Here is a 70,001-nt window from a genome sequence, read left to right as displayed (position 1 = left end):
AATGAATTCAACCATGAACACCAACACCTAGGCCTACTAGTTAGTTAAAAGACACTGGTCTTGATAATTGCCAAAAGAAACTTGTATACTAGGTATATCAGTAAAAAGAACAGCATACAATAGAAATCAATCAAGGGACCGGTTGAAAATTTCTAACTTTGCTTTACACCAAACTCATTTTTTTGTTTACACCCAGAGAAACCATTTCTTTTAACTAACAACAGATGACAGCATGGGTGGTCATGCCTTATTAATGGTGCTGCGCAGGAAGCCTGTTGTTCTGAAGAAAAACAGAGGGACATTGATGTGGCTGGCAATAGCCCTACTCACTAATGGTCAATACCTATATTTGATGTCATCATGGATCATGCCAAGTCAAATACCCCCTTGAGGGATTCAACGATTCAGCAATATGGTTGAATCTTTGAATGAAAAAGGTGTGAATAGTTGGTTCATTAATGGACATGGATATGAACGAGCATGAATGCATATCATCTAACATGTATTACTTAAGAAACAAAAGAACCTCCTATATTGACATCAGTGGCCACATATTTCAGCAGCAAACCTAATCAGAGCACCATTTCTCATGAGTTCATTTAAAATTAAACCATATACAACTCCTTGATAAAGTTTTAGCCATGCAATGAAGGCAATAGATGTAAGTTAACTTTATCTGAACTAAGCAACTTCTCCAAACAGATTTGCAGTAATCAAATTCAAATTCAAATTGTATTTCAAGTCTGATCGTACTAAAATCCATAATCCAACATACTAAATCTCAAAAAAATTGTCAAAAATTCCAGTTGCTAAGGCTTAATGGTAAGAACCTACATAACACTACAATCAAAACTCAGAGTCAATCTAGTAAGAAAGCCCAACTCTTAGAACAACATTCAGAAATAGAAATCCACCACATTAGTCGAATTATCATCCTCAATCTCCAAACTAGAAACCCTAGAGGTTCAGCATTTTGGTCAAAACAACAATTTCTGGTTCGAAATTGAAATCAATCACCGCAAAATCGAAAGAGTGAAAGAGAAGCTCACTCTGCAAGGTCGCCGAGCTGGCGCAAGACGCCTACGAGTCCGAGCATGGCGACACCTTCCAGTAAGGCCTCTGGATCATCTCTATCCACGGCTTTGTAGAGCTCCGGATCGGCCAAGCCGTACTCATTCCGTATCTGGTACCTCGTCAACGCCATACCTCTTCAAGTATCTAAATTTAAACATACCCAGATCAAGAATCTCCGGGAACTTGCATCAAACTGGAGCCAAACCCATCTTCTTGTGCACACTTTAACATACAATCCAACTCTCTCCCACAAGAACCTAAAAAAAAATAACAAGAGACTCTGAACCAAACCCAGAAATTTCAATTGAAATTACATTGGGGACGTTTACCTTTCGGGAGAGAATCAGCTTTGGAGCTGGACTGCTGCAATGGGGTTCTTCGTCATCTGTGCTAGGCACCGACTCGATCCTCTTAACCCGTTCATGAGGTCAAAAGAGCTTGAACTTCGGGTTCTTCAGCTCATATAAAGAGAGGTCGCCTTGGATTATGTGATTTGTGAAGAACCAGAAATCAAAAGTGAAGAACTCGAAAACCTTCAATTAATCAAAAGCTGAAATCAAAAGTGTGATTTGTGATTTGTGAAGAATCCGAATCAAAAGTGAGTGTCGTGCATACATAGTGAGGGCGAGAGGACAAGAAACCAGAAACCCCCAAATTTTAGGGCTGACCAGATTCGAGAGGACGAGAACTAACCAGATTCGAAGACGAATCTCAGATTTAGGGCTTCGGAGGCGGGGATTGGTACCAAAAAGTCGGGGCTTCGGAGGTGGTGGATTTAGGGTTTAGGGCTTTAGAGTTGGGGTAGCTGTGGAATGAGTCGGGGTCGGTGTAGCTGTGGAGTTGTGGAAAGAGAGAGTCGGGGTTGGGGTACCAAGGCTATTTCGGGGTAGTTGTGGGCTGGTCTAAGGCTTTTTTCTTTTCTTCAAGTGTTCTAATTTGATTTGAATGGACACATGGCCAGACAAGCCATTACTTGATGCATGCATGTATAAGGCATCAGACCACGTTTTCCACATACATGTTGTCTGAATGCCACTTTTAAATTTTCAGTTTGCCTCTTCTTAGTGCTTGGGTGGGAGGGAAATGGGTTTGGGGGGAGAGAATGGAGGGAAATGTTGGGGGGAATGTTGGTGGACATATTTTGCTCTTGCAAATCTATATTCATACCACAGTTTTAAGCTAACCGTCGTATAACCACTACATACTAGGGAAATTTAAGTAGTGCCAAATGATGGAAAACTTGCTGCCCTATAATTATTTTAAATTCACACCACGGTTCCCTTTATAAATATCTTCTGAAACAATTCATAACTCCAGCATGAAAAACACCCGTTGGTTGAATTCATATTAGAAGACGGAAATTTTACAACCGTCGTCTCAATAATGAGAAATGATTCACACCACGGAAAACAATGTAGCGTCGTATGAGAGGTGTCGTGTGATTCATTTTCTGTAGTAGTGCACACACAAGAAACTTGTACCTACAGTACTACATCAATATATTTTCTCCTCTGTTAAATTGTTGGTCTTTGCTGCTGATCTTCGTGATCTTGAGTTTTTTGCCTGTCCATATTTTCTTCTTTTTTGTTTGCACTTAGATACTTAATGTCTTTATTATATGGACATTTCTCTTCGTAGGCATTGTGAAGCTGCAAATGAAAAACATTTGAACTCATTAGTATGCAGTGAGCCAAGTACAAATATCTTCATTCAAAACACATAGAAAAATTGTTATCAAGCAAACTGGATGATTACTACTGAGTTCCAGTAGATAATTGGATTGCTACTGAGGGTTAGTAAAATTGGGTAATTGTTACTGAGGGTTAGTAGAATTTGATAATTGCTACTGAGGGTTAGTCTATTGGGCAATTGCTACCAAGAATAAATAGGAAATTGGATAATTCTTACTTATTATTGGTGGGAACATGGGTGACTACTACAGTACTACTAACTGTAAGTGATATATTGAGTAACTATTACTAACTACAGTGATGTGTTTAATTCCTACTCAGGGTTAGTAGGGAATTAAGTAATTGCAACCAAGGATCAATAGGGTATATGGTAATTGTTACAAAGGACAGTATGGAATTGGGTAAGTGTTACTGAGGATCGGGATTAGTAGGGAATTGACTGGGGGTCTAAGAAAATGGATGCTACTAAGGATAAGTAGGAATAAGGTAATTGCTACTGCTACTGCAAGTCAGTAGGAATAGAATATTGCTACTAAGGATCAATAGGAATTGAGTAGATAATGTGAAATTCTTAAGAACTTGACTGTCATAATATATGCAATGGTAAGAAGCCATGTAATGAGAAACAAAACAACTACCTTGGCCACATAATACAAATTAAAAAGTCTAGCAAGAATAATCCTTGAATTAAACAACTACTTTATGAAAACAGAATTGTGTAAACCTAAACATGAACACCAGAGCAGCAATTTAAGAACGATTAAGTGAAATCAAATACATATCAGCGACAACATCGAGAACAAAATTAAAAACATATTTTAGTAACAAAAAGTGTAGAAAGATTAAAGAAATGAACAATTCATTGTGAATTCGATAGAACTGAAATTGAGAAATTCAGTATACATACCTAAAATTGTTAGATTTAGGAACCAAACTTCATGTTTAAGTGAGAACTTCAAATTCATCAGCCCTAATTGATCTCGATCTAGATAAGGATCTCAATCTAGATATGGATCTTAATCTCATCTCTCTTCTCTCTCCTCTTTCTCTCTCTCATTGTCATTTTGTCTACTAGATTCCCCAAGGATGCATGGAGGCGTTAAAGCTTAGGTCTTGTTTGTTGTCCTCCACTTTCTCTTAGTGGTGGTGGTGTCACCAAATGATGGCCGAAAGTCGGCGTCAGAATTTACAGAAATGGAGAGGACACAGGTATGAGAAATGAGGGAATCTCACACTGTCTTCCTATGTTATGTGTCAAAATAAAGATTCAGGGACATTTTCGTCAATAGAAAAAGAAGAATAGGTCCCAAGTGGGTTTTACTTGACCGCATGGACTATCCAAGCTCACCGCAAGGAAATGCGCTTCTTGGACTTGGCACAAGGGAATAATTTGGCTGTTTTTGTAGTTTTGATCAGTAATTTGCTAAAATAAAAATGTCAACCCAACCTCTGAACAAGATTTGCTGGTAGCACAGTATAGAAGTGTATTCCAATCAAAATTCAATACAAAATAAGAGTTAAATGAACTTAAAATAAAGATTACATAGCACAGTATATGAAAGTATTCCAATTAAAAACTTTTTTTCTACAATTGCGAACCAATTAAAATAGAATTATGAAACTCTTAATAATAGAAAATCAAATTCATAAGAAACATATAACAATATAATTACTCCATGAAAAAACTTCAAACTTTAATACCAACTAACAAAGAAGAGAAGAGGATTGAAGAAGTTGGAGTTGAGTGCTTCTAATCATTCTCTTACATTTATGAATTTTGGTTTTTCAGCGACGAGCAAAATGAAAACAACCTAAATCGTTAAAACTGGGTTGTGGGAGAACACTGCAAGTGTCGTGCTATTAGGTGCAGCGATGGAGTGCTGCACCCTATATCGTGAGAGTTCGTCCATTTTATGTACTTTTCGCAGGGGAGACTATAACCAACTAGTCATTCATCAACAAAGGTATATTGAGTTTTATTTATTTTTAATGGAAGGCTTTTTGTGATAAAAATTTCATCGACATATGTATGTCCCTTTGTATTTTCTCTTTGGGAGGCTTTTACCGATGATAAGGTTTGACGACAAAGTTATTAACTTTTTATAGGAGGTTTTTATCAACGAATGTTTCGTTGGAAAAATTGTGCCTTTTTTATATATAATTTTCTTTGGAACTCATTGAGATGGGGGAATAATCACAATCTTAGCCCGTCTAAGCCCATTGTTAACCTTCTATGGCTGTACTCATGATATGATTTTGCATGCCACGTTAGTGACAAATCATTATAAAATAGAGTCTAGTAGACTTATTTAGTAATTAACAAAACAATTGAAGGGAAATTTGTAATTTGATACATAACACTACTACAATTATGGTCAAAAGCCACACACAACATGCGTGACAAAAAGACATCAAAGGACACACATGTACGTGTCTAACAGCCATAGCCACGCTACAGCCACATTTAATAGAGTCAGTGCTCTGTAGAGGGGTGGCTTTCCCCTCAAAAGTCTCGATTTACTTGTGTGTGGCTTCTCTCTGACATACTGGGACCACTAACAACGATGGTGGGTAGGAATCATTATTATAATTTTTTTTTATTTTTAATTTGGTTCTGGTCCAACATCGAGTCTGTCTGGGGATGGATGGCTGATATCCTGATCTTATTCATTTTATTTCATCTTTCTGGGGATGAATGGGTTCAATGATGATCGGCTTGGGTTTAGCCACTGCCATGGTTGCAGCCTCTACTCAGTGATGAAATTTGAGATCTTGGATTAGAGATGATAGGCGTAGACCCATACTTCATTGAAACACTGAAACCAGATTCTGATGAGGTCGATCTGGTTGAGATTCTTCCCGTTTAACTTGGCGTGCATCGTGACAGCCATCCTTGCATACATAAAAACAGAGAGCGAGTTAACTCAGAGCAGCGCAATGGAGATTGGTTTTGACTTGAAAACTTAATGTTTACTTTCGCCCAATAAACAATTGTTCAGATCTAAAAGAAATTATAAATGGAACGAACTTTAATCGTAGCAAATTGCTAGCAGTTGAAAACAAGGTCAAAAAACTCATAAGCCAACCGAGCAAGGCCTTCAATCGTAGCACTGATCATATGAGGAGTTCCACAAGCTAGGCCTTCAGCAACCTGTGTAGTTCAAAATCAAAGAGGTTGTATTAACATCAAAGCAAACTGATGAAATTGGGGAAAGAGTAAAGAAGAGAAATTACCTCTACGAATTCCAATTTCACATTGATGAAATTGGGGATCTTGATTAGAGTTGATAGGCATAAACCCATAAAAAATTGAGTCACTGAAACTAGATTCTGATGAGGTCGATCTAGTTGAGCTTCTTCCAATCCAGTTTAACCATCGTGGCGGCCATCCTTGCATACATAAAAACAGAGCGAGTTAACTCGGAGCAGATAAGTACTATGAATCTATGAAGAAATTGGAACAAAGACCCCTTGCATGTCTGAAGAGTTTGAGCAAAATTTCTGCAGTTAGAAGATGTAGATTCTATAAAGAATGAAAAATGTATAAACAATGGAAAAAAGGCCGGCGGCACCTTCTTCCTCAGATTCGGCTTTTCCTTCTTCACGGTGGCCATCACTATGTCAGGGATGCAAGCCGACGGCAGAGGATTGAGACGCCCCTTGATCCCCTTCACGGACAATTCATTGGATGATGGATTGATAGTTTGGGAAAGTTCAAGGACAAGCAAAGAATGGAGATGCAAGTGTGGGAGCGCAGAAGAGAGAGAAGAGAGCTTCTCGAAGAAAAGAGAAGAGAGATAGAGATAGAGAATAGTAGTGCTGGGATCGGTTCTGTTTTTCGATTTTTTTGCCGGAACCGGAACCGGAACCGATGATGTTTTTCCGGTTCGGTGTTGCTGCGTTTTTTTGCCGGAACCGACTTGAAACCGGAACCGGCTTGGAACGGTTCGGTTACGGCTTGTAACCGGTTCTTGTACACATGTAAACCTATCCAGTTTCTCAGCTTCCCAGCCACATTTTGTTCTGCAATTTTCTCAGTTTCTCCATTAGAGAACACACCAGAACTGGAGGAGGAGGAGAAGAGGAGGAGAAGAAGAATATGGCTGCTGCGGCTATGAGAGGGAAGAGATGGGGTAGGTATGAATAAAAAGAAAAAAAGAATTAGTGGGGAGTAGATTAAGGAGACTTTTTGATTTTCTTGGCAATTTTCTATTGGAGAAACCTAGGGAATTGGAGTGAAGTCAGTGAACATCACGTGCTGATAGGTAAGGAACATAATAGAGAGAGGGAATAGAGAAAAAGTCAAAAAGAGAATAGAGAAAGGGAGGTAGTGGGCCGACAGAGAGAGAGAAATGGGAGTAGGTCAGTAGGGTATGTATTTTATTAGAGAAAAAATTGTATAAAAAGTAGAGAAAAGTGTAAATATATGCTACACTCTCTCGGTTCGGGTAAAACAAGAAATAAAATTGAGGAACCGAAACCGAACCGAAATGTACTATATTAGAACCGAACCGAAAATAAATAGTGAATTAAGAGACAAAACCGAACCGAACCGGCTAAAATCGGGTCGGTTCGGCCCGGTTCTTCAGTTTATCGGTTTTTTTTCCCAGCCCTAGAGAATAGATAGGAGAGAATAAGAAAGAATATAATATAAGTTTTCAATGCCCATTATCAGATTCTAGTACATAAGGAAAATATAAAAAATTAACTTATCCACAATTTTAAGCAATCGTGGGAAAATATCATGACTACATTGCCTTATACCATCTCACTTCACCCAAACAGTGGAAGTTCCCACCCTTGTTTTAAAGTGTGGCAAAACAAATGTTGCCTTTGCCCGTTATTGTAATAGTGTAATTTAATGAGTTGGTGGGTACATATGATGAAATTCATATTGTAGGGTCACAATGATTGAAAATGTAAAAGTCATTGATGTAAGTCAAATTTAAATTTTTTTTTTTTAAATCAAACCCAGATCAGGAGTCAATATATTCATCACAAACCAGAATAGGCCGTTACATGTCCTTCTGCTGCTGTTGGTGCAGAAAAATTCCGTAGAGGAGTTTGACTCACCAATGAATGCGGACTGGAGCGGGAGCTGACCGGGAACGATCGAGAAGCTTCCTTGGAGCGTTGACCTGGAGTTTGGCCGTCGGCTCGAGGAGAAGGGGGGGTACCTGCAGAAAACTCTCCGATGCCTAAGTCAGTACGTTTCTCAGTAGTGGAGTCAAACAGGTAGGAATTCGATGGTTTACCTGGTCAGTATGCCCCCTATTTATAGATGAGGGAGAGCTTGCACCACAAGTCGCGTTTAATATCGCCATTACTCTGCGTTATTGAATAACGCCGTTATTCCGCGTTATGGCGTTACTGAATAACGCCGTTACTCCGCGTTATGGCGTTATTGAATAACGCCGTTACTCCGCGTTATGGCGTTATTGAATAATGTCATTACTCCGCGTTATTGAATAACGCCGTTATTCCGCGTTATGGCGTTACTGAATAACGCCGTTACTCCGCGTTATGGCGTTATTGAATAACGTCATTGCTCCGGGTTATTTAATAACGTCATTACTTCGCGTTAGTTAATAACGCCATTACTCCGCGTTGTGTAATAACACTATTACTCCGCGTTATGGAATAACGCCAGCTCCGCGTTATGGCGTTATTTTGACCGTGCCTCCTTAACGCCATCTTCATTGTGGCGTTAATAACAGTGATTGCCACCGCATCTATGATTGTCATTGTCCGCGTACTTATGGCGAAGTTTCACCGTCATGATGGTGGGTCAAAATTGTTGACTACCCCCACAATGCCCCCAAATTTTCTCTTTGGACACTCGTCCTAAGAGGAAATTTCTAAAATCTGGCCTCGACCCCGACTCGAGCCCAACTCTGAGGTTCCCTCTGTCAACGCCGTACGATCTCTTTCTCCTACCAGCCTCGATGCGGTTATCACCTTGGAATTTACGGATCCTCTAGAGTTCACCTCCTCAGCGATAGCTTTTTCCCTCGTCGAGAGCCTTTTTCCTTGCAAAGAGATTTTTTCTCATCGAGAGCATTGTTCTTCGCTAAGAGCTTTCCGTACCGAGAGCCTTTCGTCGTCGAGAGCTTTTTTCGTTGACGGTGTTTTTTCTTTTATTGCGAGCTTTCCTCGTCAAGAGATCTTCCTCGTTATTGCCCCCATATTTTTCTTTGCTGCGTACTCAAAAACATAGGAAGAGTAACAGTCCGTTGCCTATATATCAATGTCGTTCTTACCAAGAACCGGCGCTCAAGAAAAGTTCAATAACAATGAAAAAAAAACCCAAATTTACTCAGAGCAACAAGAGTTTGAAATCAAACCGTATATGATGAACTCATGGATTGCCCTCAAGGCAAAGAAGTAGTTTTTGTATGGGACACAAAGTTGCCCCCATTTTCTTTCAAGTCCAATAAACAATATATTATTTATTTTGGCCACCGGCCTCATACATTCCTTTTGGGCCACAGGCCTTACACATACATTTTGGCCACCGGCCTCATACATTCCGTTTGGCCACCGGCCTCACACATACACTTTGGCCACCGGCCTCATGCATTATTTCGGCCACCAGCCTCATGTATTATTTCGGCCACCGGCCTTGCGCTTACATTCCAGCCACCGGCCTCATGTATTTATTATGAAATGAGATTCGGTTATAACTATCCCCGTTTGTTCGGCGGGCAAGGTTTACCATTAAATCACACGAGTTAAGCAAATAATATTTTATTTATTCTGGCCACTGGCCACAAATACATTTCAAATACAAAAGGAAGTGAAAATCAAACAAATAATTATTAAAAGAAAGACCATCAGTCTATGTTACCTGGTTTTTGCCCCCTCGACCCGGATTTCACCCTCGACCCTTATAATAATATCATCCATGTCTCTTGGCGGGTCGCGTAATAGATTTTCATATAGGGGTGTACCTGGGAAGAGTCCTTCTCGAAAGGCGATTGCTGCGCATTGAGGGTCACAATTGATGTGCATCATCTCTGCCTTGAATCTCTTGAAGAAATACTCGATTTTCTCTCCTACTTTTTGCTTGGTGTTGAATAAGGTCGCCATGTCCTTTTTTTGCTTGCGACTGCAGAAATATTGAGAGATGAAGGTTTGGCTCAATGTTTCGAAATCTGGGATTGATTGGGGCTTAAGGTCTTGGAACCATGTCGATGCGGTCCCTGTGAGGCTTAAAGGGAAAAGTTTGCACATCAGTTTCTCGTTGGTTGTCTCGATGGACATCTACTGTTTGTACCCCTTGATGTGGTCTACCGGATCGGTAGTCCCGTCATACTTTTGGAAAACGGGGGTGATGAACCTGCGAGGTTTCGCCGCATTGAGGATGTCAGTGGTGAATGGAGACGCACCGACGTCTCTAGCGATTTCGGCCACGAGTTCTAGAGGGTCGGCACGCTTGCATGCATCAATCATTTTTTCCATCTTTTCGCGCCACGATTCGTCACGTGTTCTCTTGGATTGGCCTAGTCTGGCTCCGCCGCTGGCACCCACATTTGCTATTACGTTGTTGGTGTGGGGATGGTCACCGCCAGTGTCGTCATCTGACGAGTCGCTATCAAGTTGTAGAATTTTTTTGAGTTTTTGCCGTCGGCGGGCCTCGCGGTCCCGTTTTTCCTTCCGGAGTTGTTCGAGCTCTTGTCTCAACCTTTGCGTCTCGTCAACCGGAGGCAAGTTCAAAATGCCAATTGGGTCCGGGATGGACCCATTTGAGAGCTGGTAGGGCAAAATTTCGTCACTTCCAGTCCTCAGTGACAAAAATGGGATCCCGTCAGGGCCAGCTCCCGCCATCACTTTTTAGGGAAAAGTGGTTCCCACAGACGGCGCCACTTGTTGGTGCAGAAAAATTCCGTAGAGGAGTTTGACTCACCAATGAATGCGGACTGGAGCGGGAGCTGACCGGGAACGATCGAGAAGCTTCCTTGGAGCGTTGACCTGGAGTTTGGCCGTCGGCTCGAGGAGAAGGGGGGGTACCTGCAGAAAACTCTTCGATGCCTAAGTCAGTACGTTTCTCAGTAGTGGAGTCAAACAGGTAGGAATTCGATGGTTTACCTGGTCAGTATGCCCCCTATTTATAGATGAGGGAGAGCTTGCACCACAAGTCGCGTTTAATATCGCCATTACTCTCCAGTGCCTTCAATGAAGCAACTCTGACCATCAAGGAGCCCCGAAACTGAAAAGCCAAGCAAACTCGAAGCACACCGGCTTGGGTTCACCCGAATACCAGATTAAAACAAGCCAGCTCCGCCTCTTGGAAGCAAAGAGGACTGAGACCCAACCCCTTCCAAGCCGTCGTAGACACCCCAGAAATCGATCAAAATAGATCACCATGATGCACATACATTGCATCGGAAATCGCCAAATCTCTCACCAAGACCTCGAGTAACGACCATCCCATGAAAAACTGCTTTGAACCTTTGCGTCACCCATTCGGCAGCAGACCGCACAGACGTTGAGGAGACGCAGGCGCGCCGCCGGATGAGAGTGAGATTGGAGAAGTCGGCCGTGCTCCTTTTAGGGTTTGTGAGAGCTATGAAAAGGGTTTCTTAGTCAAATTTAAATTAATTAAGGGAAAATAGTTCGTACGGTATCTGATCTTTAGCAAATTTAGGTACCTCATGCACATTTTAAAAATATCAATATGGTACCTGAAGTTCTGAACCCGACCGAAGATAGGTACCTAGAGCCTTTACCTCATTTACGGAAGTTGCCAGCTATTAATTTTTGAAGGGTATTTTCGTTCTTTCATATTTCAAACCTTTTAGCATTTTTTCCTCTCTCTCTCCATCCACAGATCAAATCCTTTTTCTTTTTCTCCTCCGTTCTAGCCATCCTCTCCCATTACCGTCGTAAGAATCAACATTCTTTTCTCGGTCATTATCATCTACGTACTGATGTAAACAATTCAAGTAAGAATCAACATTTTTTTTTCCTCTATGCAATTTTCCCCTCTCTCTCTCTCTCTCAGCGATCACCGCCTCATGCTTTCTCTTTTCCTATTCAACTCTCTCTCTCTCTCTCATCCACTCTCTCTCATTTACCGGTGGAGCCTCGATAACCCGACGAAGCCGGAGCTGAAGGAGTACGAGATCGACCTCAAGGAGTGCGGCACTATGGTCCTCAACGTGCTCATCAAGATCAAGAACGAGATGGATCCGAGCCTCTCTGTCCTCCACTTTGATAGTCGCTCTGCCATCGTCGACGAAGTCAGCGGCGTGAGCTGGAACTTTGGTTTCTTCCATATCACCAACCACGGCATACCATCGATAGTTCTGGACTGTAAGATCACGGCCGTCAAGGCCTTCCACGAGCAGCCGACAGAGGTCAATGCGCAGTTCTACAGTAGAGAGAGGGGTCTGGGAGGAGGAGTTGGATCTGATTGAAGAGGCCATTACAGAGAAGCTACTGAAGTTTGAAGAAGGTAAGGCCCAATCAGAAAGTCTTTGTTTTTCGATTGATGATAAAGAGACAAGTTGAGGAATTTATTAGGGCAAAAGAAAGGGAGTGTGCGGGGGTGGTGGCTGTAGCTAATCTAATGGCAGCGGTGGTGGGGGAGGAGGAGGGAGTGATTGGGTGCGACGCGAGTGCAGAGGGGATCATGATCAATCATTCTGTGAAGCTTCAATGAACAGGCACGTTTGGACTCATTGCAGGAGAAACAGTGATCTGCCATAGCTAGAAAGGTTCAAATTGAAGTCGGATCTTAGGGCCAATTCAATCCAAAAGCAATCATCTTACATTTGTTAAAACTTGTATAATATTTTTTTTTTGCCTTTTAGATTAGGGTGATTCTAGTTGGACCTCCAAATATCAAATTTGGAGGTCCAACTAGAATCACCCTTTAGATTATTTCTTGCGCATGCATCTTTTGAGTTCCCCAGAGTATGATTTCCACCAGCGAACCATGAAATCCTTCCATTGAGAAAGTGTTACGTCCCGAACCCAAATTCACCCGTTTACTAGTCATTTGGACGGTAAACGACCTTTACTTTCACTTTTACTTTCGGTTTAGTACTTTTAGTGGCCCTAAAAGTCGACTTTTTGTTCGGGTCAAAATTTGAGAAAATGTTCTTCATGGAAGTTGTAGGGGACGTTAAACCGAGCGCGTGGATATGTGGTACGTAAAAATCGGAGCTCGTATGCGAAAGTTATAAGCGAAATAGTAAAGTTACTGTTCATGGTTACTGTTCATGGTAAGTTTCTATAAATAGCCAATTTACTGTGGTAAGTTTCCATTTTGGAAACTTACCGGCTTTTCTCTCTCCTCTCCCCCGACCCTTTCTCCTCTTCGGCCCGATTTCTTCTTCCTCCGGTTTCTTCCTTCTCCGGCCGACCCACGACGGAATCCGGGCACCGGCAGGCTCGCCTCCTCTTCCTTGTCACGCCTGGGGTGGTGTTTTGCGGTGGCTCGACCGGTGGAGCTCGGAATTGAGCCGTGAAGTCCACTGTAGCAATTGGAGAGTTTCGTCGATTTCCGGCGATTCCGGCCGTTTCCAGCCACGAAATTGGCATCGAAGGTTCGGTTTTCATCACTGATCATTTCCCCTATGGCCTTGTGTCACGATTTGTTGTGTAGATGTCGAATTGATGAATTGAAATTTTAGGGTTCTTGAGGAATTTCTGGGCTTGTGTTCACCGGCCGAACTGGAGCTCTTTCAGGTAAAATTGGCACTTGTTGTAGTTGAATGAATGGTTGAGTGTGTTGAGTAGATGCTACTGTCCAAATTTGGTGGCCATCGGAGGTGGTGGCCGCCGGCGCGTGGGGCCCACGCGCCGCCACTGTTGGTGGCGCGTGGAGGTGTGTTGAGCAGTGATTTAATTCCAGTTTTTAGTCCATTAAATTGTATATATGTTGTAGAGCTTGTATATGAAGTTTGGTGAATTTTGGAGGAGTTTGGAATTGTTTGTGATTTTTCGAAGTTCGGTGTTTTGTGATGGAATTGTTGGAAATCCGGCCGTCGGATTTTCCTCGTTTTCGTTGTGGAATATGTTGATTGAGGAATTGGTGTTGTGGAAGAGATTTGGGTTGAATTTGAGAAGTAGTGAAGATAGGGATTTTCGGGTTTCGTTTAGGTTCGTAATTATTTATTCGAATTGTCGTTTATGGAAATGTACTTGCGTACAGGACGTTGTTGCGAGCTATGGCTAGATGAAGGAACTCGTTTGTGTGGTCGCCAATAGTACTGTGAGTGGACGTTTGTTTTTGAATATTGATGCATGCATTTATTTTTCGAATTAATGTTTTATTAGTTACCATATTATTTTAGTTTCGGATACGATTTCGGTTTTGGAATATTACTTGGATTTTCCATCATGATTTTTGGAACGTGAGTTTTATTCGCTCGGATTTGAACTTGTGATTTAAGTGATTTTCGACGAATTATTTTCCGAGGTGATTTCCGGAAATTTATAATACATTTCTTTTCGTCAATATTGAGAATTTTGAATATTTTTCGAAATGGGATTTCGATGGAATTTGGCATTTGGAATGTCTTGTTGATGATTTCAGATTTGGTTTATGATTTCGAGAATATTTTTGGCGTGCGGGGTCACGTCATTGGCATATGTATTTTCTCGTGAGACATGGGGAAGCCTTATAGATTTACTGGATTTTAATGGTTTTTACCCGCCATACCTGGGTCGTCATATTTATTGCTAGCTAGCCTATTAGTACTCCTCCCTGCTTACTATGTGTTTGTGGGTGAGTAAGAGCAGAGCATGGGATGCTCCAGAGTGTGGGACACTCCGACCCGAGCCTGGGAGGCTCCCTTCTTGTATGGTGATAACTTCTTCCCCATACTTTTTCGTGACTTGACTAGCGGGGCTAGTCCGTTATTTTCGTAACCAGCGGGGCTGGTATGTTTTCACAAGAATTGTGGATTTCGATGTTATCGTAACCAGCGGGGCTGGTCTTATTTTCTTGAGAAACGAGATTTCGGTTTACGATACATGATTTTCGAATGTTTTGACTAGCGAGGCTAGTCGGTTTATCGTTTTGAAATCCTTGGATTTAAAGCTAAATGTGTTTTTCTTAAATGTTGCATGCATCGTGTTTTTAAAAGGAATAAGTGTGGGAAAGTATGAAATCCTTTTTCTTTTAAATTGTTTATTTTTGTCCACTCACTCTAACGTTTTTCGTGTACTTTTCCCTGGGCCCTTCGGTTTCAAATGCCCAGTTTGCAGGCGCTATTAGTTGAGGTCGTGCGTACATGGTTCGAGGCATAGTTGATGAATTGCTTCCGCACTTCTTTGTTTGGCTCTGACCTATCGTGGGTTACTGTTTTGGGTAGTCCACTTTAGTGATGACTCGACCAGTTCCCGGTAGAGTTATCTCTAAGGTGGGCCCCGCAGGGCCACCTCGGATTTCAGGGCGAAATTCGGGGCGGGTCCTGTCAGAAAGCATCACGGTCATATGTGTTAGCATTGTAACAATACTGTGCCCTCTCCAAATGTCTAAATATTATATCATCCTCTCGTTGAATCAAAGAGTGTCAAATACCGTCTAGATACCCTTTTCTTCCCTGAATATCTATATGAAAACATATATAAGGCACAGTGTCAGAATACTTAACCAACTGGGAATTCACCTGAAAAGTGGTAATATTTCAAAGGCATCCAAAAGTTGAATTATATTAGTAAATTAAATCCCTTAAGGAATACTGCTCCACAACATTGTTGTAATCTATCTGAAACATCAATTTTATAAGCTAAAGTTAGGTCATTGGTTATCCAGGGAGTGCACGTTATACAGATATAATTAAGTACCAAATCTCCTTGCACCCAATTTGCATCCTCTTTCACACAGCACTATCTTTTTCTTAGATAGTTTGCTAATATTGTTATTATTAATTTATCGAATCTGTGCATGCCTCATTCTCAAATCTCAATAGTTCAGAGTAATTTAGAGGAAGAACAACAACAGTGGTATCCAGCATTGCAGATGAGCCTAAGCAGTAATAACGTAACACACAAACCATGAATGTCAAACAATCTAACAAATCATTGATCGATACACATAAAATTTTAAATACCCGATGAGATGGATGGAGAAGAAGAAGCTTGCAGGGCCATAGCAGCATTTAAGGGTCTGTTTTCGTCCTAGATTGGATGGAACTCTATGGATGGAGGTTTGTAAAAATGGTATTGGAGACCAAATAGGAAATGGGTCTCTGTGCCTTCTTCTCTTCGCTCTCTCCCTTCTTCCCATGTTCTTTTCGCTCTCTCTTTTTGTTTCTCTCTGGTGTTGATTGTCGAGCAAACAACCTGACGGTGTCATTTGGGCAAAAGACAGCTGATCCAGAATTGGGTCTTAAAACACAACAAAAACCAACCAAGCATAAAAATACAAAACCTAGAAGAGACTGAAAAAACACGAATTAAAACCCAAAAAAGCCAGGTGCTTCATATCAATACCCAGATTCCTCTTCTTCTTCTTCCCGTCCCCCTCTTCTCTCTCCGATCAGTCTCGTGATGTGAATTTCCCTCTTCTTCTTTCTTCCTCTTGGTGGCTGCAATTGTTCTATCACTCACTCTCTATCTGTACCCCTCTCTCACTCTTCTTTTTGTGCAGGTCAAAGAAGTAGGTTGTCCTTGTCCGGAGTAAACACGCAGTAGAAGAAAGAAGAAACCAATGGAAGCACCTAGTATACCTAGGTCAATGGCAGCCTGAAATTGTGGGGGAAAAGCAAGGGCAAATCGCCTTTTCCACCCCTTATGAACAGTGTAACAGTAAACCGAGCTTTCATATATTGTATAATATATAATTTGTATCTATTTAAGGTTAGAAACTCTAGTATGGTATCAAAGCAAAGAACAAAGAATTATGTTGAATAACAATAGGATAATTTTTGTTTGGTTGGTAGATAAACGTCAATAGTCAATATGATATAATGTGGTGTGGTTAGGTTGATCATTCTTTAATCAGCAAGAAGCAAATTTATATGAGATGTGCACTAACCCTAATGCTTTTTTTCCGAAACGAGTTCGAATATACTTTTGATATCAGAGGATATCGAAGAGCCTCCAATGAAGTTGAGAATGGAGCCTCAACCTTCACCCGGTTAAGGAGGGCTTTTTAGAATCCTCGATCTTGCTCTAGTTCCTTTTGACCCGTCTTTGCTACTGTCCTCATTAACCGGAAGTTAAACATCATAGGTCCACGTACGTGATAGCAAGAACAAGAGCCTGAAGATTACAATGGAAGATCGTCGCTGAAAGACATCACCTGAAGAAAAAGATCGAAGAGGAGGGGAGGGTAAGACCTCTTAGGATCCCTAATACGTCACTTGGTCTCTCTGGTTGGTTTCAGCCATTTAAAACTTTGACTGGTGAGCTGGGTCTTCAGAGCGGGGACATGTTAATTTGTTAGGGTGGTTTTAAGTTTTTTCTTATTTTCTAAATCTTATTTTTGGTGCTGTTTCATAATATATGTAAGGATTGAGCATGATGTTATGGAGTTTATTTGTCTTGTTTGTCCTACTTTTTTCATGGTATAACCTGGAGTTTATGGAGTGCGAATTGCGAGTAACTTGCTCTAATAAAAATATATGGATAATACATTTAGTCAACTTTCTAATATTAGTCCTTTTCTTCCAGATTAAATGGGTAAAACCATCCTCCACTAATCGAGCTATAATCATGGTCTCCCATAGAATTGTTGCTCTTGTACTAATCTTCTATCGATCTCAGAAGAGTTCATGGGTTTTCTTCTGCACCAAGAAGCTTTTTATGGGTTTGGGGAACTGAGTTTGAGGCGTTATTCTCAATATCATAAGGGTGCTAGATACAAATTAGTGATTTCTCAATAATCTGATTTTGAGGAAACATCTGCATGTTTCCTATGATCTGGTTGATTAGATAATTGTTACAAAATTTTTGTTCCGAGTTAAGGATTGTGCTTTACTAACGTACAACTGATGCATTGCGTCAATAACTTTGGATGAAAACGCTCATGATTACAACTGTTTAAGGAGTTGATTGGCGGAACCATGTTCCTGGACCAGTTCAAAAGGCAGGCCTCTCATTTTTTACAAGAGAGATACAAAACTGCTAGGCTGACATTCACCGATGTTACTCCTGCCGAACTGTAAGTCTTTGTACGTATAAAATTTGTTATTTTGAAGATTCTACTATGTTGATCGATCAGTATGGCATATCAGACTGGTTTTTAACTTTCATTTTCACTTTCCTTTAGGGTTAGATTGTTTTTAACGTACCGTTATGTCTAGTCTGCATGCCATACCGATTGTTTTCTTTTGGTCATTCATATTGATCTTTTTCTTATCATACTAAAGAAACTCGTCGTTCTCCAAAAACACGAGTGCGTGTATTTGTACGTATAACTATACTCCTGCATTCTGGAGTAGGATCTCAAGGAATCATAGATGTCACCAACCATGATCAAATTCCAATGCTTAACACTCGACCTTCAATTAAATTATCTCGATATAGTATTTTACTTGTTGTAATTAATCCTTGAAAAACCATAGGAATATAGGATTTTAATGCAATGGCTGGTTCTCATGAACTCTCGTTGTCAGTGGTGATACAGAAAACATAACTGTTTTGAGTACTCATAATATCTGTGCTTAATTTGTGTAATGTTATCAACAATATAACTTAACATTTTGGATGTCATGAAGGTGGGCTGAGGAGGCAACAAATGGTGAACCATGTAGCCCTGATGCCAAGACAATGACTAAAATAGCTGCTGCCTCCTTTGAGATGGAGGACTATTGGAGAATAGTTGACATCCTTCACAGAAAGTAGTCTTTTATTAGCCAATTAATTTTTTTTTACTCCACCACAAATTTCAGGATGCTATAGTTTATCTTTTGTATATATAGAAGGTTAATGTATACACAAAATGTAGGTTATATAACATTGATTGGAAAGAATGGAGGCAATCCTACAAAGCATTGGTACTTCTGGAGTTTTTATTAACACATGGCCCTGAAGACTTTGCTGAAGAATTTCAAGGTGACAGTGAAGTCATCCAAGAGCTGGGATCATTTAAGTACATTGATGACAAAGGGTAATTATTGTTAGTTTGTTCGTTTCTAGATATCTAATATAGTAGTATATCATGTTGCACTCTCAATGAGGATCATACTCTTGACATTTAGACATGCATGATTCTTCTTAATCAAGGGTTTTGAACAATTCACATTCCATCTGGCAACCTAACATGTATGACGGATTGTTTGGCAAGAGAACAGAACATACATTATATTCCGTCTGAATAAAAGATTTTTCCTATTTGTTGTAATTGATTTTTCTTTCTCTTGATAGATTCAATTGGGGTTCTAGCATGCAAAAGAAATCGGACCAAATACTAATCCTTCTAAGAGGGGGGCCGACGCTGAGAGAAGCACGTTTCAAAGCTCTCAAATTAACAAATGAAATCCAAGGCTTTAGAGGTTCAGTGTCTTCTCCTTCACCCTCAACTCCTTCCTCTGCCTACTCTGAAACACCAAGAGCTTCATCCTTTAGTTCATTTTCTACCACAAGTTCTGTATGGAATGAATTGAACAATGAGCTTAGCAAATTTCATCAACCATCGACAACTAAATCAGAAGCCATGGAAAGCTATTCACAGGGTGGACTGCGAGACACTGATGATGATCATGATCATTACAAGAATACTAGCAATTTCCCCGCACCAAGTGAGAGTAGGGAAGGATCACACCTTTGGAATTGCCCTCCAATTGAAGAAAAAGGTTCATTACTTGAATCCGAAGAAGAAGACGATGAGGATGATGACAAATATTATGAGAAGGCGGATGGTATTTTAACTGGAATTTACTCTAAGCTGGTTAACCTTAGTCCTACAAGAGGAAATGGACCTCATGGTAATATTAGGTTTAGGAGTGTTTCTGATGTGGGGAGGGAGCTGAGGAAGAAAAAGCTTGATCGCCAATCTTCGTTTTGGTACTGAAGAAGAGACATGAAAGAAAGTTTGTAATTGTATAGATGATCTTATATTTTGAATTTGTTATTATCGCAGATTCGCAGACTTAGAACCTATAGGAATCTTAACCAATGTCACTTGAGCTGAAGCTTTTGGAGAAAATTTTGTATAATTAAGTGTTACCTATATGCATGACAACTTTGGTCAAATTATGCAAGGATGATCTCAACTCTCAAGTAGATTCCTCTATTGACATATCAAGTTACTAGTACATTGTGGTTCCTCTAGTATTACTAGTTACTCTTCAAATTAAAATCTGTCAATGTCATTTTTCCTTGACATTAATAGATGGAGAAAACCAAAAGGAAAGCGCAGCGGCTGAATGGAAATGTTCATTGTGTACATTAACAGTAGTTTAAGTACAACATATATACAACCTAAACCACAGAAATACTGAACTACCCTAACTAGATTTAGCTTATTTCTCTAACATTTCTAGTATAAAAGGTAAAACTTGAGTACCAGAAGACCTTACTACAGTTCCAACTTGCAATGATACACCTTGGCTAGGAGAAAATCAAACTCATAATTTGGTGAGCAGGCAAAACACCAGTACATTTGTTTCACTGCTGTGAGTCTGTGACATTCCTATGTGGGCAATCATTATGTACCCAAAATTGAGTATGGATGGTTTAATTTCATAAAGAAGAGATTCAGAGTTTTTCGCTATGTGTGTCTCCTTTTTTGCTTATGGGTAGTTGTTGTGCCTTTGTGAAAGCACTCCATCTGAGAACCTTAACTGAACCACTTGATGTGTACAAAGCATGTTAATCCCCATCCTTTGGAAAAAAACTTGCTTTCTTAGAAATGCCTATAGAACTAAGCAGGTGCAACTAGACGTAGTCAAAGTACAATTCAGCTTTGCTTATAAGGTTTCCTTTGGTTTGTATTGTAAATGCATCTATACCTAGTCAGTAGAAACTATTGGATTGACATAATATATATGCTCACCATTCCCAAATTGGTGTTGTGTTAAACAGCGACAAGTGTGGCCCGTGGCCCACAATTGTACTGATATTGTCCCAACTTATCAATCTATTAGGTGTTGGGTTTTAGGTACAATTGGGTGAGAGTCACCCACTTATAAGTTATATTTTATTTGTCACTTTTTCAATGTGAGATTTTTTCTCTCCAAAACGCCTCCTCACGTGCAACCTAGCTCTAGGTATGCATGTGGAATTAATTGACAAACCCAATTCCACATTGGAAATCAGGTCACAAGTCCCACATTAGAGACTTAACCAATCACATAATGAGTGAACCCAAATCCAGGTCCATGATGGCAACGTAATTGAAGAGCGACCCGCTCTGATATCATGTTAAACAGCGACAAGTGTGGCCCGTGGCCCACAATTGTACCGATATTGTCCCAACATAACCACCTGTTAGGTGTTGAGTTTTAATCACAAAAGACCTCGGTACAATAGAGTGAGAGTCACTCTTTGAGAACACACACTTAATCATAAAGAATATGTCCACCCAAAGCTTCTAATAATACAGAAGATGACAGAAGGTGGGTGAAGTAGGCCAACCTTGCACTTACAATTATTCATGGTAGAAGTGTGGAACAGACTGAGACTCAGAAAACTCATACCTAATATTGAAGACCAGTTGGATCCTCTACTTTCCTTCACCACATCAATTAGGTTTATCACCAAGTCAAAACAATTGCAGCTCCATTTATAGGTTTCAGTAACAAAGAAAAACTAACAGAAACCAACTGCATGTAACAGTCTTCAAACTGTTCAAAATCCCAAGAGCAAGTTTGGTATGGGCCTTTTGGCTCAAGTTCTGTCAGCAGTCAAAGTCAAATTTGTCAAAATATGATTAAGGTGGGAGTAGTTAAATCGTTGAAACAATACAAGACAGAGAAAATCCAAAAAGGACCAAGCAAGTTCAAACAAAATGGGTTGGTCTTGGACTCATTCAATTGTCTTTACAATGGTTGATTCAGCTTTCCAGAATATTTTTTTTCTCTCTCTATTTTCTTCGGATAGAAGGAATATGATCTTCATGAACACTATGTTTTGGATTGGAGAACAGTAGATAAATTTACAATTATAAACTCTAACACCTAATTGTACCATTGTTGATTAGATTAGCATATTAGAAATTTCTTCGGGTCCATTCAAAGACTTTAGAAAAGGGGGATAGACTCCCCTCAAGAAAAAAAGAAAAGAAAAGAAAAAGGGGATAGGCCAAATTTGTAAGACTTGTAATGTACTCATATATAAGGATATTCTTCAGTGGACTTTTTTCTTAATACAAACACAAAGTAATTGTATATAGTCTTCTAAGAGATTAATATAAATCAAGGAAGCCAGAAATTACAAATAATAATAATAATAATAAAGATGATAATAAATAACTTCTACAATATGGAATTAAGTCTCAAATTTGAATGTACATATACTATATCCTTCCGTACAACCAGAGCGAGAAACCCTAGGGTTTAGCAGAGGGCGGCGGTGGAAGTCTTTTCCGATTGCTGTCTGATCAAGCAACAGCGAGGTTCCTCGTCGTGGGTCGTGGAAACACAGGTGACCGGTGAGTCTGGAAAGGGAGCGAGTTCCGATTGAGAAGTTGTTTCAATCGGTGGTATCTTCGAACTCTGCTTGGTCTCGACGTCGATTGTGTCGGGAGGTGCGTTGGGAGCGTCGGCGCCGCGTTGGGTTGGCGTTTCCTGGGTTTGGATCTTGGCTTCCCGGATTGCGAGGTGGAAATCGAGGTTGAGGCGCAAGGCATAGCAGATCGGCGTCGAGGTCACGTGGGCTTGTGGTGTTTCTGATTACCGGTGCAGATCCGGGTCGCCGGCTTTGGCCAACGTTAGCTGATCAACGCTGGCAGAGGGGCGGCTGATGGGGTGGAAGGGAAGGCCGCCGGATACCATGGCGGCGAGGACGAGGGGATGGCAAAAGAGAAAGGCTTCTGCTCACTCTGCTCGGGGTTGGGCCTGAGCTTCTGGGCCTGGGTTCAATCTTGGGTTGATGGGCTCTATGTTTTGGGCCGGTAGGGAGGGTGTCTTGCCACCCTCATTGATCACTTAGTAATGGGAGTGGCCCTGGCCTAAGAGGTGGACATTCTTGGGCATTTGGGCTGGCATATAGTCCATGACCAATCATTTGCGGATCAAGACTGCTAAGGGATTTGGTAATTATCTGGAATAAGATTGGCATTTTTTCAAGCGGCTTATGGATAAGGAATTGCTCCTATTTGTTTGCTAGGAAGTGGCTCTCTGTTGGTACCGCAATTGCGCGCCTGGCTAATGGGGAGGCTAGGCTAGTCAATGATTTTGCCCTAGAAGACACGAAGTTGTTCTTTGTTTATGAGTTCGCTTACAAAGCGGGCTCAAAATTGACTTGTAATGAGTTTACATTGCTTAGATAGGAGCGTGGTAGTTACCCCGCCATTTTTCTGTCTTTAAGTGTATGTTAGACTCTGGCTTTTCGACTGGTCATCTAATGCAATGAACCTTTGTTTCAAAAAAAAAAAAAAAATACTATATCCTTCCGTAATTTTCATATAATCTGTAATCATCATGTTCATTGATATTCAAGAGTTTTGGAATTAACTTTCATTGCCTGCATGCATGTTCACCATCTCTCTCTCAATCTCAATTAGAGAAAACATAATACATGATTTTTCATATATGTTAGTCATGTTCACATATTCAATCAATTTTGTGCTCAGTTATGCTCAACTGCATGTCGTTGGATATAAATCCAACAATGGATAAAAGTTAAGAAAATATGTAAATTCTAACTATCTCATTATTCTCCACATTGTGATATGAATCCAACAACAGCCGATCGAGCACATAATTCATTGAGTAAAAAGTGAACAAGATTCATATATGTATGCACTCACTATAACATGTCAAAAATCAATGGTTATATTCCAATGGAGACAATTCACCTAATATAGTGGCTTTCTCCCTTATCCAATTCTTGATTTGATTTGGTAAGACATTTTATCATTAATTCCCAAGATTCCTTCTTCATCAGTCATGATTAAATATACACCATCACCTCCCATCACCTCTCCCCCTAATTTCTTGAATGATTCGTCTCCACATTCTCTTGTATGAATATTTCTTCTAATGACATATATATACCTCTAAGTATAATACGTGCTTTGCACCAAACTAGTCAATGCTGGATTGGCTTATTTATAATCCAGCTTCTTAAATACCTGAAGAAATAGGCACGGTCTTACCGTGGGACAATTAATCCTTTTTTAATTTCGATGAATTGACTATCTGTAATCGTTTTAATATTTCAATATGAATTGACTATCATCAAATACTTTTCTTCAGATTCAAGCATGATAGTTATTACTTGACCATAGCTATTTATTTATAACTTAAAATATATAGAGGCCCCTCCCTCTTCTTCAACTCAAAAGACTCGTGGCCTTTGAGGCAAATGTAGCCAAATGATCACATACACAACTACAACGTTTAGGAATAAAATGAAAAGCTCAAAAGCTTTGAGCCAAAATCTTTGATTACTTAAGAGTGGCCACCTTTTACACCTTCATAACTCCAATCATAAACAATTTGTTGAATAATTAGTCTCAAATAAGATTAGCTATTGTTGTTGTTGTTGTGTGCAAATAAACACGTACCTCTAAACTAATAGTTCGTGATAAAAAGATTTGTAACTCATATATGATTTGTTACTGCACGTAGCATTATTCTAATGGACTAATTTTGGTCAACCTCAAAAGTAATCGATCAAAATTTGGTATGAGACCTTATAAGGAAAAAGTTTTGCATCGATGGATTTCTCAATTTTGGTATTAGTTTTACAGTTACACCTTTTTTTTTTTTTTTAATTTTATAAAGAGGATCAAAATATTTCACTCCTACCCCCATGGTGACTCGAACTCAGGACCTGGATCTTAGGTAGTGGATGCTATAACTACTGAGTTAACGCCCATCGTCTTACAGTTACAGCTTACCATATCTAAAAACAATGAGGTATTGTCCTTGATATATGGAAACTCTTAATTAATAGTATCTCTATTCCTTTTTTTTTTTTGAATAAAGGGCTGGTGCGGAGACTTGTATTCTAACAAGCACCAACTAGCAAAGAGTGCAATAGCTACTCCATTTGCTTTAACATAGCAGTGACATAGCGGAAAGAAAACTCGATATGTACCCCGTGTACAACATAGCATAATTACCTGCTTTAGCATAGCTTTCCTCCTACGTTGTCGGTGAAAAGTAAATCCGACGACACTTAGTCTCACCCGGCCACTAGGCGGTAGCGCCCATTTGACAAAACAAAGAAGTCGCCGCCGACCTAGAGCAGACAAGGCACGTAGAGTGCATACCCAGACACAAAGCCCGATTAGGCCTACACAATATATGTAGGATTTTATTGGTTGCATAAAACACATCCAACCTAGATAACTTAAACAAATAAAAATTGTAAAAAATAAACATAAAACAACTTGGGCCGGACCCAAACAGTGGGCCCAAACCCAAGCATAATTCCGAGTGGGCCCAAACCCAAGCATAATTCCGAGAGCATAGGCTGTTCGTGTCACCATGCCGCCATCTCGCATGCAGAGACCCCGTCGTCCCACCACCGGCGACAGACCCGTCGCACCGAGCAGGCGCCGACCATCCCTCCGTCCGTCCTTCAACCCCATCACGCCGGCAAGAATCATCTCCCCTCCCAACCCTCTCCACCCCTTGCCACACAACGGCTCCAAACAAGATCGAAGCATGCCCAAACCAGATCGGAACAATCCGATCTGATCGCAGCACTTCAGATCCCCACCTCGCCGCCACTGACTCGTCGCCACCAGCCAACCTCCCCTCCCCCCGTCTGCACTCCAATCTTGGGGAGATCAAAACCCACCAGCCATCGTCCCACCGTCTGCACGCGAACCGGACGGAGCCTCCCCGCGATCTGGACAACATCACCAACACCATGCAGCCTTCCCTTCGATTGGGATTATTCAAGGAACATCCACATCCGGACACTGGGTCCACTATAACCCGTCCGACGACGACGCCAGGAGGGCGTGCCGCCGGACGAGGATCGGATTTCGTTGGCGACTGCAGAGGCGGCTCTCTCTAGGTTTTCTTTTAGTTTTTGTGTCTTGCTGCTTGGTGCATTTGTTTAGTATCTCTATTCCTTAACTCCATGGGTTTTTTTTATTTTTCATTTCTGGTAAAAACTTGAACAAGCAAATCTATTTACTCTTTACTCCTCAAGTTACTCCTCAAGTTTTGGATGAATGGAAACTCTTAATAGTATTTCTGTTACTTCATGGATTTTTTATCTTTCATAATTGGTAAAAACTTGAACAAGCAAATCTATTTACTCCTAACTCCTCAAGTTTTGGATGAATGGAAACTCTTAATAGTATTTCTGTTACTTTACTCCATGGATTTTTTATCTTTCATAATTGGTAAAAACTTGAACAAACAAATCTATTTACTCCTACTCCTCAAGTCAAAACGCCCTTTTTGGTTTTTGGTTAATCAAACACCAACCACTTGCTAAGTAGAGCGGGGGGGACCCTGGGAAGGGCCTCAACGGTACCATTGAAAGGGACATGGGCAAATTCGTAATTTCAGTCCCTAAACCCTCAATCACTGTCACCAACTATATTATGATATCACTCGTATATAATATGAAAATTTGTCCCTCTCGGCCCGGCACCTTTTTATGTTCTCCCTAATTTACCCCTACCTTGTCCCATATCCGTATGTTTACACTAGGCCTAAATCAAGCTCCTTTGTTTTTTTCTTCTTCTTCAGAGAAATATGGTCTCTCTGGTTGAGTTGGCATCCAAAGCACACTCCTTTGGATCCTCTCTCTTTTGTTAAAAAAGCAAAAAGCTTCTAAACCAGGCACTTTCTCATTTGGGTTTCATCTGAAATTGCCTCATCTTTTAGCTCTGAGCTCATTTTGCCATATGGTTTTGGCTTCAAAGTTCTTCACTTTCCCAATGAGTCTCTGATTTTTATCACTTTCCCAATTCATAAAGCCTGGTTCTTTGACCACCCTTTAATCGATTTCTTCTAAAAATGAGGTCTTCCACTCGGCTCGACTCTGCTCTGTTCCAACTCACACCCACTCGGACTAGGTAAAATCCTTTGCTTTTCTCAAATGGGTTGCCATTGATTATTGTTTGTTGATGAAGATTGGATTTGGCTTTTTTGGGTTTTGAGCTTATGACCAATGAGTTGGAAATGCATTCTTGTTTCTTTAGTGATCTGAGTGGTGTTGTTGTTGTGTTTTGCTTTTGGGATTTGATGTTTTTGGATTGTATTAGTCTCTGTGATTCTTTCATTGTTTGGCAGTATTTGTTCATATCTAGTGTGTTGGTTTTTGGAATTTATTAGGTAGAAGATAGAATTTTGGACAAGTTGTAATCATATCACAGTGTCCTCATTTTGATTTGTACTTGTTGATAGGTGTGACCTGGTTATATCTGCAAATGGAAAGACGGAGAAAATAGCTTCGGGTTTGTTGGACCCGTTTCTTTCCCACTTGAAGACTGCGCAGGAACAGATGGCCAAGGGGGGCTATTCAATTATTCTCGAGCCGGAGTCTGGCAGTGATGCAGCATGGTTCACAAAGAGTACTGTCGAAAGGTGTGTTGTGGAATCGAATGCCTCTGTCCTGTTTAGAGTATTTGCTGCTTGTTTGATCTGCTTAGCTTAACCATGCCAAGTAGGAACTGTTGCATATGATGCATGTATGTTTGGTAATTTGGAATCAGTTCCTCAGTTTACTCGTTTTGTTTTTAAAATGTAAGGAGAGTGGTTACGGTGCTTTTATAGGCTAAACACTTTGCCTACTAAGCTGCGACTGTTTAGAGCGGTTTGCCATGCAATATCTTGCGCTACTATGATAACTCTCTCCCTATGATATTGACATGCTGTACTAATATGTGGGGTGGCTTGTAGATTTGTTCGCTTTGTGAGCACTCCGGAGGTCCTGGAACGTGTGTACACTTTAGAATCTGAGATTTTACAGATTGAGGAGGCCATTACAATTCAAGGAAATCATGATATGGGATTTAATCCTGTAAGTAAAATGTGTCGATGTTCAGTGATCTATGTACGATCATTGCAGAAATGTAAATTGCAGTTTCTTTGTGGCAGGTAGAGGACAATCATGGAAAACCTATGGACAGCATAGAAGGTAATGTTATAAAACTAAGAATGATATGTTCACACAATGATATTACTATTAGTAAAGCAACAGATGTTTGCCTGTGTTTGTTTTCTTTACATGTTTGCGCCTGACCACTGATTTGTGTTGTTTCCCCTCCGCTTTCTCGACACACTTTATGCCGATAGCTCTGGTGGCACCAGATTCTGCCTCTTTCAGGTGGCAACAGCCCCTATCTTTCCCTACCCTATTTACCAAAACCCATTTTTCTTCTGTGCATTTTAGCTTTTCGCATCTGTATGAATTAAAAGGGCTGGGTATTGGGGTGTGAGAGGGGATTAATGAGGAAGCTTTAGAAAGCTTGCTCGTTTCAGGACATGAGATCAGCTGAAAGTTTCACTATTCTCGTAGCTTCCTTCATCTTCAGTGTTTATCTTTTCATATATAGGGAGGCAAAGATTCCATCAACTAGATTCAATACTGTGATTTTGTTTTCATTTGCGTTTCTACTTTGGAAGACTATGATTATCTTTCTTTTTTGTTAATAATTTTAGTATTTTACCATTAGATATTGAAACCCCAAGTTAATTTTGACAGGAAACAGGCCAGTGCTAGATACTAATGAAGAGAAAGCAATAGTTCTTTATGAGGTGAGAGTTTATATCCTCATTATAATCTTATTTAAATTTTTAGTTTGATTAATGTCTTTTATAGGGGGTTTCTTTTGATAAACTGACAGGCTGGTGCCCGTAAACCTGAAGCAAATGGTTCCGCTGCACAAGAGGAGAACTCAAAGTATGTACCATTTCATATTTTCATGTCATATGTAGTCTTTAATCAGTGATTGCTGTAATCTAATTTGGTTTAGTTTTTCCATATAACTAGATTTTTGTGGGTGCTAATTGTTTTTTTTATATCTGATGTTATTGTAGAGTTCAGCTTCTAAAAGTTCTGGAGACACGCAAAAAAATGTTGCAGAAAGAGCAAGGTATGGCTTTTGCTCGTGCTGTAGCGGCAGGTTTTGACGTTGATCATCTGCCACCATTAATATCATTTGCTGAATGCTTTGGGGCTTCACGCTTGATGTGAGTAGAACTTCCTTCTTCCGTCCGTTTTAATATATATTTTTTAAGAGAAATGTAATTTCTTTGATATAAGGCGTATATCAACATGTGGCAGAATATGTGCTTCAAATCTTTACCGGATTTTAAAATTTCAATGTCACAGGGAGGCTTGTAGAAGATATAAGGAACTGTGGAAACGAAAGCATGAGACTGGCCAATGGCTTGAAATTGAAGCAGCTGAAGCAATGTCTAACCGAGCAGACTTCTCAACCATGAATGCATCGGGCATAGTGCTTTCAAGTATGACCAACAAGCCAAATGAGTTGGCAGAGAATAATGGAAAAGCTACTTCTGCAGGTAAGACTTCAATTTCTAGGAGGGTGTCCTACAAATAGGTTACTAACCTAGTACAATTACTTTTCTCAAGAACTGCCATGATTTAGCACTTTCCTATTACCTCTGGAGTCTTCATTAGTTAGACTGGTCATCATTTTGCAGTTATAAAAAAGAAGTGTGAACACCTGCTACATTACTTTATGTGTATATATGCGAATAATTTTGATGCTTTGACTGTGAGAAAGGCCCCAATCTTCTTTCATAATTAACTATGATATAGTTTATTGAACGTCTTAATCCGCTACTCTTAGTATTTAGCTGAAAGTATCTGTTTGTCCATCTGTCCAGATGAAAAGCCTCCCTTGGAGCACCAACCATCGTTAAGCCACCAAGAATATTTTCCAGGCCAGTTTCCCCATCAGATGTTCCCTCCCTGGCCTGTTCATTCTCCAGGTGCATTGCCAGTCTATCCACCATATCCCATGCAAGGCATGCCCTACTATCAGAATTACCCTGGAAATAGCCCATTTTTTCAGCCTCCTTATCCAACAGCAGAGGATCCAAGACTCAATCAAAGTCAAAAAATGAAACAGAAAAGGCATTCCATGGATGGTAGTCCCGACAATGATGAATCAGAAGCCTGGGAGATAGACGCTTCGAGAACAAGATCGTCAGATGATACAGAGTTGGAGAGGGAATCACGAAAGAAGTCTAGCCGCTCTGGTAAAAAGAAATCAGGCACGGTTGTCATTCGGAATATTAATTACATCACCTCAAAGGGGAAAAATTCTTCTGACGGAGAATCTCAATCAGGTTCTGACTCTCAAACTGATGAGGAAGATGGAAATCTGCAGGATGGAATTCTGGAGGTTATGAATTCTCTTAAATCAACCAAAAGAAAAGGAAACCACAGACAATCTATAGATAAATTTGATTCATCTGAGAAGGAAGCAAATGGGGACAACTGGCAGGCCTTTCAAAATTTCTTACTCAGAGATGCTGATGAAGACAATCGCAATGTTGACCAAGGAATGTTTTCTATGGAAAAGAAGGTCCAACAAAAAAGACGACAAAGTAACCTTGGGGATGATCCTTTACTTTCTGGCAATCGACATAGAGGGGAAAGTCAAGAAGGAAGCACAACAGATATAAGTGACTTTAGTGGGAATGTTAATCGCATGCCGAAGTCATCAAATGGTGAATTGTTAATGTCAGTAAGAGAGGGCCAGTTGGGTCACAGTAGGATCATAGATGGCCAAATGGATTTACGTTCAGAAATAGATGGCAGAAGGGTTGGCTATAGGAGGACTGCCAATGATGATTTTATGATTCATGGACAAGATAACCAGTCTGGTTTTATAGGTTCACCATCCGATCCACTTGCTGTAAATGGATTCGAGCGTGCAACCCGTAGTTCGGATAGAAGGTCATCACACAACATGAATGATGATTCCTACATAGTTCCGTTACGTTCAATGTCACTAGATCATGTTGAAAGCAGCGACAGAAATGCTATTGATATGGACTCTGAGTTCCCATCTGAAGACATGACTCATAAGATTGCGGCCCAAGTTAATTATGAGCCAGATGAGTTGAGTTTAATGCCCCAGCGTGGTGCAGAAAGGGGTTCAACAAGCTATGACCCTGCTTTAGATTATGAAATGCAGGTTCATATAAATGGTGGTGCTGCTCTGGATAAGAAACATAAGGATATGGTTAGTGACGTTAAAGGGGCTAAGAAGCCTGGCAATGACAAGAAATCTAAGATCGTTCAAAATACTTCAGAAAAGAAGATTGGGGGGCCAATAAGAAAAGGAAAGCCCGCAAAGTTGAGTCCGTTGGAGGAAGCACGAGCACGAGCTGAGAAACTAAGAAGCTTTAAAGCCGATCTTCAGAAAATGAAGAAAGAAAAGGTTAGTCACTAATTTCTATTTTGTTTTCTATTCGGCAAGGTAAATTTACAAAGATAGGAGGGAGGTTAGGGTGAGTTCAACTTCTATAGGTCAAGGAGAGGGCTACTATTTTCTGGATGGGTTGGTATAATCTACTTCTTTTTGAACTTTTAGAAATGCTTAAATCACACTGTAAAGTAGGAAATTAACGCAAGGGTAACCTTGCATATTCATCCATCTTATATTGCATGTTAAATCAGATAAATGTGTCAGAGAACAATGAATCATAGGAAATTAACGCAAGGGTAACCTTGCATATTCATCCATCTTATATTGCATGTTAAATCAGATAAATGTGTCAGAGAACAATGAAGCACACACTTTTACAAGCAGGCATGTCCTTATCTGACAATAGTTGATATAATCAATCATTTATGCCTTCTTCAATCATGTGAAATGCATTATAAAGTTATGAAGCATAAAAAAGTATACAAGGTGGTCTCCCCCGCATTATTATTTTCACAGCTCTATATTTGTAGACTTTGGGTCAGTTTTCTTTGAGGGAAAATATTGTGGTCTCAAATATGAGTCTGAGACCTTAAAGGTTAAGGAGAAAAACCATAGTTACAAAATTAAGGAAAAAAACAAAGAGTTAACATAACAGTAATGCTTGTCTGAGTCGTAAATGTTTTATATTTGTAATCTCACCATATCTGTTCCATGTTGTACATTGCTTTCCATGTCTTTTTACATGGTTTTGTGGTGGAAACATTGCTTCTCGAGGTTTGCACTAGCAATCTCATTTGGTTTGTTTATATGATTTTTATATGTTTGAATTTTGTTTTCAGGAAGAAGAAGAGATCAAACGACTGGAAGCTTTAAAGATACAGAGGCAAAAGAGGATTGCTGCTAGAGCCGGTAGCATCCCTGCTCAGTCACCATTGCCCTCACAGCAAACCAGGAAACAAGGGCTGGCAAAACTATCGCCAAGCTCTCACAAAGGATCAAAATTTAGTGATTCAGAGCCAGGATCATCATCTCCTCTACAAAGGTTCCCCATCAAAACTGCATCTATGGGGGGCTCTACTGATTCTCAGAAAACTGCCAAATCTAGCAAACTGAATACTGGAAGCCACTCGGCTGGAAACAGGTTAAGCCGGTCTGTATCTTCATTGCCTGAAAAAAAGAAGGAAAACTCCGGTGTTACAAGTGATCCCAAGTCATCTATGGCACGAATTAGAAGATTATCAGAGCCTAAGATGCCTAACAGCAATCTTGTTTCTTCAGTTAAGCCACAAAACACTGTAACAGTATCAAAGCCAAAAGCATCTGATGGGTCTGAGAGCAAGAAAATATCTGCTATCGTGAACTATGACAAAAGCAAGGCTGCTAGCCTTCCAGAATTGAAAATCAGAACATCCAAGGGACCTGCTGTTGCACAGAGCACATCAACAGCCAAAGAAACGAGCCAGAAAGATGTTTCAGTGAAACCTACCTCTGGAGGTGCTCAACTGAAGAGGAATGATGACAAAAGTACACATCGTAGTGATAAAGATGACAATCCAGTAATTGAAAAAACTGTTCTGATGCTTGAGAAAACTTCCATTCCTATTGTACATGCACCTGGAGGAAATTTGGAGGTTGGAAAGGGACAGCATGTTCAGGAGAAAACAAAGGTGGTATCAGATTATGCTGCTGTTCGGGCACCAGTTTCACCACTTACAGTAGATGTAGTCGATAGAGAACCCATTCATGAGCTATTACAGCAGCAGGTTCAATCTCATGAGGTACGGTTGGTCAAATGACAAACAACTCGCTTGAGCTTTATATTTTTGGTTATGCCGACTGCAATGGACTATTATGGATGCACAGCTGGAAATTTGGAAATCTTTGACTAAAACAATATGCATTAACCATGGTGTCTGATTTGCATTTGACGAGCTTACAAGCAAGCATATATGTGTAAAGTCTTGAAATCTGCAAAACTTGGAACTGTGATAAAATTCGTAAGGTTTACTTGTATGCATTCTATCTATATTTGGTTCAGTGCTCCCACCTGACAGAATGAAGTTGTACGTGTACCCCTAGTGCCTTACTATTATTATAAGTTTGTGATTAGGTTGTTCACATGCCATAGCATCAGAAATTCTGAAATTTTGTTGTAAATCTAAGGTGGGACCACTGAACCAAATATACGTATGTTAGGTGTTTGTCTTTTCTGTCTCTGCACAGGCACGTATAAGTGTATTTATATATGCAGGGCCCTTCCACTTCCACTGAGGATTGTACATAACTATATCATTCCTGGAAAAATAAATTTATTCTAGTTATTTAATTAACTTTTGTATGAACTTCCCATTGTTGTTGTGCTAATATCTCTTGGTAGTCTTTAACATTTTTGTATACATCTTTGGTGAATAGGCCCCGGTGGATAATTCAGAGAAGGAAACCCCAAAGTTTTCCAGCAATAGTACTGTTGAAAAACCATATCAAGCCCCTTATGTGCGGCAATCCTCACTGGAAGATCCATGTACTGTGAATTCTGAGTATGGAAAAGCACCCTCAACAAGCTCAGAAACCATGGCAACAGGCACAGCAACTATTAGAGCATATGTATCTGAGTCTAGTAACTTGAAGCTAGAAAAAATACCAGAAGCTGTTGAAAAGCCCCAGGTGAAGGAATCATCAAAAGGGTTTAGACGGCTGTTAAAGTTTGGAAGAAAGAACCATAGCTCATCATCAGGTGAACGTAATGGTGAACCAGATAATACCAGCATGATTGGTTCTGAAGCAGATGATAACGCGACAAACACTGTTTCTTCTAGTGAAGGTAACTTGCATTTGACCCAGAACGCACATTCTTTTTAGGTTTCTTTACATTCTCCTCTTTGTTAGACACACATTGAAAGTAATACACTTCCTTCAAGGTTTTTCGCCCCCCTGTTTTATCTGTCTTCTGTCTCCTGACAACACCAATCAATGAGTGCTCAGTGCTCGTGTGTAATCTTAGTTAGTGTTCAATGTGGCACTGAAAGGCCTGATTCATTTTCTCGTGTCATCCTTTTTCTTTTCGTTTTATATTATCTAGGCTCTTTTTCGTTGACTTGCTATGTTGCTGTATGTTTATGCACATTGCAAGTTGTGGATCTGTCAAAACTTAAAATCTAATATGGATGGGGTCTGTTGAGGCCAAAAGAGTGTTATATATGAAATTTGATAACAAGTACTTGCATAGTAAGCTGACAGCTTTTTGTGCTCATGATCAGTCTTTACATTAAAGAATCTGATATCGCAAGATGAAACTTCCAATTCCTCTGCTACATCAAAGGGTAAGTGTTTTATAACTCAGAAACATGCTTTGCTTCATTCGTTCTTTTTCTCTTTCAATAATTGTAACAAAAGGATTTCTTTCATATGGTTACAGGTTCTCGCCATTTCTCCTTGTTGTCCCCATTCCGAAGCAAAACTAGTGAAAAGAAGCTGACAACATGAAGACGTAAATGCTTTACAAATTTGAAGATGAGGAAGCGGCAAGCTAATCTTTCTCCACTCATCGAAGTTATAGAGATTCTCCGGTTTTGTATGTGTGAAAGTAGTATCTTAGTTTTGTTGTTGTAGAACTTGCTTTGTACATTCACATTCAGGGTTGCATGGGGAATTAGTTTGTAGTTCCCCTCCTGCTTAATCAAATGGTTGCAGGCTTGACGAAAATTGTTACTGGAAATAGTTTGCTGGAAATGGGATTGATATATTGCACCCTTGGATCTCACATGAAAATCAGAAGAACAAGTAGATTTCCCAGAGAGTAATCACTCATAAACTGGATTTGCTCCTCCAATAACATTTCGATGGTCACCCTCTTAAACAGGTATAATTTACGAGATTAATCATCTCGTTTGTTTGACTATTATGTTCTATTTGAATGTATGGTTCGAACTAGCAACATTACATGTTCGCTGCCTAGAGAGAGGACCCTCATCCTAAAATCTATTTTCCCACTCCCCATAGAGAGAGTTGAACATAGAATAAACTTGGTATCTGTTCCAATGTATCCAACATGCGTCTCATCGCATGCTCCATTACTAATTCAGACCTGTTTTGCACCCATGGAATAAAAACTGTGTATCTCGTCCCATATGAACAAAGACAACGCGAATTAAGAAATGATATGTCAATCAAATCGAATGACCAAGCAAGAAATGTTGCTTCTGCTCATTCTATTTGAAGCTTCACTTGCCAAACACTCGGCAGCTATTTCTGGATTTTCAACGCGCCTTATGAGATTCACAGCCTCTTGATACTTCATCACCTGAAACACATGCCAGAGTCGATGAGTTACATGTAAGCTAGCTAGCTAGAACATTTTGAGAAGTGAGATACCAAATGCACATCTTACCTCCCATATGCCACTGCTTGCTAAAATGACAAATTCAATATCGTTCTCAATCTTTTCGGCCCCAACAACAAGATCTGAGCTTTTAGATTGCTTATTGTTTGCTGCATTGCCAGTATGATACATGAGAATGTGAACTAGTAAAAGTATTTGCATAACTTAAGCAACCACAATCCTATAAATGCAAAGGTGAAGTACCATCTACATACCTTTAAAGAGTCTGTGTGTCCAACTCATTTTGGGTGATTGCTTGTGCCTAATGCCTATTTCATGAGCCAAACCCTCTCTGCAAACAATTGCTCTGTAGTCTCCCATATTCGCTAATACTAGCTTTTCACCATTGATCACCATTGCCGAAACTGAACCGACTCCATTTGTCTCCTCTGTTCCCTGGGCGTCTCTAACCTTTGCTTTAGCATCAAGATATGCTTTTCTCATCGTCTCGTTGCTCTTTCCCTTTATGATAGACTGCACAGAAGAATATGACATCAAAATTTTGAGGAGTATGAAACTTGTCTTTGCATGCATCAAGTTAAATATAGCTGTAACATTGGTTTCAAGCAACATATAACCAGGGGTCTACACAATTGAGTGAATTGACATTGGAACTCATGCTAACCACACTTTTATTTTATTAATTGTAGCTCCTCCCATTGAGTAAAACCTAACATCTTAACCCCCATAGTTTCTTCTTTACAAGGGTTTTTTTAGAAGACAAGATGTTCAATGAAATACCTGGTAACTTTACCCATATTCAATTTCGTAAGCTATATACTAGGCCTTCTTAGTCAAATAGGGTCAATTCAAAATTGTAATAACTAGGTGACCAGTGAAGAGATTGCTTGATGAAAAGAATTGTCATAACTTGAAACTGTGCTGAAATTAAAGGCAAATAGTTGGTGTGAGGAAAGGTCACCTACCTCTTTGGGCTTCTTATCAAACAGATGTGCCTGCATGTACTTGGTAATTCCGTCCCCAATCCGAGGATCGGAAACTCCGAAAAGCCACACCTCAAGCTCTTCAATCTGCTCTCTCTGAGCCACAACATAGTCACAGTCGAATTCATCATAACCCTCAACCACATGATGCCCATGTGAGACTGCTGGCATCATCCATGAAGGTTTTGTAGTAAAATTAGCCTCTTTCTTCTTAACCCCAGTTTTTATCTTGAGAATTCGCCTCAGCTGAAAGCCTTGCTGAAACAGAACATATAAACATGAGCACTTTACAATTCTGATTGATCCAGAAAAATTTCATGTGTTCTATATAAACTAGTACATAAATTTCTGGTGCATTATGTATCAGAAAGAACAAAAACCCAGAACTTTTTTTGTGAAACTTGAATGTTAATAGTGTTCATGTGCATAGAAGCAAACAACTTTCGGATTTAAAAAGGTGATAATATGCATTATCTTAATGAAGAACCAAAACCCAGAAAAAAAGAATCAAACTTTGATTCTGGGACTATCATGGTTTTTGATAATAACCTTTGTTTCTAGGTTTCTCCATCTTCCAAACATAACTGCCCTCCTAAAAATTCTAACCACTATATCAAACAGAACCCAAAAAACAGAGAAACCAGAACACTCTGATCAATCCAATATGAGAAAAGTGTGTACATATATGTACATATGAAAATGAAAATGAGACATGGGGGAAAAAGGGTGTACCTTAAACTTGAGATGAAAATCTTTGAGACCCATGAATTTGCCTGAAATGTTATGATTATCTGCCATATCAACAAAATAATCACATTCAGGCAAATACAGAAAAAGGGAAAAAGAAGAAAGAAACTGTATCACAAGGCACAAGCAAGGTAAATTATTATTATTATTATTTTTTTTAATCAAATTACAAAGGAAAGAGAGGAGGAGAGAGAGCTATACTTGGCAAAGTTGGGTGGCGAGTACTGTCTCTCTAATCTGATTACAATTCTATATAAAGTCATTATGGAGTCTTAAAAGCTCCGAGATATTTAGTTATTACCAGCATCTCCTATTGTTGGTAAAATAGTGAAAAGATGTCAAGGCATTAAACAATAAGATTTATTAGCTTTAATCCTCTGTTAGAAACAAATTTAAAACTTGTAACTGCTCACTGCCTTTCCTGTTTTTTGTTTTAGGGTCCCTGAGTTATGGCAGCAAGTGAGTAAATCTTTCTTAATTTCTTCTCACTCCTTTCTAGAAGTCAGAATACTAATGATGACTTGGAGAAAATCTAGGATAGTATCTATTTTTGCTTAGACAATGTTCATGGACTGGACTTTTAGGAGGCCAAAATGGAAGGGATATGGTCTTGGTATGGAGGTAAATGCAGTTAATTACCTACCCCCACAGTTAAATTCCAAGCTATAAAACAATGTCACTTTTAGATTTAGCACATCAAGAGTGTAGTAAAAAAATCCCAACAAGACCGCCAAGCAGAGCCGCGTGATGCCCGAGAAGGGACATTGCTCTTGTATAAATCAAGTTCCACACGCCTGTTTAAATTTTTTCATCGTAATGTCAAAATCTCAACCGTTTATTTTTCAAATCATTCTAGAAAGATTGTTTATGCAAATAGATCATTTATATATATCTACCATATCAACGTTTTGGTAAAAGTTAATATTTTAACAATCCCTCACTATATTTGAAACAATTTTTTTGAGTAGACCACCTCGCATGCATCATACTTATCTTCCTCTTCACAACTTGATATAATTTTGAAGAGTGTATGGTAGTTCAATGACAAAAACAGAATAACCCATTAAGAAACCTCAGACTGGTTTATAAAAATTTTCACACTTAGATTTTTATGGCAAATTCCTAGCTGGGGCAAATTTGGTTTGTGAATTAGGCCAACTAGATGTCACAATTTCAGTTTGGTCACCAGCTTAGTAGCAATGGAGTTATGTACAACGTTAAGGGCACGTACGATATTTTATGTGTCTTGCAATTAAGTCATTAGGTGATGCCAAAGTCTTGATCCATAAGACACGTTTACTTGCCCAATAAGAAGGTCAGATCTCAACAATTAAAGAAGTTTAATGAATGAAAATGAAGTGCAATAGTGACATTCTACTTTCCATATATAGATTTTTACTACAAGATACGGTTGATAGTTCCCTGGGATCTTCGTATTTATCGACGTATCTACAGGTGAAGTCTATCACCGTAGCATTAGAAATTTGGTTCAATCTTCCAACTTTTTCTTCCCCTGAAGGAAAAAAAATTAACTGTAAGATGCTCGATCAAATGTCTAACAGAAGAAGATGAAGTTGGAAACGTTCCGTGCTTGCTTGATCAAATTGTTTGAAGATTCTAGAGAAAACAAAGTTACTCTGACATTTTCAATGGGTATATTTCCAAGAAAAATTTGAAGTACACAAATTTTGTTACTGTTGCCGTCTGTTTCGAGCCATGAAGTCATGGAATCAGACAAATATTGACTCGTGATGGACGGCAAAAAGGTCTTTTTCTTTGATTCTTATTCTTCTTCTTCTTCCACTGAGGTTGAGATCTGAGAGGGCGTGGATAGAAATTGTGAAATTGTCCTTGTCAAAAGTGACACGACCAACTTCTCTTCTATGTGGAAAATGACCATTTGCTTTTCTACACAATTACAAACTTGACTTTCAAGGCAACACTTGGATTAAGATTAAGATTGGCTCATAATCTTTCATGCCTATATCTGATGGTTGAAAGTGATTATGAAGTTCTAGTTAACATGATCAAGCAGGGTGTGAATGATTTACATTATTCTAAAACTCTTATTGATTGCTGCAAATTTTTGATTAGACAGTTTCCTCACTGTGAAGTTAGCCACATTTATCGTGAGATTAATCAGGTTGCTGATGTGCTTTCTAAATCTGGAGTGAATGTTGAGATTGGAGTGCATGTTATGGAGCAACCTCCTCCACAAGTTACTTCCTTCTTGTTGGATGACTTGTGTGAATATCCTACATATAGGACAGTAGTTCCTAGAGTGTATTTTTTTCTCTTCTTTGTTGCTGGGCCGTTTGGTCTCCATTTATTAAAAAAAAAATAAAAAATAAAAAATAAGAGTGACATAAAAATTTCGACTTTGTAGTTCTACCATTTGGTTCTCATTATCCTACAAAGCACATGGCATGTCCCCAGGAACAAGAGATCGACGTCCATTGAGATTCAAATCGAAAGATAATTACTTGTAAAATACGAGAGTTTCACAGTGACAAATTAGAACTGGAAAAAGGAAAAAACAAAAGAAGAAGAAAAAAAAAATGCCTGAATGGCATCTAAACAAGGTTTCAATGAGGTTGCTCTCTTGACAAAGGTATCACTTGCATTTTGGCCTATACAGAAGTATAGCTACTGTAATGGCCTATGCAGGTTAATCTTCACCCACCCAATGATCGGAGGATGCCAAATAACCTCAATCACTCTAGGGGCTCTCCGCAACCGACGCTTGCACCTCATGGAGAAATTTTTGGCTCGCCATAGCTTGAGTAAAGCTAATTTCTGGACTTGTGGGGTGGCAGCAATTCTGAACCAGCAAAGCCACTACTCCCTTCACCATACAGCTTATTGTGACATTTTTTTACTGTCTTGTAACCTGCATATCATGTCCCATGCCAACATGAGTTGACAAAATCAGTGAATTTATTCGCAGCCCCTGCGGAAGCATCAGTCTACCTAATGTATACATATTCACAAGTCACAACAAATTAAAAGCTTATTTACTCAATTACTCTTGATTATTGGTAACACTCATAATTAGTGTCCTCTATATCTTTCATTATACTCGAGTTCCTAAATGTTCTTGAAGAAGTGTTTGGACTTTGGAGTATTACATACTCTATCTAGTATCAAAGAGAAACTATATCTATCTGTTTCATTATAATATTGGTCACATTTGCCTACAAAACATCAACTTCTACATATAAAAAGTGAAAAATCTAAGACAAATGAAAGTTGCAGGATTGCAGCAGAAACATGTAACTAAGATTATGAATAAATATATTTTGACGTATCATTTTAACCTCCTCTCCTTTCGAAACATCACAGACTGAAACTAATGGACGGACTGACAGTGCTCGATTCAGGTGGCACATTTAAGTCAGTGATACACTCTTCCCTGAAACTATTTGTTTCTTGATTGTAAAAGACAACAATTCGAGCATAGTTACTTGCATTATGAGTCTATAGAAAGAGATTATAGGCAAAAGGTTTCAATCCCCTTGTTCTCTTGATAAGTCGTCACTTGCATTATAGTTACAATGATGGCTAATTAAAAAAGCTAGAGCTTTTTCGCTAATTAAAAAAGCTAGAGCTTTTTCAGTCTTTAATTAGTAACAGAAGGAAGCACAACTTATACAGCAACCAGTAATTGAAGAATCTTTGAATCATCGAAAGGAACCTGTGTCAAAACATTAAATTGTTGACACTCTGGGAACCCCCATAGCTATGAAGAATCTTGGAATCATCAGCTGGGATATGGCTGCCCACTGCCTGAGTTATGTCTTATGGACTTGTGACAATTCAGGAACCAGCTACCACAACCACTACTTCAAGTCTGATGAGAGAGTATACCAAAATTCAAACTTTCTGTAGCATGCATGTATATGAGAGCAGATTAGCATAAGGTTGTATACTTGGAACAAGTGACTTCTAGTACCTCCAATTGCAAACTCCTAAAGCTACGGTAGACCAACATCATAGGTAGAAAAGCTAGTTATTGCAGATACCGGAAGGATCTGCATTCTTCATTATCCAAGGGTGTTCCATGATCTTCTGAAGAGAAAGCCTCTTAGAGGAGTCCTTCACCAGAAGCTGCAAACAATTCAACTTGTGTAAGTAAGGTAACCAATACTGATACCAACCACTGAAGTTCTGCATACCCACCAATAATTACGAACATTATCGCTGAAAGACTTACCTGGCTAATGAGATGTTTAGCTTCTGCAGAAACTTGAGGGCTAGAAGGAAAGCTCAGGTCAATGTTCGTAATCCTGTATTCAAACGCAGTCATTATCCACTTATGGTTAAGATCATGTCATGGAACCACTCTAACCGAAGCATACAAACATTCATTCCATACCTTTTGAAAGTATCTCTTTGACTTTCAGCCTCAAATGGAGGAGTGCCATAAAGAAACTCATAGCAGAGAATTCCCAAAGTCCAGTTATCCACTGCATAATCATGAGCTCTGTTCTCCACCATCTCTGGTGCTAAATAATCTAACGTTCCACACATTGTTCGTCTCTTGCTGCTTGACTGTACAGACCATCCAAAGTCTGCAATTTTCAGTCGACCCTAGAAAAATATTTTTGCAAACGATTAATTGGAACACAATTCTATGGAAACTTCGTTCAGTGACAATGCATAAGTGCAGGCATAGAAACCAAGCATAAACGGCAGGCACAAAAAACCAATATCTGATGAATATGTCTCTATTCTCAATCTTGCTAAAAACAAAATCACATAGCATTGTTGTAATAGCAGTGCAATTAGTGTCTAGGCAGCCACAATTTTATCAAACTATTTCTTGAATACAAAAAAAATTACCAAGGACTAGGATGACAAAAAACCAATATGCTTATATATAGTAAACAACCACTTTCCTACAAACTTGCATGAAGAAACTTCATCCCTATAAAGCTAATTCTAAAATCAAAATGTTTAGCTACCTTTTCTTGTCTATTCTAGCGCAATGTCTATAGAGTTGATGAACTGAGCAAAATAAAAATAATGCCATTGCTTTTGTTTTTGGTAATTCAAATATAGAATATAATATACAGAGAAAAGAGAAGGGCTCAAAACGAGAGAGAGAACAAGACAACCACTTGGCAAAGCAGCAAGAAAGCACCATACAAAAGAAACATAAAGGCACACAGGCCTTGCTCAATCTCAGACAAAAAAAAAAAAAACAGAAGCAACAAAACAAGCCTTTTCAATAAGAAGTCTCCATTCAAACACAACATCAGCATTAAATGAGTGTGTTCTTACTATCTTCTTAAGATTACCATGTATATAAATTACTTGACTGGTGACCATTTCAGCCCCAAATTTGATACTTCCCTTCTGTTCTTAACTTCCAAGCTCTAACACGAACCAAAACAAATATCAGAAATGGTGACGGTAGAGCACATACCTCATGATCAAGCAACAAATTTTCCGGCTTGATATCCCTATGAATCACATGCTTCTCGTGACAATAAGCCAAAGCCTGCGCCAGGCTCAGTATATACTAAATAATCACAAAAAATTCAGATCAATTTCTCGATTCCGACTCAAATCACACACAAAGAAGCAGAGACAATATTACCGTGGCGGTCTGTTTCTCAGAGAGATGAGTATTCTCCCTGAGCAGCCCATAGAGCTCGCCGCCGTGGGCGTACTCGAGGATCAAGACGATGCGTTCGTCGTCGTGGAACCAACCGTAGAGGCGAAGAATGTTGGGGTGTCTGAGACTGGTCTGGATCTCCATCTCTCTCTTCAGCTGGTGGTGAATCTTGTACTTCTTTATCTGCTTCTTGAACAACACCTTCAACGCCACCACGTACTTGCTCTGCATCAAAAAAAAAAAAAAAAAAAAAAAAATTTCCCCCAAATTTTTTCAAAACCCTAAGTCATGATTCGATTTTGGAAGAGTATCCGAATTGGAGGTACCTTGACTTCTCGGGCCACGTAGACCCGCCCGAACTTGCCTTTGCCGAGAGGCTTTCCGATCTCGAAGTCGTTCAGGGACCACTCCCTCTTTGGGGAATCGGATTTCGTCGCCATGAGATGGATTTGGAAAAACCAGAGAAACTGAGAGAAAGGAAAGATTGGATTTTGAAAAATCTGAGAAGCCACAACGGTGTGTGTTTTTTATCTGGAGAAATTTGAATTTTCATGAGCGCCCTACTGAAACGCACCGTATTGACGTGTTTGCACATTGGCAACTATGTAGGCTTTTTACGAAAACTGGCAACTATGTAGGCCAAATTACTGAATTAGGTTGCACATTCAATAAGAGCCTCAAGAAAATCTCCACGAGGATCAACAGACCAATTAACATAATAACTAGATAAAAGGGTTACGCAGCTAGACAATGAGCAATCCTATTAGAGCATGACAACAACCTGCATGGTGAGAAGTAGCTAAATTAACAAGTTCTCATATCAAGATGCAACAAAACGTACATCTCGAATATCCTTCTGCATACATCTAAACACGTACGAACATATGTTAAATATGTCAAGGAGAGACCTTGATTGAGTATTAGGGAATCAGATAAAACCAGACTGAAACCAAAACCACATATGTGAAAGCGATTTTCAAAACCCATATCACCTTCTTATTACTTTCTTATGAACATTATCTCCTGGTCTTTAACGAATCTTCCTTTGAGAATTGTTGTTGCCCCGGCCAGCAGAAATGGTACACCTAAGTACATCTTTTTCATTCTGTTTTGCATGATGCTAATGTTTTTTTTTTTTTTTTTGAAGTTAACATAGTTTTTACTAACATTTGTCGCAGACATGACTTTTATAGATATATGATAATTAGTATCATACAAGAGGTTTGGCCACCAGCATTCAATTGGCTGAGCTACGGATGTGAATACACAGCTAAGAGGGTGGGGATCTACTCCTCCTCCCTTCCGGTTGGCTCGAGGTGAACAGAGGTGGAGGACTTCCTCAACGTGTTTCCCTGATTCAAGGCTTCTACCTAATCCTAGCCATCAGGGTGAGGAGTGTTGTTTCCAGTGCCGACTTGGTGCATTCTCCTCTTAGTACGAGTTAAAGTGAGAGGATCGCGGCCACTGGGGGGGGGAGAATAGTATGACCCTGAGTAGTCTATGCTAACCAAATACCTCACCTCATAGGCAATCTATTTACCTGATTCCGTCCGCCAAACACATCATTGTGGTCCGATGAAACAAGTTCTTATACAAAGGCTCCTAGAGAAGATTATACTAGCATATATAGACTCAAGACAAACCGATCGACCTGATCGTGCTTGTCGTCTAACTAAACTAAGACACTAAATTAGGACAAAATCCACCGAAAACATAATGGCAATTTATTAGAAATACAAAAAGTAATATTGACATAAAAGAAACAGCCCAACATAGCCCGAAGATGATTATCAACCCAAGGCCAGGCCCAAAAAGGTTGACCCGGCCCAACCCATCCCACCAATAGCAACACGATCTCTACACCGGCCACGACCACTGTCGCCACCATTCCAGAGTCGCCAGCTTGCTTCCGCCGACGCCACCACCCGAGCCAATGCACTTGTGTACCCTTCCAACCCAGTCCCAACAAGAAATGAACCGCACAGTGCACCAAGCCGCTTTGCAGAATGCCGCTATCACCTCGAGAACCAGCATCTCTCCAAGAACTCGTGCCTTCATCGCCCATGTCGTCAGTGATAACGAATTGCACCGACCAACCGCTGCCAAACCCCCTCCCCTACCAGCAATCCCATCGAACCACAAACAGGGCTTGGAAACACCACTACCCGTCTGGCAACCGCAACTCAATCAGCCTAACCAGTGGCCGACGTTGATGCAGGCTGCTGCCAGGCTACTTCGGAAAGTTGCTAGACTTTGACTTCGAGCCGCTAGGGTTTCTCTCTCTTGAGCTGATCCAAACTTGAAAAGTGGCTTGATTGTCTTTGAGTTTTGATATGTATAAAAAGCATTATAAAATTCTCAACAATATAACATTTAATGAAATCCTTAAAAGTCCGTATACTTTTGAATACCACCAGATTTGTATGGATAACTTTTAATCATAATTGAATACAACAAGATTTAAATGGACTCTTTAAAATCTCAATCAAGTGCCCACAGACTTTTAATTGAATACACCCAAAATGTAAAACTCAGGGATGTAAATAAAATTTAAATTAAGAAACATTGACGAATATTGTTTTAAATTTGTGGTTTTGCTTACAAGTTTCCAAGTCGAGTTTTTCTTTTCGACTGGAGCACAAGGAGGGGTAAAATTTTATTAATAGACAATAAATAAAATTACCTATTGAGAAATTGAAAGTATCCGCAAAAGTAGGTTCAACGCCCTTGGAAAATCTCCGGACATTTTCAGGTTGCTCCAGTTGACTACTTTTGGGTTATAATATCCGTTTTTGGCCCACAATAATGCTGTTAAGGATAGCCAACCTACTCGGATTGAAAAAAAATAAAATTAGGAAAGTATTCTGATTTTTTTCTTCATAATTTTATAATTTTGGCATTAGCTTTTGATTTATTTCCTTGAGGTTAATTAGGTTGCTTGTTTTAGCTTTATTAGGATTGGATTTACTTTCCTCTTTGTTCTTTTTCTAGTCTTATAAGATACATGTATTCTGAGTGCTAGCTCTATAAAACACTAGCTCGAGATTGTATTATGCAATTCATTCAATCAAGTTCAACTAATCAATCAAAAAGTAAGAGAATTTTCAATGGATTTACCACCTTTCACCTTGGCTGGGCAGATCTTCGACTCATCGTACGAGGACTTGACGTGGTCAAACCATCAAGTTGGTGATGATTTACCCCCCATAACCATGGCTGGGCAGATCTTGGGCTCATCGTACGAGGATGTGATGTGGTCAAACCAAAAGGTCGGTGATAAGGGAGGATTGGATGGTGAAAACTCATGTCCCATATGTGGTCGTGCAGTCTTTGGGGGCATTAATGCTCTCTATATTCATTACTCAGACTCACACTGCTTACAAGACGAGGTCATGACTTGTCAAATGCCTGAAGTAAATCCTCTACCTCAAAATCCAACTCCCATTCTTCCTCTTCCAAATCCCTCCTCGCATATACTCGATCAAGATAACCAAGCACCTCAGTTTCTTCAAGTCGAGGATCAATGTTTGACTACTGATTATGCAGCATGCAGCTACGATATCATGGTCTCAGGTGAAAATGAAAAGAGGTTTCGAAAGAAAGAAAACTCGATCGACGACTATAAAGACGATCAAGGGACGCACTCGACGAGTGATGACTCTAAATGATGTGATTGTACAACGGTGTATTTCTTATCGTTTTTTTTTTTTTTTAGTTTTTTTTTTATTAAATTCAAATGTTATTCTTATTGTTATAGATTGTTATAAACTTATAATGAGATGGGGTAGGTTGCCTTAGTGGGGTGGACCATTCGCTTTCAGGCTTGAGGGTAGACTTGTTCCTTACATTGTTCGCCTCCAAGAAACTAATATTGCTTAATCATTTATTTGTTTTGAGGAAAAAAAAAAAACTTGTTAGTTTTGTTTGTATATTTTTGTTGTTTAAGATTAAGAATTCAGCATTTTGAACGTTTCATTTAAGCCACACTGCTCCAACGGTTCTTTACAGTGTACAAAATAAATGTAGATTTGGTCCGCTATGAAAGGTTTCCATATGTACTTGATTACTAGAATATATGCCTAAGGGGGATCATAATGTATGAAAATTGTTTACGCAAACATTCTTCGTACTATCCGCCCCCCCAAAACCCACCAAAAAAGAGGAAAAAAGAAAAAGAAAAAAGTCAAGGCTGTTCAAGTATATCGAGAATATAAGCCTGGTCCAAACTCTAGGTTACTTGTGCAAGTTGTAATAGGGTTAATCTTAGAGATATTCTCAGATATATCTTCTTAGATATCGATTCATTGTACGATTATGCTTCCATGTACAACTCTGATTCTATGCTTGTAATCCTCTATATAAAGAGGCCCTTATTATTAATGAAAGACACAACAATTTCTCTCCCAATATCGTTTTCCTTAAATACGTTATCAGCACGAAGCCCTAACCCTGAAACAAACAGCCAAACCCTTATTCAAGAAGCTAAAACCCTAAATCCGAATACAAAACCTTGAAACCCTTTCTACCTCCGCCACACAACTTAAAGCCCTCGACCCCAGTAATCCAAAACCGGTAGCAGAACCACCAGAACGGGCTGAAAACCTACCGAATCGGCCACCGGAAGCTCCAAACCGCCCCCAGCAAAACCTCCGTCGGTTCACTGCCTTCTGGACCTTCGATTGCCACAAAATTTTGTCAGCAGCAGCGCCTCGATCTCACGATTCTAGAACCGGTCAGATCATTCCAAGAACCGGTCTAAAACCTGCCGAATTGGCCGCTTGACTGACTGGACCGCAGGCAGAAAAATAGGACAGGAAAGTTTTTAGGGTAATTCCAGCCACTACTGACTAGTTCTGGCCACCACTGGCCAGAAGCACCTTTTTCCGGCCAAATTTCGGCCAAAAAGCTCTGGCGACCCCCCATTTGTCTATTTCAAGGTAACTTTTCATTAAAGTTCCCACTTTGAAGTACTTTCAATTTCTTTTCTTTTTTCTCGGGGACTTGCAACCTCCCTTCTTCTACTCCCCTTTCTTCTTCATAAAGGAGACCATAAGCCGAACTGTGGGGTTCATGCTCACTTCAAGCTTGGAGCTTGTAGAGTCCTCCAAACTTAGAGTTTGTTGAGAAGTTATGATCGACCACAAACGCATCATTGTTTCGATCTAATCCAATACCTCTTGGAATCAAATTTCTTGGGAGCGATTACGCTCATAAATTCCTAATTTCTTGGGAGCGATTACGCTCAGAAATTTCTTTTGTTTTAATGGTAGCTTTTTCCGTTTTGAAATTAACTAACCATTTTTCTTTTTCTCTTTCAGGATGAGTAACCTGAATAAACTGGACTTCGCTCCATTGGGAACAACTGGCTCTGGATATCACAAGTGGGTTCATGATGTCCACCAGCATCTCAAGGCCGATGGAATCCTGGATATGATTCTTGAGCCTAGCCAGGATGTGCTAACTGTTGAGCAAGCTCAAGCTTTGGAAGCAAATAGAGCAGCCTTGGAGGCAAGTAAGGCGAAAGCCATCATCCTAATGACTCGTCATATGGATGATTCGCTCCAGTACAAGTATATAAATGAAGAAGACCCCGGAAAGCTGTGGGTCTCACTCGAAGAAAGATTTGGCAACGTCCGTGGCTCCCTGCTTCCATACCTAGAAGTGAGATGGCATAGCCTCCGCTTCTGTGATTTCAAGTCAGTTCTTGACTACAACTCGGAAGCACTTCGCATTAAATCCTTGATGTAATTCTGTGGAAAAGATATCACATATGCGATGTTGATTGAGAAGACTCTCTCTACCTTCCCCGTCTCTGCTTTGATAGTTGCTAAGAACTATCTAATCGATGTTACTGCAGGACAGATCACAAGGTTTCATGAGCACATTGGAGCTATGAATGTTGCTGAAAAGCATGACAACATCCTTGTGAAGAACTATAATTCGAGGCCTGTGGGAATAGAGCATATTCTGGAGTCCAATTATAACCGCGCCCTTAAGGGAGGGCGCCAAGAGTGAAACCCTAAATCTAGGGACATTTCTGGGCGTTTTGGTCCATATTCTCTCTCTAATGAAGAAGGCAAGTGCCAAAATAGGTGAACACGGAACCAAAGAGGTCAACGTGGAAAGAGACAGGGAGGCAACGCCTCTGGCCATATTGGTGGCGCCACCAACATTAAGAGCCATCCAAATGACACTTTCAAAGCACACATTTGTAGAGCTCGTGAAGATATTGTCACCGACTACAAAGTATATTGTGAAGCAAGAGAGGCTCACTATGTTGAACAAGAAGATCAAGAAAGTGATCTAGAGTGAAGGGTTGAAGACTTCAAATCTGGCTGGGATCAATGGATCGCTAATTTTGTTTAAGTCTTCATTTTTCCAAGAGATGTAATAGGCAATTACCATATATGTTGTAGTAAATGCCATTGATTTAGTTTTTCTTCCACTAGGCTCATCCAAAGTGAGTATGATGTCTAGGAAGGTTTTGGGATAAATGATACTTAAGCGAGCTTTGCTCCACCAACATCTCTCTACTCACCTGGTCATATTTATTTTAGAGTTACCGAAAGAAGTCAAACAACTACCATTTTTTTGAATTAGCTAGAATTTGGATTAGATTCTCTTAATGGTTAAGAAACAATGATGTACTCCGTTGACTTATGAATAAAATTTTGAGTTCTTTTCATTATGACTCCATTTGAGATTCTAAGCATATTCCTCTGTGACTACGATGGTTGGGCCATCATGATTAGTTCAAGGCCATGGAATAGCCCAAATTCCTCTTGCCAAATGGCACCTTGATTATTGTCACAGAAACTCTCTACACTTCGAACCGTAGTGAGCCATTCGAGCCAACGGATTTCATGCGGAAATGCATGTAGAGAACGAAAATGAGTTCCTTTGCAATACCTCTAATGGTAGCGAATAAAGGCGCATCTTAGAGAAACTTATGTGTCTCTCTAGTAGACTCTATGTCACCACTATTCGAGCTATTAAATCCAGTTAAGTTATGAGAGAAGATCTCTATGATTTAGACACATAGTGACTTTGTAATGATAGGATAGGTCATCCTAGTCCTGGCATGACGATCCATCTACTAAAGACTTCACATGGACATCCATTCTTTCAAGCGAAATGAAGCACGAATCAAAGGTTGATTCCTGGACTAAGTATGACCGCCACTGCTGCCTATGGCGCAGCCACCGTCTACCACCAGCCTAGGGCTGGTGCAGTCCATATCCATGACTCCATGGATCGTGTCCATCATGGTGATGGTGCCCCAGATGATGCTACAATCACCAAACTTTGCTTCTAATAGCGTTAAGGACGCTCATGCCCAACCAAAATCCTTATTGGTTGCTTCTAAGACCTCTCGCTCATTCTACAAAGCCTATTCCTTATGAAAATTAGGACCGAGACCGTCCTATGCAAAGGATATGAAAATACTCATTATGTTCTTACATAGAATCCGAGGGAATTTTGTGGACTAATTCAACCAACTTGTGGACGTTTAAATATTCCATGATGTTGGTCGCCACGCAAACAAGCTGGTCATGTGTTGTGCCATTGTCCACTTGTCATGCTGCTTATACTACACTACTAGCACATATTATATGATGACGGACTCACTCCCCGGATCATCCTATTCAATCAATTTGACTTAATAATGCTAGAGAGTTTACATCGAAGACTTTTGATGATTATTGCATATCACTGGGACTGATGTTGGACATTATATTCCCATGTACACACCCAAATGGTCTTGCAGAAATGACTATGATGGTAACCCGAATATTGATAATGCGCACCAATCTCCCTATATCCGCTTGGGGTGATGCAATATCGCATGCAGCTATGTTAATTCGTCTACGACCCACCGCCATTGAATCTGTCTCTGCGTTATAGCTAGTGACTGGATACAAGTATCTCGTACTTATGCACATTTAAGTGAGTCATTTATGTGCCTATTGCGCCGCCACAGCGCACTAAGGTTGGTCCTCATTGACGAATGGGCAAATATATTGGATTTGAGACTCCAACAATCGTCCGCCACTTAATATCTTTGCTAGGCGATCTCTTTACTACATATCTTGCGGATTGTCACTTTGATGAGACAGTCTTCCCATTGTTAAGGGGAGATAAGAACATAGATGTTCAGCAGAAATGACAGGAATTGTCGTGGTCTGTCCCCAATATGTCTCATCTCAATCCTTGTTAATTAAAGTGACAAGATCACACATATCTGCTACAAAAGTGCCTGCAAGGATGGACGTTCTTACGAGAGGACGTAACGCCACCCTACACGGAGGTAGGCATGACACCAACGCCATAGAGAGTGGCGCTTTGGCGTTACAGGTCATGTCCCCAGCTAGGATGCATGGGAGGCCCGTGGGTTCGAAGGATACTTTGGCACAACTCAATCCTTTAATCATCGACATGAGAATGTTCCAGATTATGGTTATCGTTGGGGGACGCCTCAACGTCAGAACCTATTCATGAGAATATAAAGTGCTAAATTACACTAGTGTATATAAGACGTGGGATAAAAACTCCATCATGATTGCTGATGTATTTGCGCATTTCATAGTGCATGAGTTTGTTGAGTCCGATGATATCGAACCATGCTCCGTTTATGAATGAATGCCAACGTAGAGAGATTTGGCCTAAATGGAAAGATGCGATTAGGTTAAGTTGGATTCTCTAACGAAGATGAAGGTTTATAGAGCTGGTGATGCAAACATCTCATAACATAAAACCTGTTGGGTCTTCATTAGAAAGCATGATGAGAAAAAGATATAGTAATCTCGCCTTATGGCCCAAGGCTTCTCACAAAACGCCCTGGAATCGACTACGAGGAGACATATTCTCTCGTAATGGATGTCATTGCACTCCACTATTTTGTCAGTTTAGTAGTTTCTGAATAACTGAACATGTAGCTTACGAATGTGGTCACTACGTATCTCTATGGGGATCTAGACACAGAATATACATGAAGGTTCATGGTGAACTTCATTTACCCAAGTCAAGTGGCTCTAGACCATGGAGCGCGTTTGCAATGAGGTTGAAACACTCACTAAAACGACTAGTTGATTGGGAAGGGATATGTAAATTCCCGCGCGTTTCCATAACAGGTTCCCGATTCTATCGCGGTTCATGTTGGTAACATGATCTTCATTGGAAGCCCTTAAAGTGTTAAGGGAAACTGCTGAACACTTGAAATCCGAGTTTGAGATGAAGGATATTGGAAGAACACGATTATGTCTCGGTTTGGAACTTGAGGATCGTATTGATAAATGCTTAGGCATTTTGACATGGTCAAGCGTTCAAGCACCCCCATGATCGTCTGTAATCTTGATCCTGAAAAGGATCCTCTTCGTCTAAAGGATGATGATGAAGACGTGCTAGAGGCAAAATTGCCCTACTTAAGTACAATAGGCGCATTGTTGTACTTAGCTCAATGCACAAGACCAGACATCTCATTTGTAGTGAACTTGTTAGCTAAGTATAGCTCTGCGCCAACGTGACGCCATTAGACTGGTGATATGGGCTTGTTCTATCCCTGTAGAGAGACGATGGATTTGGACCCATCATACATCAGGAACGCCGCCAACACTAACCTGCGTCTTTTATCCCCATCCCAAAACAACATTGGTGTTTTGGAAGGTTTTGCTGATGGTGGGTACCTCTCTGACCCACACAAAGGTCATCCCCAAACTGGTTAAGTGTTTACCATGGGCAAGAGCGCGATATCTTGGAGGTCTACAGAACGAACTCTAGTCGCTATATCTTCTAACCATGCAGAGATTATTGCTCTTCACGAAGCGGTTAGTGAATGTATATGGATTGGATCCATAATTACGCATGTTCAAAGCAATTATAGTCTGAAGTCTACCACAGATGTGCCTACCAGCATTTATGAGGATAATGCTGCTTGCATTGAACAAATGAAGTAAAGCTACATCAAAAGCGACAACACCAAGCATCATCAACAACAACAAACTCTCCTCAAGATCAAAGTGAACAAGGTTTGATCTGAGGACAGTGTGGTAGACTTGTTACTAAGTCATTGCCCACTTTCGAGAAACATGTTGGTAGCATCGTTTATGGAAGTTATCCGAACTTGCATGACCATAGTCATCAGGGGGAGATGTCTATATGTATGGTCTTGAAACGTGAAGGGTGTATTGTATTCTTTTTCTTCTTCGACCGAAGTTATTTTTGTCCCACTGGATTTTCGTTACTCGGTAAGATTTTTGACTAGGCAACAAGAGAAACACCACGTTTGAGCGACACAAGGGGGAGTGTTGAAGTATATCCAGAATATGTGTCTGACTCAAACTCTAGGTTACTTGTGCATGTTGTAATATGATTAATATTAGAGATATTCTCGGAGATATCTTCGTAGATATCTATTCATTGTACGATTATGTTTCCAATGTACAACTCTGATTCTATGCTTGTAATCATCTATATAAAGAGGCTCCTATTATCAATGAAAGACACAACAATTTCTCTCCCAATATCGTTTTCCTTAAACAGAGGCAAATTAAGAATTTTCACTAAATTTTAAACAGAGGCAAATTAAGAATTTTCACTAAATTGAATAGAAAGGATAAATTTTTCCTCACTCCATCTATCTTATGATACCAGTGAGATTTACATCACAGTATCGGTTATTTCAAATAACTAAACAAGCTACAATTTAGTGATGTTTTTTACCGTATCACTATTTACTTTGCAGTTCATGAATTAAAGTGAGATTATACAAGTCAAAAACCCAAAAAAAAAAAAAAAATTGAGTAAAGAAAGAAACCAAAATAGAAATGGGTCTCACTCCCAAAAACCTCTACAAAACCCTCTCTCAATGGGTCTTGCTGACTTAGCTTTATGGCTTCGCTCTCTCTCAGCTAGGGTTCACTCAGTTTTCATTTGTTCAAGTTCTCATTGTTATGTAATTCAGTTGTTATGTGATCAAAAGAAAAAAAGAAAAGAAATAATAGAATGTGTTTGTTAATTAACAAAAATTTAAAGTAAATTATTTATTTTAATATCAGTCGTTGAATTCAAATATTTTGGACTGCCACATTCAAAAATACTTGTTTAACTGTTAGTTTTAAATGAATTATTATTTTTTATATCATATCCCTATTTGGGATTTTACAAGTCAAAAACCCAAAAAGCAAAAAAGAACAACCCAAAAAAATAAAAAAAGTAAAAAAGAAACCAAAATAGAAAATGGGTCTCACTCCCAAAAACCTCTGCAAAACCCTCTCTCGTTTTGTTCCACATTAGCAAACAGTGAGAAAAGATTGGCGAAATGACCCTCAATCGTCTCCTTCTTCTTCCAAAGCCGCCGCCCATTCATTTCCACAAACTTGGTAACACACCCACTTCTCCTTCTTCTACAACGCATTCGTGTATTAGAAAAATGAAAAAGCTTTATTGATTTTGCTTCTGAATAATTTTCAGGGCTTCCCAAATCAACAAGATGGTGTTCGTCTTCACCAAGCAGTGGTGCCCAGAAACCACCCAACTTGGAGGAGCAAAGAGCTGTAGCCACAGTGGAGGTGTCGGATAACAAGTGAGGTCTTTTGCTATTTTCTCTTTATATATCAATTGTTACTGTTAAAGCTAAGTGACCCACAATGCAAATTTTGAGTATGAACCTTAAAAATCATAAAAGACTGTTTCTTTGTTTCTTGTTTGTAGAGATTTTGTTCAGTTTTACAAGGTTAATGGAAAAAACAGCAACAACATTGATATAACAGCACAAGTGTTAATGATATGTTTTCGATATAACATTGGGAATTTTGAAAAGAAAGAGGGATTGTAAAGGCTAGTCAGAAGTAGCAGTAGTGAGTTTGGAAGGAAAGATAGAGAAAACTAGGATTTGAGTTGCATCATGTTCGAAGCTTTTCATAGTTTATGTTTTGTTTTGTGTAATCGTTCTGTTTCTTTCGGGGGAGGATTACGGTGTTTCTATCATTATATAATGTGGTACATTTTCTTCCGTCGTGTATTATGATAGCAAGTAGGTTATGGACAATCATTGTTTCTACCTGCTAAAGCCTAAAGCCTTCCTATATGCAATGTTTTATAGATATGTGGAGAGGCATTCAGGGTCCTTTCTAAATCCAACCAACTTTGAAAACGAAGTGGGGGAATCGTGGCTTACTCTGAGAGGCATTTTTACTAATCTAAAAGCAAAGATGATTGGAACTCCCCAATCTCAGAAGGAAAACACTGTCGAGATAGTTGATTCTACTGCTGATAAGACAGTTTCTGAGGTTATTAAGACAGAGGATAGTCCACAAGACTCTGAAATTGGCCAGCCCAATCATAGTATGCTAATGCCAAAAGTCATAAGAGACTCTCAGAGTTGCAAGCAGAATATTTCAACAGGTTTAAGATCTGCTATAGTCGGGGAGAACTCTTCATCTGATGTGCTTGATGCTACAGCCTCTAACGAAGTCAAGGTGCCTAAATCTTTAGATAGCACTGGACCTGGTGAGGCTAAAAATACAATTCACTCCTCAGCAGATTTAGTTTTTTCTCCACAGAATAAGGTCGCAGTGACTGTTTCTGAAGTTAGGACAGAGAGTGTTAGGGAAAATGAATTAACAAGTGATCTGTTGCAAATAATGCGGAGAAGTTCTTTGGGGAATTCAGCTGGTCAGGTTGCATCTAATGGTAAAAGGCTGCATGGTGGTCATAAAGATGTTGAGAAAAGGGTTACAGAAACTGCAGCTTCCAATGTAATATGGAAAAGATCTTCCAAGGATATTGGTCAATCAGGAGTCAAGACTGAGTCACATAGGCAACTTGAGGTGGGCGTGTTTGGATCTGATTTCGATTGTCTGTCTTCCTTAACACATAAGTTACCAGGTGAACCTTCTAGGATACTGCAAAAGGATATTGGAAATGCATCTACTGTAGTTGGAAATGCAAACCCTCAACCTGGCAAAAGAACGATATTTGATCAACCACCTACTGCAGGTTCTGACGTGGGTAAAATGCCTTCATCGTCTAGTGGCCCCCAGCAAGTGAGGGGGTTAGCAAAGATGTTTATGAAGACAATGAATGGTAAAAAAGCTGATGTAATTACCAGTAAGAAGAGTGATACTTTGGCTTCGAATGTAGTTTTGGAACTTTTAAATGAAACAAATGATAAAACAGGTAAAGAAGATACAGGAAATAGATTTGACATCAATGGGTTGATTGGGTGCATCAAAGAGCTGCCAAGAGAATCATCAACCATTACATCTCAGAATTGTAGCACTCCCAACAATACTGGTCTCCTCATAAAAAAGGTAGGGTCAGTTAAAAAGGTTCGAAGCCACGCAAATGTGCAACAGAGTGATGCAAAAAGAAAAGAGAGTTCGCTGAGAGTTCATGCCATGGGAAAGGAAACTAGTAAGGAAGACTTAAATAAGATCCCAGGTACTTCCTGCCAAAAAGAAGAATCTACAGAAAGCAAGGTGTTGGTTAGATTTTTGCACAAACGTGTAGAGGAAAGTGCTATATCTAAAGCCTTTGACGATTGTGGGTCTATCATGAAGATACAACTACTTCCCTTAATTGAAGGAAGCAATTTTAGAGATGGTTACGTGCATTTTAAGGTAATGTAAACATCCTTATGTAAAGGCTCAAGCGCCTTTTTTATTTTATACTTTTTCCAGTTATGGCTCTTCCTTTCATAAGTTCATGAGTTTCCCTTTCTAGCTGAAATGAAAACTTATTAATACTCTGGCTGTCAAGAGCACAGGCCATATATTTGTGCAATTGCATAATTTCACATAAAAGGGATTTTAAGCCACTTAAGAAGCGTCTTCTTAAATTATGGCATTTTAAGCCATAATTTGGTTTTCGTTCCAGACTTCACCAATCTTTTTAATTACCGTTGCTTTAAATTTATTGCAGACTAGGGAAGGATCGCATAAAGCTCTCAGGAAAAGCGAGTTGGTTATAGAGGGTGCTCATGTTGTTGTGGATGCGACTTCTTTAGAAGATGTGCCTAATAAAATTTCCATTCCCAACCTGATTGGTGATCCTGAAGTTCCTCTCATGTTAGTAAATAATCCGACACGAACAGTTATGATCAAACAGTTGACCCATGATATAAGCTCACATCAGCTAAAAGAAGCTCTTGCTTTCTGCGGAAGTGGCATATCCAGCGTTTTCTTGGGTTCATCAAGCTCTGTTGCTTATGTGGAATTTGAGGTGAAGAAATTTTTCCTTGGCTCCAGGTTGACTGAATCATTAGGCATCATTTATTCAAACAAATAAATAAATAAATAAATAAGCTTTTTCTGGGTTGTTCACGTGAAGTCTATTAATGTTATGTGCATCTGTGTATCTTGTCTACGAGTGTTAACATCTTTAACCATAATTTCTGAAATATGGTCTAACTACCTATTACAGACAGAAGATGCCAAAGAGAGAGCAATTGCAGCATATTCCATAAATGTTCAAGAAAAACAGCTATTGATCTTCAGAATTGATGTGCCAAGAACAACAGTGATAAGGATAACCAATATTGATGATACAGCATTTTCTAGAAAACTGGTGCCCGGAAAAATCACATCAATTTGTAGTTCTTATGGGGAGCTGTACAAACAAAAGCTGAGAGGCAAGGCCATTTTGGATGTGTATTTCAAGCTTGCTGAATGGCCAAATATTTTGAGTATTCTCAACAGGTAATAACCTACATAGATTATTATTATTTTTTTTCCAATTTTATCGGATGTCCCCGAAGGGACAATAACCTACATAGTTTAAAGAAGTTTATGTGCACCATCTGGACAATGACTACTTATGCTGTATGTCTAGGTTAAATGGAATGGAAGTAGATGGCGGCCGATTGATTGCTCAACCTGCTCCTATTTTTCCTCCGCCGATCCTTCAAGTTCTTTGGAGTAAGCCAGATGAAAGAATTCATGTCAAATCTGTTTTGCAAAGATTGTTGCAGACCAGTGAACTACCTGTTGAACTCAGTAATATTGCTACAAAATACCACGGTGATAAATGTTTTGAATGAGTTTCCATTTTTTTTTCTTCCAATTAAGGTATATTTAAATACTTGAAGAAAAACTCATCTTTCACCCTTTATAGTCCCTCAGCCTTGGTTGATATTTTGATTCATTAGAGTAGCTAACTTTCAAATTCAAGCCATAGATTATAGTGCGAATTGCATCCGGAACTGTAAGCATTTGAGAACGAATAACAGTGCCTTCGATGCAGTCCCACTGGTCCCAGATTAGGCCATAGTAGTGGGCGCGGGTCGGGTCGGACCGGTTTTGGGCCAAAACCGCATCCGACCCATATTCTTCGGTGGGCTAAATATGAAGACCGGAAACTGAATGTTAATGGAGTGGGCCGAAAAATTCGGGTAACCCGAACTTTCAAGTCGGCCCGATTTGGTTTCGGGCCGTCAGCATCGTCGCTCATCGTTGTTGGAGAGTTGGGATCGTCGTTGCAGATCGAAGGTTGAAGAGTCGGGCTTGGCATTGTGCAGATCGAAGGCATCGGCAGGCTGAGGATCGAGCTCGGCGTTGGTCGGCGGCGCGGCGTGGTGGTTGTTGGTCGGTGGCTGTGAGAGACAGAGAGAGTGTTGGTCGAGAGAGATGGCTGATGAGAGGCCGAGAGAGATGAGAGAGAGAGAGAGAGATGAGAGGCCGAGAGAGAGAATGGGAATAAGTTAGGGTTTTCTTTATGATCAGGTAAGGTCGAGTTCACATGAAACCCAATCAGAAGTTGACACGTATTAAAAATAATAAAAATTAATATTTTATATAAATTCGGCCGGTTCGGTTTATTCCGGTAGGTTCAGAGTAAGAACCCGGTTCAGGCCTGGTTCTATCCGGTTCGGTCCGGTTTGATGCTTTTTCCTTAACTGTTTCTTCCGGTTCGATAACCGAAACCCATTTTCCGGGCCGGTTCGGCCGGTTTTCTACTCCCGGTTCGGTTTCTGCCCACCCCTAGGCCATACAGTTATCGTTTTTTAGCAAAGACGAGGCCAGAGAGTTTGGGCCTTTGGGGGAAGAAGCAAGTCCACCCGTTGGGCAAAGACGAGGTCAAGAAAAATATTTGTGTGTTATTTGTATTATTATTTTTCAAATATTTTTTTAGAGAAGCGAAATAAGGGTTAACTCTTTGCCCTTATTTGAAATTTTATTAACATAGACAAAAAATACAAGAGAAAAAGGGGATTAGGCCAAAACCACTTTCAGATGACACAAATCAATAGAGAAAGTATAGGACTATCAAAATTGCTACTAAAAGGAGCAAATACAAAAAAGAAAGAAATGCAAAGGCAATAACTAATCACAAACTGTAAAACCCGTCCTTGTTTAAGGAAAATTGAAATTGGGAGAGAATTGAGTCGTACTTTCATTGATAATAGGGGCCTCTTTATATAGAGAATTACAAGTCATAGAATCAGAGTTGTTGTACAAGGAAACGTAATATTACATTGATTGGATATCTCCAAGATTCTCCAATATTATCTCTAATTCTAACCCTATTACCACTAGGTCAAGTAACCTAGAGTTTGGGTCAGACACATATTCTGAATTTACTTGAACACTCCCCCTTGTGTCGCCCAAACGTGGTGCTCCTCTCGTTGCCTCATTAAAAACCTTGCTGAGTAGCAAAAACCTTGTGGGACAAAAATAACCTCGGTCAAAGGGGAAAAAGAGCACAACACACCCTTCACGTTTCGAGACCATACATGTAGACATCTCCCCATGATGACAACGGTCATGGGAGTTCGGATAACTTCCGCAAACGATGCTACCAACATGTTTCTCGAAAGTGGAATTTATGCAATGACTTAGTGAGCAAGTCTGCCACACTGTCCTCAGATCGAACCTAGTTCACTTTAATCTTGAGGAGAGTCTGTTGTTGCTGATTATGCTTGGTGTTGTCACTTTTGATGTAGCCTTGCTTCATTTGATCAAAACAAGCAGCATTATCCTAAATGATCGTAGGCTAATCTGTGGTAGACTTCAAACCACAATTGTTCGAACATGCGTAATTATGGATCCAATACATTCACGAACCACTTCGTTAAGAGCAATAATCTCTGCATTGTTCGAAGATATAGCGATTAGGGTCTGTTCTGTAGACCTCCAAGATATCGCAGTCTTACCCATGGTGAACACTTAACCAGTTTGGGAATGACCTTTGTGTGGGTCAAAGAGATACCCAACATCAGCAAAACCTTCCAAAACACATGTCGTTTTGAGATGGGGATAGAGGATGCAGATCAGTGTTGGCGGCGTACCTGATGTGTGATGGGTCCGAATCCATCGTCTCCCTGTAGGGATAGAACAAGCCCATATCAATCGTACATCTCAAGTACCGAAAAATATGTTTTACACCAATCCAATGCCGTCGCGTTGGCGCAAAGCTATATCTAGCTAACAAGTTCACTGCAAATGAGATGTCTGGTCTTGCGCATTGAGTTAAGTACAATAATGCGCCTATTGTACTTAAGCATGACACTTTTTCCTTTAGCACGTCTTCGTCATCATCCTTTGGACGAAGAGGATCCTTTTCAGGATCAAGACTACCGACGATTATGGGGGTGCTTGAAAGCTTGACCTTGTCAAAATGCCTAAGCATCTATCAACATGATGCTCAAGTTCCAAATTGAGACATAATCTTATTCTCCCAAAATTCTTCATCTCAAACTCGGATTTCAAGCGTTCAGCGGTTTCCCTTAACTCTTTAAGGGCTTCCAATGAAGATCATGTCCAATATGAACCGTGATAGAATCCGAAACTTGTTATGTAAACGCGCGGGCATATCCCATCCCACTCAAGTAGTCACTTTAGTGAGCGTTTCAACCTTATTGTAAACGCGCTCTGTGGTCTAGAGCCACTTGACTTGGGTAAATGAAGTTCACCATGAACCTTCATGTATATTCCGTATCTAGATCTCCATAGAGATACGTAGTGACCACATTTGTAAGCTGCATGTTTAGTTATTCAAAAACTACCAGACTGACTGGGTAGTGGAGTGCAATGACATTCATTACGAGAGAATATGTCTCATCGTAGTTAATCCAGGGCGATTTGTGAGAAGCCTTGCGCCATAAGACGAGATTACAATATCTTTTTCTAATCATGCTTTCTAACGAAGACCCATTAGTCAATAGGTTTTATGTTAGGAGGTGTTGGCATCATTGGCTCGAAAACCTTCCTCTTCGTTCGAGAATCCAACTTAACCTGGATCGCATCTTTCCATGTAGGCCAAATTTCTCTACGTTGGCATTCATTCATCAATGGAGCGTGGTTCGATATCATCAGACTCAATAAACTCATGCGCAACGAAATGCGCGACTACATCATCAATTATGATGAAGTTTCTATCCCACGTTTCATGTACACTAGTGTAATTTTCATAAAGCTCTATATTCTCAGGAATAGGTTCTGACGGTGAGGCGTCCCCCAACGATAACTATAATTCGGAAGATTCTCATGAGACGGATTTTGAGTGTCGATGATCCAATGATTGGTTTGTGCCAAAGTATCCTTTAAACCCATGGGCCTCCCGCGCATCCTAGCTGGGGCCATGGCCTACAACGCCAGAGTGCCATTCTCTTTGGCATTGACACCATGCCTACCTCCGTGTAGGGTGACGCTACATCCTCTCGTAGGGACATCCTTCCTTGCAGGCATGTTTGCAGCAGATATGTGTGATCTCTTTACTTTAGTGAGGACCAAGATGAGACATAGTGGGGACAGAACACGACAAATCCTGTCGTTCATGCTGAACATTCGTGTTCTTATCTCCCCCTAACGACTGGAAGATTGTCTCATCAAAGTGACTATCCGCAAGACATGCGGTAAAGAGATCGCCTAGCAAGGGCATTAAGCGGCGGACGATTGCTGGAATCTCAAATCTAACGTAGTGGCCCATTCGTCTGTAAGGACCCATCATAGTGCGCTATGGCGGCGCAATTGGCTCATAAATAGCACACTCAAATTTGCGTAAGTACGAGATGGTACCCAGTCACTAGCTGTAACGCAGAGATAGATTGAGTGGCGGTGGGTCGTAGACGAATTAGCATTGTTGCATGCGATATTGCATCACCCTAAGCGGATGTAAGGATATTGGTGCACATTACCAATGTCCGGACTACTATCGTAGTCGTTTCCGCGAGACCATTTAGGTGTGTACATGGGAATATGATGTCTAACATCAGTCCCATTGCAATAACCATCAAAAGTCTTCGATGTAAACTCTCTAGCATTGTCAAGTCCAATTGACTGAATAGGATGATCCGGGGAGTGAGCCCGTTGTCATATATATGATATGTGCTAGGAGTGTAGCATAAGCAGCATTACAAGTGGACAATGACACTACACATGACCAGCGTGTTTGCATGTCAACCAACATCATGAGATATTTAAATGTCTGCAAGTTGGTTGAATCAATCCACAGAATCCCCATGGATTCTATGTAAGAATAGAATGAGTATTTTCATATCCTTTGCATAGGACGGTCTCAGTCCTAATTTTCCTAAGGAACAGGCTTTGTAAAACGAGCAAGAGGCCTTAGAATCAACCAATGAGGATTTTGGTTGGGAAGGCCTAAGCGTCTGAAACGCTATTTGAAGCAAAGTTGGTGATTGCAGCATCACCTAGGGCATCATCACCATGATGGACGCCATCCATGGGGTCATGGATAGGGACTGTGCCAGCCCTAGGGTGGTGGTGGAAGGCGACAGCGGCGGTCATACATAGTCCAGGAATCAACCTATGATTCGTGCTTCGTTTTGCTCGAAAGAAGGATGTCCATGTGAAGTCTTTAGTATACGGATCATCATATCATGACCAGGATGACCTATCCTATCATGACAAAGCCAATATATATCTAAATCCAAGAAATCTTATCTCACGACTTTATTGGATTTAATAGCTCGAATAGTGACATAGAGTCCACTAGAGAGACACATAAACTTCTCTAAGATGCGCATGTGTTCGCAATCATTAGAGGTATTGCAAAGGAACTCATTTCCATTCTCTACATGAGTTTTCGCATTGAATCCGTTGGCTATTCATAGGGTGCGATTTGCCCTAGGAGCATAGAGAGTTTTTGTGACAGTAATCAAGGTGCCATTGGGCAAGCGGAATTTGGGCCATTCCATATCCTTGAACTAATACTGATGGCCCAGCTATCGTAGTCACAAAGTAATATGCTCAGAATCAAAAGGGAGTCATAATGAAAAGAACTCAAAATTTTATTCATAAGCCAACGGAGTACATCATTGTCTCTTAACCATTAAGAGAATCTAATCCAAATGCTAGCTAATGCAAAAAAAGGTAGTCGTTTGACTTCTTTCGGTAACTCCAAAATAAATATGACCAGGTGAGTAGAGATATGTCGGTGGAGCAAATCTCGCTTAAGTACCACTTATCTCAAAACCTTCCTAGACATCATACTCATTTTGAGTGAGCCTATGTGAAGAAAAACTAAACCGATGACATATACTACAAAATATATGTCAATTGCCTATTACATCTCTTGGAAAAATAAAGACTTAAACAGAATTGACGATCTATTGATCCTAGCCAGATTTGAAGTCTTCAACCCTTCACTCTAGATCATCTTCATGATCTTCTTGTTCCACATAGTGAGCTTCTCTTGCTTCATAATATGCTTTGTAGGCAGTGACAATTTCTTCACGAGCTCTACAAACATGTGCCCAATGACCGGATAATCCACATCGAGAACATACATCTCTGTGCTCAAACTCCATTGATTGAGGAGCTTTGAAAGCGTCATTAGGATGGCTCTTAGTGTTGGTGGCGCCACCAACATGGCCAGAGGCGTTGCCTCTCTCTCTCTTTCCACGTTGACCTCTTCAGTTCCGTGTCCGCCTATTTTGGCGGTTACCTTCCTTATTAGAGCGAGAATATGGACCAGAACGTCCAGAATTGTCCCTAGATTTAGGGTTTCGCTCTTGGCGCCCTCCTTTAGGGGCGCGACTATAATTGGACTCCGGAATAGGCTCTGTTCCCACGGGTCTCGAATTATAGTTCTTCACAAGGATGTTGTCATGCTTTTCAGCGACATTCATAGCTCCAATGAGCTCATGAAACCTTGTGATCCGTCCTGCAGTAACATCAATTCGACAGTTATTTGCAACCATCAAAGCAATGACGGGGAAGGTACGTAGAGAGAGTCCTCTCAATCAACATTATTTGTGATATTTTTTCCACAGAATTCCATTAAGGATTTAATGCGAAGTGCTTCCGAGTTGTAGTCAATAACTGACTTGAAATCACAGAAGCAGAGGCTATGCCATCTCACTTCTAGTTCAGCAAGCAGGGAGTCACAGACGTTGCCAAATCTTTCTTCGAGTGAGACCCACAACCTTCTGGGGTCTTCTTCATTCATATGCTCGTACTGGAGCGAATCATCCATATGACAAGTCATTAGGATGATGGTTTTAGCCTTATTTGCCTCCAAGGCTGCTCTATTTGCTTCCAAAGCTTGAGCTTGCTCAACAGTTAGCACGTCCTAGCTAGGCTCGAGAATCGTGTCTAGGATTCCATCAGCCTTGAGATGCTGGCAAATATCACAAACCCACTTGTGATATCCAGAGCCAGTTGTTCCCAATGGAGCAAAGTCCAGTTTGTTCAGGTTATTCATCCTGAAAGAGAACAAGAAAAAATGGTTAGTTTCGGAGCGAAAAAGGCTACCACGAAAACAATAAAAATTTCTGAGCGTAGTCGCTTCCAAGAAATCCGATTCCAAGAGGTATTGGATTAGATCGAAAAATGATGTAAGTGGTCGATCATAAATTCTCTACAAACTCTAAGTTTGGAGTTCTCAACAAGCTCCATGCTTGAAGTGAGCACAAAACCCCACAGTTCGGCTTTTGGTCTCCCATATGAAGAAGAAAGGGAGGGGGGAGGGCAGAAGGGAGGTTGCAAGTTCCCAAGAAAAAGAAGAGAAAAACAATAAAAAACTTCAAAAACGGGAACTAATAGAACATTTAAAACATACCTCAAAAATGTCAAAATTGTCGGAAAAAGTCGCCGGAATTTGGTCGCCAAAAGGGGCTGGAATTTTCTGGTAGTGAGCTGCCCTTCTCCTCACTTCTCTTTTTTATTTTTGCTTCGGCCCAGGCCCTTCTCCTTTTTTTTTTTTTTTTTTTTTTTTTTTTTTTTTTCCGGCTCAAACCCACTGAGGCCTTGACTCTTCTATCTTTGACCTTGACTAAGGGCGGTGTGGGCTGCAGGCGAGGTGTGGGCCAAAGGCCTTCTCCCTTTTTTTTTTCTTTCTTTTCTTCTTTCTGGGCAGCGTTTTTTTTCTTTTCCTTTTTTTTCTTCTTTGGCTTGGGCTGGACTGATGTTGGGCAGGCTGGAACAAAGGACATCAGGTTTTGGCGGTTCAAGGAGGTCTGGCACGAACAACGAAAGAGGGACTACTGAAGTGGAGCAACAACAATGGCTACGCTCACTTTTTTATTTTCTGAGGTAGGGGTTTTGATTCAAATGATAGATATATATTTAATGTCTTTCTAAATTCCTGTGCGAATCTTTGTGTGTTTGCTATCGTGTGAATATTTTTGTAATGCATGGTTTATCGCCTATGTATCGTTATTTGAGCTTGACTTTATTGATAGTAATGAGAATTATGAAATTCTATTTGTGGTGGGCGTAAGATGTTTGTATGTCTGGACTACTAGAGTTGTAAGTATCATTAACGACGCTTAATATTTTGTCTGAGATCTGGGCGATGAGTTGGGGAAAATGTTTTGCGTAGCTAAGTCCAAATCTTGTAGGGACCTCAGACGAGTCCGTGTGCACAAAGAATGGGATATTGATTATACCTCTACTAGTGATTCCGAGATGGGATGTCGGTAGTTGATGATTCCAAGATGAGATGCCAGCAGTCAGTGATTCTGGGATGGGATATCGACGGGGGCATAGTTGGTGATTCCGAATTGGATGATTTGGACCTAGAGATCGAGGGGATGACAAGATGACTAGGAAAATGGGTTACGGTTAGGATCGATGGACAAGGGTTAATGGGTAAAGGTTTGTTATGAAGGATTGCAATTTGATTTGCGAGTGTTGCTTGGTGTTTGTGTGTGTTTTTTGCTTCACCTGAGAAGTTATTGAGATATGAGTATGTGAGGATGATTTTCCCCTACTGAGCGGTGGTAGCTCACCTCTATGTTACTATTATTTTTGCAGGTTGGATTACTCTTCGTTGAGATTTCGAGTGCGAGGGGTGTGAGCTATAGATTGTCGTTTCCTTTTTTTTTTTCACTTATATTTTATTTCTTTATAATATCGAGCCCTACTTTATGAGGGGCTCTGTAAACTCTATTTTGTTCAAACCCAAGTGTTACTTGTAAATTTTTATTTTTTTTGAAGTTTTCATCGAAGGTTTATGTTCTTCTAGAAAGTTATTGAAATGTTGTTATTTGGAACTGTTTAATAAATGAGGAGTTTATGAAGGTTGTAAAATATTCATCATTATTACAATTTATTTTATTTTCCTTTTCTTTTCTCCCTCTTTTAATTCACGCCCTAACTCGAGAATATTCTTTTTCTCAGGAAGGCGTGACACAAACTCTCTATCTAAAGCGATACGTAATGTTAGAAGACAAATCACGACCATAGAGCCCAGCAATGAAATTGGGAAGTGTAATCCGCCAAATAAAACCAGGGTTGGTAGCTCCATATTAGCTAATTTATCAGCCAAGCTATTGCCTTTCGTGTAAATGTGGGTAACTTTAAATTGAATGGACCTAGCATATTAAATTAATAGCTCAATGGCTAAAGTCTAAATACAGGCCAAGTTTCTATCTAAGCAATACCACTTGAAAATTAAGGGGAAGCTCGCATAAATGCAAGCCTAATGTGAGTAAGAATAACCTCACCTCCTAAGGAAAAACCGGCATTTAATGATTTAATCTCACTTGCCAGCACGCAATTTCGATACAAAATGAAGACTAGAAACATCTTAGAAAGCTCCTACAAACTATCCCTACACAAACTAGGCTTGAAAAAAAAAAAAAATCAGTAACAAAATTAAATTAAACAATAGCTAACTCCTTCCCTTAAGGGTCAGAGCCTATCACTATTTAAGCTCCTGCAAAATGAGGCAATATATTTTTCTTGGCCTTCGCCACCTTTTTATGCACAAGCTCTTTCTTTGAATTGCTATTTTCAACCGCCGTTCCATAATGCAACTTATTTTGACTACCTACTGGCCTCCCCCTCTTTTTCTTGATTTGTCCAGTCCCAGCAGGTGCCATAGCAACCAAACCCCATGAACCCCCACGCCAAATCCTAGCTCTGTCCGCTGGGTCTGAAAATGAAAACAAATCAATCTCTGTCCGCTTCCTCCATTCGAAACTGCCCGTTAACACACCACGCACTGCGAAACATCCCTTGAAAGGATCTGCGTTTGTAGTCTCGGGCTTCAAGTAATTTTCCCACCATAAAAACCGCATGTTGTCTCAATCCTTTCCCTTGACACACAGATCCACTGGCCTTTTCCCCTTTACAATAGCAAGGGATGAAGCCAGACTTGCTGCCATTGCATCCACATACTTCATGTTTGTGGTTTAGACGAAGAAATCTCGTAGAAACCTAACTCTAATAATAGAGGGGGGGGGGGGGGGGGGCTCTAATTTTCCAACGTATCATTATTATTTCCCTCAAATGTAGCTAAAAATGATTAAATACTTCTGCAGTGAAAATTATAAAATCAAAGAACCTAATTAGTATTATAGTCATGTTCTAGTGGTCTAAATTTGATTGTGTGCATGAGAAGTTTGCCGGCAAAATGGGTTCCCATTTTTATTTTGTTTCCTTGTGAATTCTTTTTCTTTCTTGTTTTCTGTATATATAGCACGCTTAGGGCATCTCCAACAGAGTAGCTATTTTAAAAAAAATTTGAAATTTAACAAATATTAGGATAAGTTCTATCTCCACTTTAGGGTTTCTCTCAAAACTTTTTCTCTCAAAACTTCCGTCAAGATTGTATGCCCAGTCCGGCGGCACGCCCTAGCAGCGGCGTCGCCGGACGGGCCAGAAGGGATAACGTGTCCGTTGATGAGTGGTCTAGTCGGAGTATGGGTTGTGGGTGGACGGCGTCGCTGCCCTCGACGTTTGGAAAGTTTGACGGAGAGAGGCTGCGGTCTGTCGATAGTAGGACGGCGGGATTGATGTCGCCTCACCCTAGGGAGAATCGTGGATGGTCTGACAGGTGGTTCGAGGTGGTGGTGTGGGATCGGAGGCCGTATGACGGCATGGGCTACATGATGGCATCGCTGAGAACTTCGGGGCTCCGATCGGATCTATTGGATCCGAGCTGGTCTGGGTGGTCTCGATCCGATCTGGGGAGGGGCAGAGCTTCAACAGGGTGCGAGGTCGGTGATGGTGGCGTTGCAGCCAGTGGTGGGATGGCATGGGAAGCGCAGATATGGTGGCGGTGGTGTGGCTCCTGCAACCTAACGCTTGGGCTTTGGCCGGCTGGTATTTGGGTCCGGGCTTTGGCTCTGGCCCTTAATTATATTGCTATTTTAATTTATTGTTTTTTAGTCTTAATTAGATGTGGCTTTATGCCAGAAATAAGTCCCTACCGCATTTTGCTAGGGCGACGTGGGCATTGTCCCGGTATGCACACTCAGTGTGCCTTGTCTGGCCTAGCAAGACTGCGAGCTATTTGCTTGATCAAATGGACGCAACCTCCTAGTGGCAGAATGAAATTGAGTGTCGTCGGATTTATTTCTGTTCGGCAACATAGTGGGAAAGCTGTGCTATTTGTAATGATGCTTCTTCGTTATAGAGTTATCTTTCCGGTATGTCACCGCTCTGTTAAAGCAAATGGAGTAGACATTCGTGCACTCTTTGCTAATTGGTGCTTGTTAGAATACATGAATTTTGTAGACAGTCCTGGTATTATTTCGGGATGTTCTCTTTATGCTTATTGTAATATGGGGTTCAGGCTCTATGTCCCCCCCTTGTATTCTGCAATTTCATTAATCAAGGCTTGAGGGCAGCCGCACCAGCCCCCTTTCAAAAAAAAAAAAAAAAGGATAAGTTCTATCTCCAATAGAATAGCTATCAAATACCTAAATTTAGCTTTAGCTAAACACTCTAGCTATATTTAGCTAGGATGGGAGAAAATTTAACTAAAACCTAAATTTAACTTTAGATTTAAGTATTCTGCTGGAGCATAACTTAATAGTTAACTAGTTATATTTCACTTTTAGCTACTTTTAGCTATGAATATAAGTATCATTGTTGGAGATGCTCTTAGTAATTAGCAGAAGTCGCAGTGAATAATTGGCCATCTTGATCAAGCCTCGAAAATTCTCATTACTTGATTTAGTGTTATTGACGATCTCATATAGATGAGTTAAATTTGTTGTTCTGCTAGAAGTGTTAACTAGATTTCAATGTATTCATATAAACTGTTATAACATTGATGTGAACAAAAACAAGCTCACAATAATGTTCACATGGTCAGTAACTGACCAAGAAAATTATGCGCAACCATCCTTTTATGTAAACCCAACGGTGGAAATAATTATTTTTAAGTTGAGTTATTTTGTTTTTCACTGTTAGAGATTTAAATTCAACGGTGATTGAGCATAATTTTTTGTGTTAGTTACTAACTAGGTGAACAATATTGTAAACTTGTATTTGGATAGGACTATGTTTACTCCCTGCCACGTTTGGTAAACATGTTGATTGATCTCTATATTCTCTATTTGGTTTGGCGAAATGTAGTTGGATGTGACTATGTTTACTGCCACATTTGGTGATTTCGCTTGAGTTCTCTCTTATTTAATTCTCTGTTTTTTTTTTCCTTGTCAATTCTCTCTCCTTTCTTTAGATACATAAAATACACAAAATTTGTTTTGTTTTGTTTTTTTTTTTTTTGAAGAGTACACAAAATTTGTTGTTCCGATAGAAATGTTAACTAGATTTCAATGTATGCCTTTGTTTTTTTTTTTTTTTTAAACAATGAGAAGAGTTAGGCCTTAACCACTTTAATTTAAGAGAGGAAATTATTATCCTTGACTTTAAAACTCAAATGTGCTTAAGAGACATCTCAA

General features: G+C 40.0%; 5 protein-coding genes and 2 long non-coding RNA genes across 10 annotated transcripts in view; 3 read left to right on the top strand and 4 right to left on the bottom strand.

The window, feature by feature from the left end:
* Nucleotides 1-1,198, bottom strand: part of LOC133712479 (uncharacterized) — a 3,153-nt gene extending 1,955 nt beyond the window's left edge. Inside the window, exon 1 of the long non-coding RNA XR_009847429.1 lies at nucleotides 1,050-1,198. This is a non-coding gene — a long non-coding RNA (uncharacterized LOC133712479). The remainder of the gene's footprint in view (nucleotides 1-1,049) is intronic.
* Nucleotides 1,199-5,037: 3,839 nt separating this feature from the next.
* Nucleotides 5,038-7,292, bottom strand: LOC133710894 (uncharacterized). The gene is made up of 4 exons (XR_009846948.1): nucleotides 6,338-7,292; nucleotides 6,000-6,155; nucleotides 5,794-5,916; nucleotides 5,038-5,657 (listed from the first exon to the last, which is right to left on the bottom strand). It is a non-coding gene; the product is annotated as an uncharacterized LOC133710894 (long non-coding RNA).
* A 10,203-nt stretch (nucleotides 7,293-17,495) lies between these two features.
* On the top strand, nucleotides 17,496-19,947 carry LOC133712345 (epsin-3). Its single transcript, XM_062138454.1, has 4 exons — nucleotides 17,496-17,886; nucleotides 18,443-18,565; nucleotides 18,673-18,834; nucleotides 19,092-19,947. Exons 1-4 carry the CDS (start codon nucleotides 17,789-17,791, stop codon nucleotides 19,735-19,737), a joined length of 1,029 nt encoding a protein of 342 aa, XP_061994438.1. The 5' UTR covers nucleotides 17,496-17,788; the 3' UTR covers nucleotides 19,738-19,947.
* Nucleotides 19,948-26,529: 6,582 nt separating this feature from the next.
* On the top strand, nucleotides 26,530-34,961 carry LOC133712884 (COP1-interacting protein 7). The gene is made up of 13 exons (XM_062138993.1): nucleotides 26,530-26,877; nucleotides 27,209-27,388; nucleotides 27,704-27,824; nucleotides 27,902-27,941; nucleotides 28,509-28,561; nucleotides 28,651-28,706; nucleotides 28,844-28,996; nucleotides 29,139-29,332; nucleotides 29,660-31,224; nucleotides 32,052-32,990; nucleotides 33,625-34,033; nucleotides 34,470-34,532; nucleotides 34,628-34,961. The coding sequence occupies exons 1-13, from the start codon at nucleotides 26,819-26,821 to the stop codon at nucleotides 34,693-34,695; spliced, it is 3,900 nt and encodes a 1,299-aa protein (XP_061994977.1). The 5' UTR covers nucleotides 26,530-26,818; the 3' UTR covers nucleotides 34,696-34,961.
* Nucleotides 34,962-35,240: 279 nt separating this feature from the next.
* LOC133712885 (putative protein phosphatase 2C-like protein 44) lies at nucleotides 35,241-37,572 on the bottom strand. 3 transcript variants are annotated; one of them, XM_062138995.1, is made up of 6 exons: nucleotides 37,483-37,572; nucleotides 37,267-37,325; nucleotides 36,517-36,792; nucleotides 35,806-36,064; nucleotides 35,600-35,700; nucleotides 35,241-35,512 (listed from the first exon to the last, which is right to left on the bottom strand). In XM_062138995.1, the coding sequence occupies exons 2-6, from the start codon at nucleotides 37,297-37,299 to the stop codon at nucleotides 35,375-35,377; spliced, it is 807 nt and encodes a 268-aa protein (XP_061994979.1). In that variant the 5' UTR covers nucleotides 37,300-37,325; nucleotides 37,483-37,572; the 3' UTR covers nucleotides 35,241-35,374. The 3 variants fall into 3 exon arrangements, with proteins under 3 accessions (XP_061994979.1, XP_061994978.1, XP_061994980.1); XM_062138994.1 differs by having other exon boundaries at nucleotides 37,267-37,389; nucleotides 37,483-37,499; XM_062138996.1 differs by lacking the exon at nucleotides 37,483-37,572 and having other exon boundaries at nucleotides 36,517-36,788; nucleotides 37,267-37,320.
* Nucleotides 37,573-40,748: 3,176 nt separating this feature from the next.
* LOC133712071 (serine/threonine-protein kinase Aurora-3-like) lies at nucleotides 40,749-43,478 on the bottom strand. Of its 2 annotated transcripts, XR_009847139.1 has the most exons (7): nucleotides 43,228-43,478; nucleotides 42,884-43,126; nucleotides 42,710-42,805; nucleotides 41,657-41,871; nucleotides 41,495-41,567; nucleotides 41,234-41,388; nucleotides 40,749-41,131 (listed from the first exon to the last, which is right to left on the bottom strand). XR_009847139.1 is itself a non-coding variant. In XM_062138148.1 (6 exons), exons 1-6 carry the CDS (start codon nucleotides 43,339-43,341, stop codon nucleotides 41,287-41,289), a joined length of 843 nt encoding a protein of 280 aa, XP_061994132.1. In that variant the 5' UTR covers nucleotides 43,342-43,478; the 3' UTR covers nucleotides 40,749-41,286. The 2 variants fall into 2 exon arrangements, 1 of the variants encoding a protein (XP_061994132.1); XM_062138148.1 differs by having other exon boundaries at nucleotides 40,749-41,388.
* Nucleotides 43,479-54,131: 10,653 nt separating this feature from the next.
* LOC133709936 (uncharacterized) lies at nucleotides 54,132-58,015 on the top strand. Its single transcript, XM_062135896.1, has 6 exons — nucleotides 54,132-54,279; nucleotides 54,371-54,482; nucleotides 55,002-56,520; nucleotides 56,822-57,121; nucleotides 57,323-57,597; nucleotides 57,731-58,015. The coding sequence occupies exons 1-6, from the start codon at nucleotides 54,219-54,221 to the stop codon at nucleotides 57,936-57,938; spliced, it is 2,475 nt and encodes an 824-aa protein (XP_061991880.1). The 5' UTR covers nucleotides 54,132-54,218; the 3' UTR covers nucleotides 57,939-58,015.
* The last annotated feature ends 11,986 nt before the right edge of the window (nucleotides 58,016-70,001 follow it).

Source organism: Rosa rugosa, chromosome 5, assembly GCF_958449725.1.
Source record: "Rosa rugosa chromosome 5, drRosRugo1.1, whole genome shotgun sequence".
Classification (NCBI taxonomy): Eukaryota; Viridiplantae; Streptophyta; class Magnoliopsida; order Rosales; family Rosaceae; genus Rosa; species Rosa rugosa.
The sequence above is the reverse complement of the archived record's forward strand: the minus strand, read 5'-3'. Positions and strand labels throughout refer to the sequence as shown.

Bases quoted from the DNA above. Each gene is read 5' to 3' on its own strand.
- LOC133709936 (XM_062135896.1), top strand. From the start codon at position 54,219: ATGACCCTCAATCGTCTCCTTCTTCTTCCAAAGCCGCCGCCCATTCAT. The intron at 54,483-55,001 runs GTGAGGTCTTTT...AATGTTTTATAG, and splicing joins GTGGAGGTGTCGGATAACAA to ATATGTGGAGAGGCATTCAG. The intron at 57,122-57,322 runs GTGAAGAAATTT...TACCTATTACAG, and splicing joins TTGCTTATGTGGAATTTGAG to ACAGAAGATGCCAAAGAGAG.
- LOC133712884 (XM_062138993.1), top strand. From the start codon at position 26,819: ATGAGGTCTTCCACTCGGCTCGACTCTGCTCTGTTCCAACTCACACCC. The intron at 29,333-29,659 runs GTAAGACTTCAA...CCATCTGTCCAG, and splicing joins TGGAAAAGCTACTTCTGCAG to ATGAAAAGCCTCCCTTGGAG. The intron at 34,034-34,469 runs GTAACTTGCATT...GCTCATGATCAG, and splicing joins CACTGTTTCTTCTAGTGAAG to TCTTTACATTAAAGAATCTG.
- LOC133712885 (XM_062138994.1), bottom strand. From the start codon at position 37,332: ATGGCAGATAATCATAACATTTCAGGCAAATTCATGGGTCTCAAAGAT. The intron at 36,793-37,266 runs GTACACCCTTTT...GTTCTGTTTCAG, and splicing joins ATTTTCATCTCAAGTTTAAG to CAAGGCTTTCAGCTGAGGCG. The intron at 36,065-36,516 runs GTAGGTGACCTT...TCTTCTGTGCAG, and splicing joins TTGATAAGAAGCCCAAAGAG to TCTATCATAAAGGGAAAGAG.
- LOC133712345 (XM_062138454.1), top strand. From the start codon at position 17,789: ATGTTCCTGGACCAGTTCAAAAGGCAGGCCTCTCATTTTTTACAAGAG. The intron at 17,887-18,442 runs GTAAGTCTTTGT...GATGTCATGAAG, and splicing joins GATGTTACTCCTGCCGAACT to GTGGGCTGAGGAGGCAACAA. The intron at 18,566-18,672 runs GTAGTCTTTTAT...CACAAAATGTAG, and splicing joins GTTGACATCCTTCACAGAAA to GTTATATAACATTGATTGGA.
- LOC133712071 (XM_062138148.1), bottom strand. From the start codon at position 43,341: ATGGCGACGAAATCCGATTCCCCAAAGAGGGAGTGGTCCCTGAACGAC. The intron at 43,127-43,227 runs GTACCTCCAATT...TTTTTGATGCAG, and splicing joins ACGTGGCCCGAGAAGTCAAG to AGCAAGTACGTGGTGGCGTT. The intron at 41,389-41,494 runs GTAAGTCTTTCA...AATTGTTTGCAG, and splicing joins CTAAACATCTCATTAGCCAG to CTTCTGGTGAAGGACTCCTC.